We start from the raw sequence: 72,089 nt of genomic DNA on the forward strand, positions 1-72,089 counted from the left end.
TAACTATTCCATTTAAATTGTTGCAATGAATTTTTCTTAAAAATACCTTTTTAACACATACAAAAAATCTATTTTGAGATGATAAGTACACATTTCTAACACACACGCACAAAAAAAAAATCTATTTCAGTATGAAAAGTTTGGAATGAGTAATTTTAGGAGAAATTTCAGCCTAAGCATTTTAATTGAGACAATAAACTATTTGAACTAACTAAAAGTAGATATGCGAAAGTTATGTCAAATTAAAGAATAGATATTAAGTACTAAATTAAAACATCCTAGAGGGATCATATCATAATTTGACCCAAAGCAATCATTTGATTTAATAAAAAAGTTTAAATTTTATAACAAATATTTTTAATTAAAACAAACATAATTACTATCATAACTATTTTAATAAATATATATTACAATTTTAATAAGCATTTAATATATATAATATAGTTATAATTATAATTAACCTACCATTCAACACTATTATATTTTGTCTTGCCTCGCGTTTTTTCTATGCTTCGGAGTGCAAGGTTTTTGGTCTCGCCGTTTGTGCAAGTTTTTTTTGGTATTGCTTAGTCAAATCTTGTTGTTTTGGTTGTCTTATGGAGTCTGTTAAATTTTCATGAAGGCTAATTTTCAAAACCTTTCTATATAAGAGAGAGAAGATATAGTGTGAAGATTCGATTTTTAGACGGTGTCGAAAATTATTATTTTAGAATTCAACTTCGTAAAATTGAGTTAGTGAAATTATAAATAGAATGATTTACGAAGTTCGTATGCAAATATATTAAAGAATGATTAAGTAATTTAATCGATAAAGTAATTAATTAAAGTTTATGGACTAATTAGTAAAATTTCAATCACTATTAAAATTTTAATTTAGAAAATGGTTGTCCAAAGCTAAGAAGAAGAAGGACAAAGTTCTTTGTTTTCTTTCCATTTTAGTCCAAAATTAACCAAAGCAATTAAGTTATTTCCTTGAGATTTTTATGAATTTTGACCCATGGGAGTTTGTATAACAGCTTGTTTTTAGTTGTGTCGGAAACAGTGATTTCAAGACTACAATTTCGACTAGTGATTTGGTAATTATTATTTATTTAATATTTATAAGGTCATTATAGTGTCATATTAAAATTTGATTAGAAAATTTTAACGTTTAGTTAGGTAATTATTAAAAAGGATTACATTATAAATTTTGTAAAAGTTAATTGCTATTAGTTTATTATGCTAAATGATATGAATTCATTATTTGAAGGCTTTAAAAGGTAAATAGACCTTGACTAACATAGTGGACGGTTTAAGTGTGGTAATTTATGAAATTTTAGTTAAATTAAAAGGTTAAAAGATAATTAAATTAATAAATAACTTAAACAAAAGATGGACAAAGTCATCATCTTCATCTTTTTCCTTAGAAAATCGAAACTCCATAGCTAGAAGGATATCAATGTTGGAACATTTTCAAATATTTATAGTGTTCTAATAACTATAAATGAATGGGTGTAATTAATCAAAAGTTATGTTATTTGATTTTTTGAAAAAGAATTACAACTATTTAAATAATATTATTTGAATATTTATAATATTAAATGAATAATTATGTGTTTATTTCAAAGACATTATTATTCAAAAAGACACCTATTGATGAAAGATGTCTCTATGAAGAGACATGAAAATTCCTATAAATAGGAATGAGATTTCATTTGGAAAACACACCAACAAATTTCAATATTCTTTCTTTCCTTCCTTCTCTAATATTATTAGATTTTTTTCATAAAGTATTACTACAGAAATCCTTTATAGAAATTGAGTTTCTTGTCATACATTGCACAGCGTGTAGTGGGTTATTCTTGTCAGTGTAAAACGCAAATAGTCATTGGCTTCATTGTATCCTCGAGGTTAATTTGCTTGGAACTCATTTGCACATTGAAAATAGGTGGGGGTGAATATAACCTTAAAGATAGTGACTTAATATATGCCTTGGAGCCTTGTCCTATTTCTTCTTTTTCTGTTCGAGTTCCGTTCGTGTGTTTGAGATTTTCTTCACCGGAGATTTTTACTACCAATCAAGCTTTCGGCCAAGTTTTTTCCTTTTGCATGGTATGAAATTTAAGTTCGTTTTTAGTGCTTTTTATGTTTTTAAGATTGTTGTAGCTTAATTTAGCTACCTCATGGACTATTTTGTAAAACTATTGAATGTTTTGGTATGTGTCATTGATGAATTTTTTATGTTCTTGAAGTTTAGTGATAGCGTTATAAGCTTGGTGGTTAAACATGACTATTTTGTAAAGTGATTTTTGTTGATTCTAAGTTTAAGAACTAATTTGATAAAATAATAAATTTAGTACGAAATTATTGTGAAATTTCAATAATTATAGGTTGTATGAGAGCCATAGGGAAATCGGCTAGCTTAGATTGGATTTAATTGTGAAAATTTTTTAAGTTTTGGGTTTAGGGACTAAATTGAATAAAAGGTAAAAAAATAGGGTAATAATGTAAAATATCTTTTAAGGGTCAACTACATGAAAGTTAATTGAGCTAATTTATTATATATATATATCAAGAAACAGATCAATCGGTTGATAATCGCGGGAAAGGAAAAGTTGTCGAGTAGTCATTGTCGAGGTGTTAGTAGCTACTGCGTTTAGGTAAGTTTGTATTAGATTTTGCAATGCTTATTGGTGTTTTGAATTATAGTTTTATATGTGTATATATGTGTGTGTGTGTGTGTTTGTATAATGGTTGATTGTGGTAAGTCACAAATGTATTCAAAGGCTTGAATGGCAAAATATGGCATTTGTATTTGTTTGATTTGAAACATGTCATGTTATGGAAAGTTGTGGTCAAATTGATCATGGTATATGGTTATAATCACGAAAAAATTAAAGTATACAAATTAAAGCCCATGTGAACTCAATGAATAGCTAGGATTCAAATGATATATTATTAGTGTTCTAGACATTAGGTGTCGATGATTATAGTTTCCAGGTGCTATGTATCGGTGTTTTAGTTCCAGGCACTGGGTGGTGATGATTACAGTTTCTGGGTATTATGTACCAGTGGTGGATACCATAACTATGGATGGAATCTAACATTTTTTGCAAATTCTCGTCAACTTGTGTGAGTAGCATCGAGTATTGGTTAATGTCCCGATTGTCAACTTGTGTGAGCATTAGTTCCTTGCATATCTGAAGTTAATTTACTATAGTTATCCGAGCAAAACAGTTAATGAAATGTTTATAAATGGATCTCATATGACAAATGGTTATATACTTACGTGTAGTGAATTTGGCATGTGAAACAAGTAACTTGGTTTCTTGATATATTGTATGTACATGTCTAACCATGTGGTATGATAGGGAATGTGAAACAAGGCTTGAAAATTCTAGTAATGTTATATTTGAATTGTATGATTAAAATGATAGGTATGTGTTGTTTAATTGTACGATCTTACTAAGTTTTATGTAAGCTTACCCTATTTTGGTTTTCATCCTTGTAGATTGTCGAATTTGTGTTGTTTATTGGGACATCATTGGATATCACACTATCCGTCAACACTTTCGATAGCTATTTGTTTATTTTGGCCAGTTATAAGTGGCATGTAAATAGGGTTTTGGTATGTATATGTTAATGGATACCTTTATGATGTTTTGAGCCATTCGAGACGTAAATCTTGTATTTGATTATGTTGGTGATTTGAATTGGTAATGTCCTATTTAATGTCTATCTTGATACTTAGTTTTGGAATGGTTCATATGTTTTAGGTAATCTAATGAATTTTGGTTAGCTTTATGCTAGCATTAGGACTTGGTATAAGTTGGTTGTTTTGGCATTGATTTCATGGTTTGAATGGTATGGTTAATGCTTAAATGATTTATGTTTTAAAGTTTGAATTATAGTGCCAATGAAGGCATATTGGTTAGGCACTTAGGTTGAATGTTATTTGGTATGTCTTGGCAAACATTTTATGTAAGTATTTTGGTTGGTAATTGCATGACTTGTGGTCTAAGTAATTTAGGTTGAAATTGCTTGTTTTAGAATGTACTTTCACACACAGCTTTTGACACGGTTTGCCACACGGTCATGTGTCTCACACGGATGCATGACACAGTCATGTGGCCTATTTGATTTGTGTAAAGGTTTGTCCACACGACAACAGTTAGTAACACGGTCTAAGGACACGGCTGTGTGACCTTGGAATACACGGCTTAATTTTATTACACGGTTTGACACACTACCATGTTATAGGACCACTGACCACCTTCGGACTTACTAACATCCAAAGTGTGAATACTGCAACAAAAGATATATATAAATGAGGCGGTATCCGCAAGTATATGGGTTAGGTTGTAATATAGTTATAACAGAGTAGGTGAGTACTCCGACTATCGAACCCAAAGGAGGCAAGTACTAGATCAATTTCAACCTAAACACCAAAAGATCTAATTAGTATTTGAAATAGGTTATATTACGAGAATATAAATAATAGGGATTTTTGGGGTTTTTATAATAATAATAGTAAGAAAAGCAAATAATATTAGGAATGTGAAAAGTAAAATAGATATGATTTGATTTTGGGTGATTAGCTTGCTTTAATAATCTTGATCAACTATCACTGCGGGCTCCTCGTCAATCAACTACTCAATACCCTAGTAGGATCTTTCAATACGTCCACTAGTAAAATGAGTCAGCAGAGACTACTTATCTTCTGACCTCACAGTCCAAATCAACTCAGGGTTAAGGTGTTCACGGATAGGCCATATTAATTTTGGATTAATTTCGACTTTGATAACTTCCTAGAGACGTCAAGCTTAGGGTTTGGGCTTTTCTTTTCTCGAATAGATAATCCATTGAGTAACCCTACGAAGTAGTCAATCCATCATATCTCCACTCACTAATCCCCCATAAAGGGATTAGTTCCCCATGGTTTTCGTAAATAATATAAAGCCGAAATAAAATGTAAACATGATAAACAAATCGAAAGTATAAAGTTTAGGAAAAACCTTATTTGTATTAAGAACAATAGTGAATCCACAAAGTCTAATCGCATCCACAAACCAAAATTCCCAAGATAGAACAGAGAGCAAACTGAAATAAATCTAAAAACCTAAGAAAATAGAAAAACTAAATTAAAATTAAAAGAGATATTCTAAGCTAAGTAATTCGTGTCCATAATATGTGCCAAATGAGCCTATTTATAGACATGAGATAGTCGCCATCCTTAACCCTAGGTTAGCTGACGTTCCCAAGCTTTAAGTTTAATTGTGTGGACCAAAACACCTCCTGGCTCGTATTAATTCCCATCCAGAGTCGATGTCATGACACACCAGGACCTGTGTAGTGATATAGAAGTTAGTATACTCTTCTTTAGGATGTCTTTAGGGGTATGTTGTAACACCCTTAGACCATGTTGTGACATCGAAGGCTGTCTTGGAATTCATCTATTCTACTCCCTATGTTGCGACATCGAATCCTTCATGTTGTAACATAATGACCAACACTAGTTTAGCATGTCTTCAATAGTTTCCTGCACACTCACAATGCCCATTAGCTCCCCCTTAGGCCTTATTCGGCCTCTAAGGTTAATAAAAAACTCAATTTGCACACTTTATTGAATTTAATTAAACTTACTAAAACATAATTATGGTAATTAGTTTAATTAAACTTAATAAAAAACCTATTGATAATGCTTATTTTCAAGCTCCTAAAGTGCGAAAATTAGTTTAATCTACTACACCGAATTATGGAAAATCAACCACACAACCTTAGCCTTCTCACACGGCCATGTGACTCCTGTTTACACTTTTTACCTGAATTTTTTAAAATTTCAGATTAGTCCAGATTTATTTCTGGGTTGTTTTATTAGTTTCTCATGCTTGAATAAGGCTCGATTATGATGGATTATCATTGAATGATTGTGATTATATTATGTTATGAATTTTTTTTATCATTTATGTTAAGATAGTGAATAATGTTGGTGTTTTACAGTTGTAATACCTTGTAGCTCCGGTCAGGTGGTTGAACCAGGTATAAAGTGTTACAGCTTGATTTAGCTAACTCATATATTAATTTCTTCAACTGTTTGTTGTTTAGAAAATTTTCCTTAAAGTATAGTTGATGAATTTAATCTTGAATTTGAAGAGATTGTCAGTTAGTAAGCTTGGATTATGTTAAGGATTAAATTAGAAATTAAGTTAAGCTTTATAGATAATTTTGTGACATTAGGGACCAAATAGAATAAAGTGAAATTTGTAAAAAAATTATGATATATATTAAAAGTACAAGGTCTTTAATGGAAGGATATGAAATCAGATTTTAATACGATGTTAACTGTCGAAACCATTTTTTGAAAAACAAAAATGGAAATCGACTTTGAAAATAAAATGGGAGTCGCCACCGATCCTTTATTGGGGTGTGATCAGCTCATCTTAAAAATGATTTTGGTCTACGAGGTTTGAGAAAACTGGTTCGGGAGTCGGTTACGCACGAGGAAGGGTTAGCACCCTCGTAACACCCAAAATTGGTACCAAATCGATTGCTTAATGTCTTAGTGTCGACATTTTCAACCCTTTAAAAATAAAATGAATTGGATGATGAGACTCACTTATTTCAAAGAAATAAATTATCACGCTCAGTAAGATAGAGTGCAACATTTTAAATCCTCAAAATTAAGTTTATCTTTTGATTTTTTAAAACCTACATTTTAAGAAGGATATCTGATTATTAGGGTCAAATGAGAAAATCATAACCCAGTAAGTTAGGGTTTGATTTCTCAAAATTCCTAAACATAGAATATTGCCTTTATTTTTATTTAGAAAAATTCTCGTCTCGAGAGAACAACATGTCGCGTCCAATGCTTTAGGACATGACGCATCGAATTCCTGAGATAAGCTTTAATTATGTCTTAATTAAAAAGGATACTCGGTTTCTTAGATCCCGAGGAAGATTGGAATCCAGTAAGTTAGGACATAATCTTTTCGAGAATCCCAAATTTCGAGTGTCACATTATTTTGAAAGACTTTCGTAAAAATGATTTTAATATTTAAATAATGATAAACGTGGTCTTAAAAACAATGAAATAATAACGCACAACGTGGAATGGTGATTCGTAAATTAAAATGTACGCGAATGATCGATAAAGAAGCGATAGATACGAGCAAACAATACAATTCACGTAGGAGCCATTATATCACATCACATTCAAATAATAACTTTAATATTCAAAAGCTAATGAACTAAACTAATCTTAAATGAAGCTCCAAGCAAATTAATACAAAAATATGCAACAAGTTTTGAGGAATAAGATAAAAAAGGGGAAATTAAATGTTAAAATATATTTAAAATAAATTATGTATGTATTAAAATTTGAAATAAATTAAAAATAAGGTTAAAAACAAATACTACATAAAATGATAGTATCGAATAAATTTTAAAATAAATATCATATAAGAAGAGAATCAAATATATAAAATAATGTACATATATTAATTTAAAATAAATAATATGTAGGGAGTGAAAAACTTCATGTAAGTAATAATATATACTAATATGCAAAGAAACTAAATATATGTGGATACTAAAAATAAGTAAAGCATCTATATATAACAATAGGTATAAAAATATAAAGTTTAAAATCAAATAATATATACATTACGTACATACATATATGTATAATAAAACTAGTTTAAAGATAATAGTAAATAATAAAGTAATGTATACATAAATAGGAAAATAGAAATATAATCTAATATAGTAATGATTACAATAGTAAATAGTATAAGTTAATTTTAAAACAAGTAACATGTAAAATAACTTAAAATAAAATGATATATAAAAAAACTTAAAATAATAATCTATAAAGCAAGTTAAAACAATCATATACAAATTTAACATAACATACATATATATATACATACGGGAAATTTTGAATAAAATTAGTAAAAAATAAACACATAAAATAAATGGTCTAAACTAAATAATATAATATGAAAAAAATATATGAAAAACAGTATTTAATATTATGAATTCTATAAAAATTACAGGATAACAAATAACTAAATAAATTAATAAATAAAGGTTAAACAATCCGATTGGGTAAATAGGGATTAAATTGAATTTAAAACAAAGTCAGAAAGAAAAAAACGAAAGTAAAACAAAGTTTAGGGGCAAAATGAAGCGCGCGAATAACATGGGGGACTAGTTGGGAAATATTCCCCATCCTCCCAAAACGCAACGCTGTGATATGGACTAAAATGCAGCAAAAATAAAATGTCTGGTCAAACTTAAAAGAAATAAAAGGATTGATCCGAATACGCTATAGAAGCAGGAGGACCATTTTCACAAATATCTCTCCCTCGCCAAACGCGCGGATCTAGCTGCATTTGGGTCGGGTCATCGGGCTAATGGCCGCTAAACGGCGTCGTTTCTTTCGTTATATAAATTAAGAAAATAAACCTAAAACCTAAAGCCCTCAGTCATTTTTTTAGAAAGAAAAAACTAAAAGAAAAACTAGGCTTCTTGCGTCGCTCTGTATAACGGCCGTTCAGCCACTCTCCGATCTTTCGCCCCAAGTCCGATTACGACGGAATGAGCACAAAATCTGGTTTCCAGGTAAGTTTCCTTTCTCTAAACTCTGTTTCTTTTCTTAACCTTTTGTTGATCAATCAATCGCCCGAAAAACAAAAAGATTAACAGGCGAAACAAAAACAAAGCAAAAGTTTGAAGATTAACAAATGAAACAAAAACAAAGCAAAAGTTTGAATCACCTCTCGTATTCTAAATTTTTTCTCTGATTTTCTATTTCAAATTTCTGTCCCCTTTTACAGTATTTTTTCTTTGGCTTTTTATAGCCTGATTTACAGAAAAATAAAAGAAAAAAATAAAAATAAAAAATCACCCCCACATTCTGTTATATTCTTTTGCTGTTGCTTTCCTACGTGCCTTTGCAGGTACTCTACCAGCCTGGAGAAAACGTCCTTGCGTGTAAGCGCTGCACGTACGGAGAAGATTCCCAGTTCACCTACGGCGCGGAAGCAAAAGCTTTCTACTGCTGCTGCACTAGAATAATCTGGAACTCTAGGATTTCTGAACAAAGATTTGGGCCACTTGGATCTAATTGGGTCAATTTTGGGTATAGTAAATGGGTTAGTTATTATTGGGCTATGTATTTGGGTTTGGTGGGTTAGACTTTGGGTTTGTAAATGGATTGTTTTGGACTATTTTTTATTTGGTTTTTTTTCATTTTTTTGTTGATTTATTTCTGATTTGGGCCGGGCAAATTTGGGTTTTTTTGAAAGACTTTCGTAAAAATAATTTTGATATTTAAATAATGACAAACGTGGTCTTAAAAACAATGAAATAATAACGCACAACGTGGAATGGTGATTCGTAAATTAAAATGTACGCGAATGATCGATAAAGAAGCGATAGATACGAGCAAACAATACAATTCACGTAGGAGCCATTATCTCACATCACATTCAAATAATAACTTTAATATTCAAAAGCTAATGAACTAAACTAGTCTTAAATGAAGCTCCAAGCAAATTAATACAAAATCATGCAACAAGTTTTGAGGAATAAGATAAAAAAGGGGAAATTAAATATTAAAATATATTTAAAATAAATTATGTATGTATTAAAATTTGAAATAAATTAAAAATAAGGTTAAAAGCAAATACTACATAAAATGATAGTATCAAATCAATTTTAAAATAAATATCATATAAGAAGAGAATCAAATATAATATACATATATTAATTTAAAATTAGAAATTAAGTTAAGCTTTATAGATAATTTTGTGACATTAGGGACCAAATAGAATAAAGTGAAATTTGTTAAAAGTTATGATATATATTAAAAGTACAAGGTATTTAATGGAAGGATATGAAATCAGATTTTGATACGATGTTAACTATAACAAAATATGAACATTTTGAATATAAGGATTAAAATGAATAAAATACAAAATATGTTTAATTATATATTTTTCATGAGATTGAGTGGAAACTAATGCCATTTTTATAATTGAATTATCGAACGTAGCTAAAGACGATAAGAGAAAGGATAGGCGAAAGCTGTAAACGAGTTGCTAATACAGTTTGTACTTTTATAATTTGAATTCAGTATATATATCTTTGCACAAACTAGCTTACTTGAGGTAAGTATACTATTTGTCTCATGATTTGGTTTGCATATGATGATATGAATGTTATTAATTGAATTGAGATGAGTATGGTATAAATGAGTATTATATGAAACTATGATATGTGATCATGAATATAAATATGTTTTTTGAACATTGGTTTTACCTATCTCGGGTAGAGTTGAGTATAGTTGGCATGCATAGGATTAGTGAATGGGATTATACTTTGATTTATATAGATGGTGCAAAGCGCATACTATACTTTGAACGTCTCAATAAGGTGTGGAGCACACTTTACTTTAGTGTATATTGTTGAGGCACAGAGTGCAAATTATACTTTGGAAGTACCGATGAGGCATTAGGTGCTAGATATGTTAGTGTGATGGTTGGATTATTCGTGTATCTATCTTGAGTTCGTGTTCGATAAATAGGGATTATGAAACATATACCATGCTATGTATTTTGTGATATGAGATGTTGATATTGGTTTGTGTATCATGTATGTTAATATTAAAGTAACAAATGATGGCATATGAAAGATCATGTGAACGGTTAAAACAAGCCCTAAGGGCCTATATTGATATAAAATGAATCTATAGATTCGAGATAGAAATGAGAAATGAATGGATTTATAGTATGTTATGTCGCATATAAAATTGAGATATGATGACAAAAGAAGCTATGTTTTCATAAACGAAATGTCAAATGAAATTTGGTATTATGCTTTGCACTTGAGGCATGAAAATACAAATTGATTTAGTTGATAGATTGATATCTTTCTTCTGTTGATTATTGGTTCAAATCATAAAAGTACCATTGAGCTCTATCACTCAGCATACAATTTGTTTATTTTTGTGCGCAGATTTTGTAGATTTGAAGTCTTGAAGTGATTGGCAACATCCAGACTCAACTCTCAACTCAACAAGTTTGTATAATTTCAATACGTTAATAGCAAATGGCATGTACCTAATGTTGAATTGGTTTTTAGTTTTCGTTTTGGTACTTATGTTCAGAAATTTTATACTTGGACATGACCATATAAGTTGGTAGTATTTGTTACCAACCATTGGGAAAATGCTTTTTTTTCATAGATAGTTCTGGTGTGTTTTGGAGGGATGGCATTTATATGCATTTTTGTTGCTTTTGGGCTTTACACTCATATGTACTTTAGTGTGTTTGGTGGATTATGCTCTCACAAGCTTCTTGGTGTGTTCTGGTGGATACCTGTGTTTCTGAATTTGCTTCACTAAGGTTACATTGTGTAATGGCCTGATTTTCCTTGGTACAAGAAACTACAATTTCATGATAACATTTTTGTAAACCGTGTAATAACCCATTTTTTAGTGGTGTCAAAAATGACAGTTTTGGAACCCCATTTTTGATGATCGAGTCCGTAAATATTATCATTCAATATTTACGATGTTAGTATAAAGGTTAATTGAAATTTGGTCCCTTAATTTTGTTAATTGAGTAGCAGCCCAAAAGTTAGTGGTGTTAGAAACAGTGGTTTCAGAACCCCATTTTCGATGAGTGAGTTTGTAAATATTATAATTGATTTTTATGAGTCTATTTTAGTGTTATATTGAATTTTGGTATATGAATTTTATTGAATTGATAGTTGATTAAGGTACAAGGGCTAAATTGTAAAAGTTAATCGATTTAGATTTTAAATTGCTTATGGACCAAAAGAGCAATTGAACCAATTTTAATTATCGGATAGTGGAATTTGATTTGTCATCCACTAATGTTAAGTAATTAAGGTTTAGGTTAGTTAATTAAGATTAAATTAATAAATTAAGATTAGTTTAATTTTAATCATTGTATAAAGTTTAAAGTTAGTAGAATGAAAGAGAAAGTTATCATCTTTCTTATCCATTACCTCCCATGGTCGAAAGTTATCATTTTTGGTTTTAGGAACTAAACTGAATAAAATGTGAAATTTTAGGGAACTTTCATCAAATGAAATTAAATTCCCATATGTATGCAAATAGTTATAATAAGATATTTGAAATTGATGACTGAAATGAATTATCGTATAGATTGAGATTTGAGCGAGTCGGGCGATAATCATGAAAAAGGGAAAATTACAGATTAGTTCCTGACTCTCGTTTACTGTTGTTTTGCCATGTAAGTTCATATGGTATATTCATGGTTAAATCATTATGCATGATATGTTGTGAATTTATGCACATTATATTGAATTTCAAAGTAATTGTAATAGAGTACTAAAATAGGATATTGAGATTAAATTGAAAAGAAATAGACATGAACTTACATGATGGAAATTACCATGATGAAACTTTGTAAATGTATCATACACGTGGTTACAGGTTGATTTCTAATGGTTCTGAGATCCAACATTTGTTTCAAACTCGAAGATACATGTGACAAATGTTTAGCTTGGACGAGAAACCTAATGTCATTTTATTAAGTTTAGCCCGGATGGCTAACCTAACACAAATATATATATGTTTAACTCGGACAAGCATCAGATCAGTACCTGTTTATTTGACTTTTTTTATGATGTTTCATCGGGTAACTTACAAGATATGAAATGTTATAATTGTTATTGATATGCCATATGAGAAAAAATGAATCAAGCTCACATTGCTGTGATTGTATTTTGATATGCTAGGTAAATGTGGTTAAATACATTAGATAACATATGTACTTGTTATATGAGGTAAGTTAATTGTTGTATACATGAGCTTATGATGCATTCCGTAATGCTTACCCCGTTGTTATTATTTTCCTACAGATTTTGACTTGTGGAACGTGTCAATTGGATCTTTGAGGAGCACGCACTATCCAAATCTCAATTAGGTAGACTTTTGATCGCTTGAACTTGGTTATACGTGGCATGTACTTAGGAGTGTCAAGTAGTTTGCAATGTTAAGCATCTTTGAGCCATAGTTGATTATGACTACTTATGGTATTGGCACTTTGATAATGTTTATAGTTTGGTGTTATGTTATATGAATATAGATATGAAATAACATGTTATATGGAATGGATTAATGGCTTGCAATAGTATATCTTGGTTGTATGATTTTCATGTATTCTTGTTGTGATTTAGTGCCAAATGATGGCATATTGGTTAGTTGAAGCTCGGATTATATAATGAACGTGTGGTGATTAAGTTTGAAGATATTTTGTGCAGGTTTTGAGTGTGCTTAAGGCACCAATTGAGTCTAGTTTTGGTTTGAGCATGAAAAAGTATCAAAATGCAATATTTTTAGCCTTTTTGTATAAAGTATTGATACTAGAGGCTGAAGTATCTGTACTTTACCAAATGAACAGGACTTTAAAAATGATATAACGCTAAAATGGTATCGGTACCAAATTAAGTATTGGTACTAAATCTCAGGTATCGATACTAGTGAACTATTGTATCAATACCAAAGTAAGGTATCAATACCTATAAGGAAGTATTAGTACATTGATTTAAGTATCGATACCATTTGATTTAATTTGATTTTATTGAACCATTGAATCTAAAACTAGTATTAGCACTTGAGGTAAGTATCAATACTTGTTCCTAAATTTTGAAAATTTTTGTATTCGGTCCTTGTTTATGCTCGAGTTTGTATTTGAACTTTTGTAAACTCATTTTAGGCTCAATTCTAATTAAAAATTATATTATGCATGGAATTATGTTGTATATTGGTGATGGAATGAATTTATTGGTATTATCTGTATGTGGTGTACTCTGGTAACTATGGTAACATCCCGTATTTCAGGTTCGGCGATTGGACCAGGCGAAAGGTGTTACAAATTGGATAGTTAATTAAGGTACAAAGACTAAATCGTAAAAGTGGTAAAAGTTAATTGCTATGGATTTTTAATTACTCAATGAATTGAGGGTGAATAGCGAACAATGTTATGTGCTTTACTATTTCTAGTGCTTGAAACCGTTTTGGGCTACCTTTTTGTTTGAAATCTAAATCATCCTAAGCCTCTAAACGCAATAAACCTAGAATATATCTGTGACCTAAAAATTTCCCTCACATGATCTTCTTGACTTGTTTATATTTAGCTCAATGAACACTTTGATTTGCATTTTTGTATCTATTGTAATGCCCTCAACCCGATCCGATTAACCGGATCCAAATCTTGGATATTACCACACGAATACAAACACAGCTTAATCTACTTATACAATTTACAGATAATTACAACTTACTTAACTAAAAATTTTGAACTAAAATACATAAGTACAACAAGTAAATACAGATACAACACGGGGTAATTAAACTACAATGATATCCAAATTGAACCCTAATTTATTATAGATACCCTGAATAAATTTCTAAGGAATATTTTAGTCTTTGAACACTCCGCTAAAAAACTTGCTTTGTATACATAACAGCTTAATACTCCACTTCTTAGGCGTATCCCTGGCATCAACCCTCCTAACGCAGATTCATATCAATTCACTTGTAACAAAACACACACCCAGATAAGTCCGTAAGAACTTAGTGAGAAAACATCATTTACCTCTGTCATTTTTGTACATCTCAACTGGTAACTTATTTAGATGATTTTATCATTCTGAACCTTCAACTTAATCACTAGTGAATACTCCCTCAATTTCTATTCTTATTTACACGTCAGATACCATAGCTTACTCAGAACTTATTTCTTACCCATCAACATCCTTAATACAGTACTTACCTCTTTCAATCAGATCTGTCATAAGTCTTTACATTTTTTTACAGAGATCTATACGATCGAAACACAATTACTTTTGTATACGTAACTTTAAGCCATCATTCCCGCAGTCCAAGTTTGATCACACATATAGATAACAGGTACATTCTTTCTGATGTCTAGTTAGAAAAATCCTTATTCAGAATACGCTTCTTTTATGTTTATCCCACAACTTTTCTATATCTCATCACCTTAGTATTCATAGTAGACTCACGGTCTTGTAAAACACTTTATCGTAGCCCATAGAGACACTGTGCCATTCTAATCTTTCTGATCACACTTGCAAGCCATACTGAATGCGTCAAAGCAACTCAATAAAGAATCCACCACAAGAATCATTCCTTTAGGTTACGTTATTGCAAGCTTTACTAGGATACACCACAAAATCGCTACTTTAAGATTTTGCCATGCATGTCATTCTTTAAGGTTTTTGCCACAATGGCTATCACATCAGAATTGGCCACACAGGCTATTGATTTATTTTTCGCCACAAGGGCAATTCTTAAGAGTGCGTCACAAAGTCTTTCTTTCATATTACACCACAAAGGCTTTCTTTCATATTATTCGACAAAGGCTTTCTTTCCTAATGTGTTTACGATATGGATTTGCCAAAATTCATGTTATGTGAGGTTTTCCCATCATTGTTTTGGGACACACAGGGAACCCCATCGGGTAATCATCGTCTTTGAGTTCCTTTTCGAAATGTGCCATGTCCATGGGCTTTTCCTTTAATATTCATATCAAAGATCATATTTTTAGTCCCGATGAACCCCATTAGACTCCACCATGGTGATTAGACATAGACTTACTTAACAAACTTTTCTTGTACTAACATCGCTTAAGACTCAAAACTTTTAAGCCACTAACCATACACTTTGTCACATGCATTTCAGGTGTGTCATACTCAAACTTCACATACTTAACTTGTCAATCTCATACGAACTATACATGCAGCCTCAACAAACATTCAGAATATGCATTTCTAGTTTTTATTTCATAGTTTGATCAACTACCATAGAAGTATCTTGTATGGATAGTATACATGCAAAAGTCAATACAGAGACTCATCTGACAACCACAAATACTAGTTTGAGCTCCAGATCCCACATTCATTAAGATATTGCAACAACCACTACTTATAAAATAGAGGAACACCATTAAAGCTTATTCAATTAACCATACTACGATCTTAAAACTAGATAAACCCCATACAAGCCCTACTCCTTCATCTTACTGTTCATGTACTCATTTGAACCTACTCTTTCATAGCATAACATGCAGAGTTATAAAACTTACCTTGTCATGGAGTAATCATTAATAAAAACTGGGATCTCAACTTCAGCTTAAAAAAAATGCCTTCAATTCTTGAAGCCTCAGATAACCTTATTTAGAAGAAAGAAAAAGAGAACTCATATTTTCCCAAACTTGAATATATATTATAATAACCTAAGTCTGTATTGGATTTTGACAAATGTCACATCTTTACTGAATTGTCTTATCCAAAAGTCTACAACTTTCGAGAAACCTCATTGAGTATCCCCTTATCTTTTAACTATCATGGTTCACAGTCAGTTGGTTCCTAACTAGCTTACCTTGTAACTTAACTTGCACAGTACCACAGTTAACGAGCGCACTATATCCTTGATGTGAACTCATACTCTTGATACCATTTTACTTGGCCACTGATCTTATTCCAACTAACATAGTCATCTGACAAGGAACCTTTATTAACGTAGCCATATAACTATACACACCTGCTCTATACGCTGAAAGATGCACTTGAGTGAAGCCAACCCTCTAATCATACTACCTTAGGATTATATGCCAAACCTTGTACCCGCCAGAACCAAGGCGTTACATCTATTAAGTATCTATAAAGTTTGTATGGGATGGGTAACACAATTATGCATATAGTCATTTGAAATACCTATAGACTTGTTAGCTCTTTAACTTAGTGAACTAGGCTTTTTTTTAGGACTACTTAAGTTAGCTAAACATAAATCTTAAGGTGCATGTGAGATATGTCTTGTACAAATTCAATATTCGATTACCATGCTCCTTATTCTTCAATAAGTTTCGAGAGTCATCTTTTTACATGTTCTGTGTGTTTTCTTGAGGATAAGTAAAGACTTAAGTGACGAGGAGTTTGATTTGCCACAATTTGACGTGTCAAATTAGGCTCTTGTGTCACTTAACGAGCTTATTTTTAAGTAATTTAATTTTTTTAGTAATTTAGCTTAATTTTAGTTTTTGCAATTGAATAAGTGTAAATACCTCTTTTTCCTCATTTTTATGATCCAAATTGGCCAATTATGCCATTGGGGACCCTAATGGTTGATTGAGTTTTGTAGGAGCTTGTTAATGGTCCGACCTTCAGCGAAAACATCACCAAAGCTAGGGGTATAGCAATATCGAAGCATGGAAGTCGCAACACCTCAAACAAGCATAAAATGAAGAGAATAAAGACTACCTACAGTGGTATTACAACATACTCTTTAGGTATCGCGATATCTATGCCTTAAGAAAACCCTCATTTGAATACTACTGGTTATATCATGATATCCAACCCTATATATTGATATGCCACAAATCAATGTGGAAAATTAGGCTTTTTTGACGCACTTAAGGAGTTTTTTCTCGAGCAAAATAGTGTCTTTAACGTAGTTTTTCATTATTTTCATATTTTTGTTAAAAAGTGAAAATGTTTTATTTTTGTCTATTTTGTGACCCAGATTGGTCGATAGCGCCATTGAAAGGCCTAACATGTTTTTGAGTGATGTAAGGACATGTTAGAGGTCAAAAACAAGTGAAAACAACACTAAGGCAAAGGGTATCGCGATATCCACACCTTGAAATCACGATATCCTCTACGGGTATCACGATATTCGCCTTCCAAGGAAAACCCCAAGGTTTAAAACTGTCCGAGATATCACAAAATCCTCTTCTGGTTATCAGATATTACCTTCGTCAGGGGGACAAACTTGGACAAAAAGGTTAGTATTTGTCTCCACTAATCACACGAGACCCGTGTAGGGGTATTTTTGATGACACACTTCAAAATAACCAAAAATTGCTTAGAAGTAGAGAGACACACATTAGCTTAGTTTTAGGTTTACTTTTCTATAGGTTTTCTTTAGTTTTTCTCTTATTCTACCTTATATGAAAGTTTATTTTTCTGCATTTACTTATTGTTCTTGTTATTCTTAGTGTTAGTTAAATTAGTTATTACTGTAGCTAAGGTTTATTTGTATTTCTAATCCCTATACCTTGCTTTCAAAACCTTTTAAGCTTTAGTTTAATGTACTTCAATTTATTTTATTTTGAATCTATTAAAGTTTGTTCTTTTTATGCTTCTTGCTTTAGCTTTTCCTATTAAATGCTTTTAATTTCATGCTATTTAAGTTTTCTTACATAAAAATCTCAACTTTTACACTTTTATTAAACTTTACCTTCATGGTTGTCTTGTTTTACATTTTCATGTTTATTTTCTTCACTTTGAGCATGAGTAGCTAAACCCTGAAGGTGGTTGGTCGATGGATATGAGGGTAAACTAAATCTTTTGGAAAAAGGACTAAATCGTAAAAAAATTAGACTAAATCGAATATAACTAAGAACTTAGGTAGTGACACCCCTAAAGGAATATTAAGATAAAGTGAGGCTGGGAGGTAATCTTGTCGTGCACCCATTCATTAGTCTCATATTAATCAGTGAGATCAAAAGATAAATCAGGCCTAATTCATCTAAGTCGATGAAATTGAGATCGGAAGATAAAATGGAACCATTTGGTAATTTATCTGATTTATGTCCTTTGTCCGAGGTTCGGTGAACCACATCGAGGTCAACCAACCCCATTAGTTATTTTCTAGCTAGTCCTTTAATTTTATATTTCTTACAATTTAGTCATTAGAATAGAATACTTAATTTTCTTACAAACTTGTCTTGTTATGAATTTTCATACTATAAATTCACATTAGTAGCCTCTTAGACTCTATTGTGTATGCTAGTTATTGTTCAATCACCTCTTCCTTTGGGTTCGACCTCTTGGAATACTTTGTGTTCCATCGATACTATAAATATAACAACTGATACAGTACGCTTCTAGTAAAGCCAGGCTTTCAAAATTGTTATATAAATTTTTTGTTTTAACTTGCACGCGTACAGTCGGTCAAGTTGTTGGCGTTGTTGCCAGGGAAGACTGTGTAAGATTAAGTAATTTTTAGTGTACATTCTTAGGTAGAGATAAGTAGCCAAAGTAGGATTTATAAATACAACCTTATTAATACAACCTTATTTTTGTTTGTTTTTATTTTGTTGCAATTTTTAGTTAATTTCTTCATTCTCTTCTTCTTGTAAGAAGCGTTGTATAACTCAAACTGGTAATAGTATCTTACCATTTGAGCCCAAACTGGAATTTATCATCATAGACACGATGAGGGTGCAACATCCTAGAGACCTTCCATCTCAACTAAGAGAGGATCCTACTAAAAATCCGCAATGATACAATCGAACCTTCAATTCTAAGGATAAACGAATGAGGATCCAAATAAACATTTTAAGTAGTTTGTAACCATTTTTTATACTTTCAGATATAATAGGGTATCCAATAACACTATCCGACTTCAGTTGTTCCTTTTCTCTCTTACTTACAATGCTTTTATGTGGTTAGATTCACAGTCGGTGGATTCCATCAACACTTAGGACGAGCTAGCGAGTAAATTTTTGGCAAAGTATTTTCCCCCGTGCAAGACCATGAAACTTTGTGTGGATATTACACACTTCAGAAATTGGAAATAGAGTCATTATATGAGGCATAAGAGAGCTTTAAGTTGATGTTTCACAAGTGTCAATACCATGGTTTACAAGATTGGTTGCAACTTCTAGCCTTCTACAATAGACTTTACGAAAATTTACGCTCTAGTTTTGTTAGAGCATCCGCAGGAGCATTTATGTCAATGACCTACACCGAGGCTTGTCAACTCATAAAGGCATGATAATGAACTCTTACATGTGGTCAGTTGAGCGATACACATATTGAGCCAAGCAATTGGCAGTGAACACTGTTGGTAGTGAGGATAAGTACCAACAACTTCTCAAAAAGTTAAATAAATTGGAAATGAGTGCATCCAAGGTGCAAGTCCTAAACCAGCCCAATCTAACCCATTTTAATGTAGGACATGATGATGAGAGCAACCATATAGAGGTTAATTATGTATGGAATAGAAGATATAACCCTTACTCCAACACCGGTAATCTTAGATGGCGTGACCATCCTAACCTTGGGTAGGGAAGGAATCAAATACGACCTTCAAATCAAGGGAACCTAAACCTTAATCCTCTAAAACCCAACACATCGTACCAACCTCCAGTACCTTTTAGGGCACCCTAAGATCAAGAGAGAAAATCGGCATATAGTAGTGACCCTCCATTTTTTATTACAGTAAGCAAACTAGAGGAAGTTATGTCTAGGAGAAAGAGAATCGGGAGAGACAAAAGGTTTGATTTTAATGCTGAATGTAACACTGTTGTGTCTTGGAGAGTCCCACCAAAACTCAAGGACCCTGGTAGTTTTACTATTCCTATAGAGATTGGGGGAGTTAACTTTGGCAAATCACTTTGCAACCTTACAGCGAGTATTAACTTAATTCTTTGTCCATCTACCATAGGCTAGGCCTAGGTGACTTTAGGGAAACTTCAGTAACCTTCTAACTAGCCGATAAGTCCCTTGTTCACCCCAAAAGGAGTTTTGGAGGATGTTTTGGTGAGAGTTCAACGTTTCATATTATTGGTCAATTTCATAGTTCTTGACTTTGAAGAGGATGTAGAAATACCTATTCTAATAGAGAGACTGTTCCTAGCTACCTCTAGAGCCACCATAGATGTAGGTAAGGGAGAAATTATGATAGAAGTGAATAGAGAGGTAAAAACCTTTAGGTGTGTAGAACCCGAGCCTAGGGTGAACGAGATGTCCCCTAATAGAGAATTGGACTGCCAAATCGTTAGGGTAGTGCCTAATCATGGGACTAACAAGGTTAAAAGTTTGAAATTGTGTATGTTTGTAGGTTTGAGACCAAGAATGCAAGGCATCCAAATAAGCAAACGAAGGATCATGAAGAGACATCCCACAAATTAACTTATTAGCCTCCAAACACACTAAAACCCCCATTCCTCTCATTTTTCCCAAATCCTTCACCCTAAATCCCTAAAATTCCTTCCCCTCACGATTTTGTCTCAATCACTTTTCATATTTCTTTTGCATTCTCTTTTATTTTTATTTTTATTTTATTTTTCTATGTTAGTTTCTTCTTTTACAGGGTTTTTTCTTCCATTGCTTGAGGAACACAAAACCTTGGCAAACAAACCAACTCAACCAAGGCAATCAAGTCAGGTTAAGTTTTTTTTTTAGTTTCTTGCAAGTTTTTATGTTTTTTATTTTATTTTATTTTAAATTCCTGCATTAAGTATAATTAATTTTATTTGTTGATTAATAGCCTTGAGTTAGCTAGTGTATTGTAGTGTATTGTGATTTATTGCTTGAATCGAGAGATCACAAAGATGCCTCTAAGACAACAAAAATCGCTTCAATCTCAATCTGCCTTGGTTTCGTTGTTGAAATTCGGTGCCGTTAAATTTTTCCAAAAAGGAGGCCTCAGATTTCTATCAAATCATCCAGGGACGTACGTTCATCCCTAAATATGGTTTCGATCTGACCTCCTCTTTTCATGATAAATTTCGGACGATGTTCATTTTCACAAGTGGGATAACTTTTGCTTGCTTCCCAACAAACCTGTCGTTATACTCGTGGTGTTAGAGTTCTACTCCAATTTAAAAATTGCTACACATGATTGGTTATACCTCAAGCATAACCATATTGATATTTCCCCTGCAGTCATTTGTGAATTCTACAGTGTGTCGTGTTACAAGGAAGACAATATATTGTCCCTCTTCTAAAATGTTCTACTAACATCGACACGGATGCCATTCTAAACTACCTTACGGAAGGTAGAGGTAAGTGGAAGCGCGAAGCTTCCTCGGGACACCCTCTCTCTTTTAAACAAGCAATTATGTTCCCTATTGAAAATATTTGGATGCAATTCATATGCATGCATCTTTTCCCTGTATTGGATACTAATAATGAGAATGTGTTTAGATCTGCTTTGTTATATTCTATTTTGCAATGTAAAATAATTTATGTAGGTACATGGGTGAATTAAAAAATGAAGCATTGCATTTTGGGAGGTAAGGTAGGTAACTATTTCCCACATTTAGTAATTGACCCCTGTCGCAGGGCTGGTGTCGATGTCATGTCAATCGAGCAAACTTAGTGTCTGACACACAGCATCATCGGAGATTCCTTACTCCAACAAATTCAAGAGTGTAATCAACGAGGTAATGAAAGAAGGGAAGTAACTCGACCTACGAAAAAGTCAAACACCAAAAAAGAAACTGAGGGTGAGCCTACACAATGGCAAGGTAGACTAGGACGTGATATATGCTACAACACTCGGATGCTTGAGACAATGAAGCCATTTATGAGTGCATTCATGAAAATTTAAGGGGCAAGAGCCATGGCCAGCCAGATCGAGTGACTCATCCGAGGGTGAAGATAACGAAGAGAAAGTAGAGTCTACAAGAGGAAATAGTGAAGGTAAGGCAACAGACGATGAGACATCAGAGGGTCATGAAATGACACCTTAGAATGAGACTATGGAACATGTTGCTACATCTACATGTCTGGTGCCCGAAGGTGTCAATCCGGGAGAGTAGAGCATGCCTCTTAAACAAAAGCGTGTGAAGAAAACTGCTCCCAAAGGAAGCTAATTATTCTTTCAAATAGTATAAATTACCAATTCAAAATTTATTTTAACACCATAATTGACTCGTAAATATTAAATAATAATATTTACAAACTTACTATTCGGATCTGTGGCCTCGTAACTACTATTTCTAACACCACTAAAAAACGGGTTGTTACAACGGGAAGAAAACTTATATTAGTATATGAACCTAACCATGTCCTTAGTCTAATAAAAATAAACAAACAAATTGAAAGGCTAATATGTCATCTATCAAATCCAATTGGGGGAGATGTTTTGTCTTGAGCATCAGAGTGGATGACTCTTAGAAGATAGAGACATAGATGTAACTGACTAAACTTGTAGTACATTCGCCAAGACCCAAGTAGAATAGAGCCTAAATTCGTTAATGGATTTATTCACTTGTGACATTCATAGTATGGCATACCTCAATCCTGAGTGGATGATGGACAATGTAGTGTGACTCGTATACTTTGATATAAGTAAAAGCCTAAGTGCAAATAGATAAAGGAACCAAATGTTGGTGTGTTGAGTATACAACTTCAGTAATATGTAGCATCATTCACAATAGTAGAATTCATAGCCTAAGAAATGGGCAAATGATATCCTCTCATTAGCATTACATGATAGATGAAAACTAAATGTGGTCACAGGTAATTTGTCTTTGTGATAAATGACTTAATTACTATTTTATAATAATTGACTTTTCATGAAGGAAGATGTAGTCGTTACCATAAGATAAAATAGGATCATATTGGGAGAATAAATTTATCCCAAAGAGATTAAAGATATCCTATAAGGGTAACACACTTATAACAAGGTCATTGGACGAGTATTGATTGAGTAGCTTTCGAAATGGTATGTAATTAGGGAGAGCTCAATCACGATACTATAGTGGAATGAATTTGTGACTAAATGAGCTTATAATTAATAGGCGAAAAGCTAGAACTTAATTATAAATCATTTGGGCCCTAATTATATATGTCTATTCGGTCCCTCTACTAGCTCGTTGAAACCAGAAATGAATTGCATAAAAAATCAAATGAACATAAATCGATGGAAATGATAAAGTTAGAAAAATGAGCTACATTTAGAAATGAATATGTTTTTTCACTAAGTATGGAAATGACTTGAGAATTAATTTAAGTTTTTTGAATTATTATTTAATCAAATAATTGAAGTTTGAAAATAGAATTAAATTAATTGGTCATTGTAAATCCGTTGAATATGGAAATTAAATATATGTTCTCATAAATTCTTTTATGATAAAGTTGGTATGACTTTAACGAAATTAAAATTCGATTGAGAAATTCATTTAATTGGAAAATTAATTTATCTTCAAGTGTAACTGCTTTACTAATAGTTGAGACCCAGTCGGGAGGCGTTTCGGCGTATATTCCTACTAATGTAATTTCCATTACATATGGACAAATATTCTTATCCGCCGATCTATTCAATGTTGGAATCAGACCTGTTATTAATATAGGGATTTTCGTCTCCAGAGTAGGACCGATGGCTCAAATTAAAGCTATGAAACAAGTCGCTAGTTAATCAAAATTGGAATTAGTCAAATTTGAGAAATAATTTTCCAGTTAAACTTTGTTTATTTATTTCAATCAAACTCTGATTAGTCCAAATTATGTTATTATTATTTGACCTATGAATTTAGCCTATAAATAGACTTTTTTTTACAACATTAGATAATACACTCATTAGAGATTAGAACTCATAACACTTTAGAGAATTTTGTGTTTACGTTTTGAGGGTTCTTTGTTTTCGGGGGTTTTTTTTTGGGTTTAGTTTTTATCTTCATGTTTTGTACTCTTCGTTCTTTTGCTATTATAGTAAAATTATTTTTGCCTGTGATTTTTTATCTTCTTTAAATTTTCCACGTTAAATTTGTATGTTCAATTTCTCAATTTCTTCCGCTATTTTTTACTTGTTCGTTGCTTAATCGGGTCGATTCCCAATAAATTTAATAAATAATATTTATTTTGAGAAATAGAAAAACATTTATTAGGTTGGACTAAATTATAAAGTGTTGGGTTAAAAGTCAAGAAAGCACATATAATTGGACCTAACACAGGAGAGACCCAAAAACTCCTTATAATACAGATGAAAGGCGACAGCATATTTAACTAGGTTGTGTCTCCCCCCTCTCCTAGTTAAACTAAGGGACTAATTTTTCTAGAAAATAAGTATTATTTGTGTTCTACTAATTAAACCAAGATTCTTATATCTCTTCTTATAAATAAATTGTACTAAAAGAGCTAAAAACACACATCTTTGAGATATTGTTATTCTACCCAAAAATAGTGAGAATTTATTTCTAAGTATAAATTTTATTTTCTAGGAATAACAATTCTATTGATTTCTATTGAGAGAGAATTACTTTCCTACTGAAAGTAAGAAATTATTTCTAGTTTTGTGTTTGATTCATGATTGTTCGAGCCCACACTCGAAGTGATTCGTAGTACGAGAATAGTGGGGAAGGTCGTTCGATTGAAAGTCAAGAATGTTTAGGATCTGTCTTGCACAAAGCATAGGTATTTTTTGAGAAAAGTTTATTGCCATGAATATTACAAACCGACTCGATTTTCAAAATTTTAATTTTTTGATGTGATAGAGAATCGTTTTTAGACCAAATTTTTCCAACATAGCCAAGGGAGCTCATAAGGAAGATGGGTCCCATTCAAGCCATGGTAGGGGCCGTCATTTTTTTAAGGTTCAAAAGGATAGTTCTGGTTGCTTTAAGCCATCTGGGAATGGAAAGAAGAAGAGGGCTTGAGCGGGTGAGTACAATGAAGATGGAAAGGAAGGTTCTTATAGGCATAAGGTAGAGGGTGGACTGGCTGACAACTCAGTGGTGGCTATTAAGCAACCCCGTCAGGATCGATGAGGTTCTTCTATTGGAACTATCGTGGGCTTGGGAACCCAAAGGCAGTTTAGAAACTGCAATGGATGGTTGTTACACAAGATCCTAATATTGTATTCCTCTATGAGAGTTGATTGTGTGCTTGAGTTTGATGACATTCGAATAGGGTGCAATATGTATGATTGTTTTGTGGTGGATTTGAATAATCGAGGGTTGGCTATGCTTTGGAAAGAGGATTATCATTTTAGTTTACAGAGTTTTTCAGGAACCATATCGACATGCTTGTTCTAGTTAATGGTGTGTCAAATGTACGATTACTACGATATATGGCCATCTGAAAGGGGGTAGTCTGGAGGAAATGTGGCAATTGTTGAGAGAGATTGGTGGTCGGTCAACTTTGCCATGGCTTGTAAGGTGACTTCAATGAGTTTGCGGCCGATTATGAAAAAACAGGGTGGTTGTTGTAAGCCTCAAGTGGCTATGGAAGCATTTAGGGAGGCCCTAGATGAGGTTGGGCTAGTTGATATTAAGTTGGATCAAGGGTGATTCACATGATCAAATAATAGAGAGAGGGTCAGGCTGATCAAGGAACATTTGGATCATTTTGTGGCCTTGGTTGCATGGTTGGGGCAACATTTGCTAGTCCAGGTTAAGGTTGTTCGTCAACTGAATTTAGATCATGGTGCTATTTATTTGGATACGATAGGGGGGAGGACTAAGGCGGGTGTGGGGAATCCAAGGCTGTATTTTTTGTACGAGGATTGCTAGGCAGGTGATGAGGATTGTAGGGTTGGGCGGTTTTAGATAAGCTCGACGAGGCCCAAGCTTGGTTAGGTGTGTGGCCACGATGGCGGTATAATATGAGTAGGGGTTGGATGAGGTGATTGGCCTCATGTTTGGACCGATTGATGGATGCATCGAATACGTTTGAGAATGTCGTTACATTGTGTTGCACTAGTTCTGAGCTTGGTAAGCTTTATGATGAAGTCTATTGGCGTCAACAGTCTAGAATTGTTTAGTTGAAGGGGATCAAAACACACGTTTTCTTTTCCATACCCGTGCTTCACGAAGCGTAACAAATTGTGTTTTTGGAGGATGGGTTGAGGAATAGGGTAGAGGATATTTAAGGGATTCAGGGTGTGGTATGGAATATTTTGTGAACCTGTTCCGGTCGGATATTTAAGGTAAGGTGGATCGGTTGTTGGATGCTACTAAGCCATCTGTAACTGGACCAATGAATGGAGGTTTGTGTGCCCCTTTCACGGCTGAGGTAGTCAGCTTTTAAGCAGATGGATCCGAATAAGGCACCGGGCATTGATGGTCTTCCAGGTTTGTTTTATCAACATTTTTTGTCGGCACTATGTCGTAATACTGTAAATTTATGTTTAAACATGTTGAATGATGTAGTTGATATAGAGATGGTGAATGACATAATGATTGTTTTGATTCCTAAAAAGAAGGATCCGATTACTATGGATGATTATACAATGATTGTTTTTACTGATAAATGTTGTATTCAATTATTCATGGCATATAATATTGTCAGAAAAATAGGGAAATTCTCTCGTCCATTTGATTTTTAACATAAAATACAAATTTAATTTTCTATTTTGTTACAGATGTCTTTGGCGACTAAAAGAATATAAACTACTAACACCATCGCTGAAAAAGAGATCTTAAAACACCTGCTAAGGTTCAAGCGAAAAATAATTTTTTTAAATTAAAAAAATTAGTTTTTAAATGGATAATTATCTCCAAGCTCACATGTTGATGCCTTGATCTTCTGTTTTTTTTTTCTGAAAAAAGGAAAAATCTTGTAAATGCGTGCTTAGGGTATGCATTTAATAAGACCCCCAAAATAAGATATGAAATTATACAAATACCACTAATGAAAAAGGCAATCTCAAGAATGTGATCAGTATTAGCCCTAATCTGTCATACCATTGGGGAAAGGCTCTCCTCTAATTTAACATCGTCCCCTTGTACACATCCTAGCATGAGGGCAGTAAGCATTAGCTTACCTGCATATGGGAAATCCCTATGTTGCATCAATATTGCCTCAACGGATGATCGTGCATCTTTCAAACCGGCTACTTCTACGTTTTCTTGTCTCAATGGCAGCACTTCACCGAATCCATCTTCAATGGTTTCTGCTTTCGGACCATAACACCTGTTTGAAGCCTTGAAAAGGATAGTTCGGCTAAGTTGTTGCAAAGTTTCCTCGTCGCTCCAACCTTCGGATACTGATGCTTGATATAGCTCGCTCCAAGGGTCTTGATCGGCAGCCTTCTTCCAGCACTCCTCCAAAAGGTTCCTATGGCTCTTGCGAAATGATGAGCTAGTCCATGCAAATACATCAAAAACCTGCAAAGGTAGCTCTTTGCTTCCACTTTCGAGACACAGCTCTATCAGCTCCTCAGGATGAAGGAGCTTCTTGTCAACATGTTGGTTCGTGTCATCCATAGGTAGAACTTCCATAATTTCTTCCTGCAGAAGATGATAAAAAAATACGGACTTGACTATAAATGGATAAAGCAGATTAATATATTTCCATGCACTGGTGCTATTCATTACATTATTATATCGAGTGCCTAGAAGGCTTCAAAAAGCAATCAGTAATATTGAATTTTAATGCTTAGCTCAAACTGCTTGTGAGATAGATTCAGTTTACAATATTTTTATAATGTAATATACACAAGTAAATTATTAATCAAATTTCTATCCCAAGCTTGAGCTTTTAAAAAGCTTGATTCAGCTCAGCTTGATTACACCCCATTTCAGACGGTTCATAACAGCTAATATGAATCAATATAGGTTGTGATGTATTAATGAGAAACAACAGTGTTTCAGATAAACGCATAAAAAGAATAATCTCATTGAATGAAACAAACCTGCAATCTCAAAATCTTCAAATCAGCTTCTATTCTTTTCGCTTTTATCTGACAGTCAGCATCTTTACCTAATTGTTAAGAAGAAAAAAGGATAAGTGGGAAATGGAAATGGGGTTTTATAGGCCTATTAGTAAGAGATTTTTAAAATTATGTTTTCAACTTTTAAAAACTGGAACATGATCAAAAAAGGCAAAAGGATGGAGGAAAGAAAAAGTACATAACAATGATACCAGTTCCTATAATCCCTCCATGGAATCCCCTTATTTTCCCTTTTCAACCATAATTTTCTTTCAAGATTTCTCCTCTACTAACTAAGCAGTATTTTATGATAAAAAAAGATGGAATTTTCCCATGAAACAAAGAATAAAATCAATATAAAATATGAACTAGTATGCAATCAAGTAATAAATGAGAAATGAGAAAACAGATTACCTGCAAAGGCAGCAATCTTGGAGAGGTTCAAAAGTCGCCGCCTGTCAGTCAATGTTGGTACTGGATTTGAGTGGTCAGAATCGATCTCCTCTTCAGTGATTGAAATAGAGCCCTCATCTTGAGAAATAGCCACAACATGAAGAGTTTCTGAAGCTGCTGAAAACCGATGAAGGAATACTTCATGAAGCCATAGGAGGTCCTGGTAATGATTTAAGAAAATAGATAGCTCTTCCTGGAATTCCTCCCCAAGCCTTAGTAGCTTAGAGTACTGCTTCTTTCCATACAGCTGTTTAAACACAAAGTAACTGAATCCACATCTAGGTCCCATGCTCTCATGCTGCATAATACACAATCTAAAGTTATTCTAGAAAGCAGTGAGACAACAAGGGAATGAAGGAGAAAGAGAATAATATAAAGTCAGACAGAAAAGGAGTAAGGAGAAGAGAATTTAAGGAAATTTTTGAGAAAAAAGGAAAGAGGGGAGAGAAGATAAGAAAACCACCGGGGAGAGACATCTTAACACTTGAAACTCAATCTTCACTCAAATATATCTCAATAATTAAAAGCAACTTGAAACAGAAGTAAAATAGGTACCGATAGGCCGTATCCTAAACCAAATACCCTAATAATCCCATAAATGCCTAAAAATAACACTTGAACATGCAACAATTTAAAATTAAGTATACAGTGAATATGTTTGCAAACTCTTGCAGGACGAAAATCAAAACATAACTTCTTTGTTCCATTTGTTATGGCAACTTTAAGAAAGCATGGCTAAGGAAACTGTTGGTAGATTTGTCCAAATGTTGCAAATAGTGCAGGGACAGTGAGAGAGCATGCAATTTCATACCTAAGGGGTTGGGGGGGGGGAGAGCATAGCAGATGTTCAAGAAAATCAATGAACCTAAACAAGAAAAATGTGTCGAAGTAAATACTCAAATTATACCATAAGATTTTTGAGCAACCCTGAATCATTGAGATCACAACATATGTTCCACATGGTCTGATAGCCTTCATGTCGTTTTGCTATTGACAGCAAGCTTGAAGACAGATTTTTAAGGATTTCTTCTTTATTCTCTCCTGTGCTGTCAGTTAAGTCCTGCAAGAAATAAACAATTCAAGGATGCATGCAAATGAACAACCAGGAAGAAATGAATACAATACTGGGCAGAAAAAGGATTCACCTGACGACCAGCTTCTACAAAACCTTTAACTTGTTGATAAAGGGAATCAAGAATTGCATCCCTTCTACTCCAGTACTCATTCAGAAGACCTTTGTGCTCTTCTCCTCGCTCAACTTTAGCATTTATAGCACCACTAGACGCCTCAAGAAGAACTTCAGCCAATGCTTCCAGATGAGAATATAGTTCTGATTTCGCTGACATATCAATTTCAGATGTTTCTTTTAACAGCTGAAGCATGAAAGACGCAATACTCCACAGCCCGTTACGCACCACTGGTTGACAATACCAAGGTGTTAAACCCTCTGGTGGTGGATACCATAGGTGATTCTCATTCTTGTAGTCCATGGCAGCCCGAAATATAGTAACACATGAATTTGAGAGTTCGCAAGCTCTATGGATCTGAAATCCATCTGGTTGTTCCATGCTGATTATATATTCTAGATGTCTTTCTAAGCAATAAAATACTTGTTCGAGATCAGAGACCTTACTATAGAACACTTCAGCATTATCTCTGTCCATCAGAAGGACAGTATTTCGCCTGGCCCTCTCCCCTACTAACTGAATCAGATCCCAAAGAGCACCTGAAACTTGATTTTCAAAACTTGAATGAGTGGAGCCAACTCCAGTTGAACGGTTTTGGTTAATTGCATTCTGTAGTTCCCTGAGTTGAATAATTGCAGAGAGCTTTTCACCATGTTCTAAGATGATTTGCAAAGAATGTCCTGCCAAACAAGTAACAAATTAGGCATGATTTTTCTCTTTTGCCTGTTGTTTGATTAGAAGGCAAGAGAGACCAGAAATAAATTATTCCCCTTTAGTAGTTAGACATAGTTTCCCTAGATCTGTACTAAATACGAAGAAGAGGGAAGAAATTGTAGTCAGATATAGCATCAAGAATAAAAACCTGCCCACAAGGTTCACTCCTGAGAATATCTGGCAATGGAAACAATATTTGATTTTAGCCACAGAAAGATCTAAGATGCTACTCAAATATCAAAATATGACCACTGGGAAATGCTAAGAATCTAAACTGCAGCCAAAAGTTCAACGTAACCTCCACACTTATAACAATTAAACATAAAGTCACCTCTGCAACTTGTCTACATATTGTAACATGAAATGCTCAGTCAAGTCCTAAGTGTTATCAGTCAACATATGTGCTAAGTAACAGTTCAAAAAGCAACTGAAGGCAGATTACTAGTCATAGTTTATGTTAAATGTACCATGATGGAAACTACATACTGTTTTATGCAATCAAACTCTAAGAAAAAAACAAGGAAAAGGAAGAAAATGAAATGCAGTAGCAAAAGCTATGGCAACAAGTAGCAGATCATACTCTGTCCAGAACATAACTCCTCATGGCACTTGGATAAAGCAAGAAACTGGAGAAATTTGTTATGCTTCTGCTGCTTATCCATGAGCTGAGTCGATATAATACCCATAGCAACAATTTCAGCACCTCTAGTAGTTGTCCAGTGTTTAGCTAAGGTGTCAACGATTGATTTGCTTGTCCGTACAAAGACATTGGTTTCTCCACCCCTTTCAAATGCCCCTGAACTCTTAAGTTTTTCTAGTGATCCATCAACCTTCCCAGTTATCAGAAACTCATGGAAAAATTGACCCAGCAAAGCTTCTGATTCTTCATCTTGGGCAGTTCTGCGTGTAATACCAGTCAAACCAGTTGCTTGTCTACCACCAGCATCCCATGCATCTGAACTAGCCCTTCTAGGAGCAATATTGTTTGCAAACATAAGGTTCCTTCTCTCTTCTTGTGCAGAGCCTTCATTCGAGCTCCCTTTGCGTGACAAGCTCCGCTCAGGGGGTTCAACCCCACCAAGTACAACAGCCTTTTCTGGTATTGCCCATATCCCTGCTTTCTCAGTAAGCACAACCCATGCGCCATCTTCCCCATCATCAGTAGGAGGAAGAACCGAAGCATCAAGAACTTTCCCAGCATCATGAGGCAAATCAAATTGATAGAGTCGAGTAGAATTTCTGTGATAATGGGAGACTGTTGCAGTTCCTTCACCAGAAAGTACGATTGTTGATCCTGCGGGCTTGCCCCCTACTCGAAGTCTCATGGAGAATAAGAAGTCCTCATCCTCTACCCTTGCTTTTGGTATTATCACTTGGATTGGAGCCTTTTTCTCTAAAACTCTTTCATGTAAATCAGAGGACATGTTCACTTCAGACATATATTGCATGGTCAGAAGAGAATATTGAGTGTAACTTGAGCTGCTAACCCGATCCTTGCAGAAGGTGGCAACGAGAACAGTAATAACTTTACCATGATCATCCACCTGCAGGTCTAGAGGCCAGATTCGTTTTTGTCCAGCCAGATCCTTCTTAATTCCCAAATCACCATCATTACCAACAATTTCCTGAGACCAAAGCTTTGACACCTCTAAATCAGGAAAGAGCTTGATGTTGAAACAATGTATTTCATGATCTGTCAGCAGAAAAAATTGGCGGTTGGAGTCCGAAACAGAAAAGTATGGAAGACGCCATATCATTGACCTCGGATATCCCTTGCTCCCAACAAGTTGACCAACACCAGTGCCTTGGGATGATAAACTTTGTATGTTCTGGTGTACTTTATTTACTTGGATACCATTCGGGCTGCAGTAAAATTGCCAAAGTTCACCACTAGAACAACATGCAAGGGCAACACAGGCATTTTGGGTACCAGGAATTGCAGAAGCAATCAAAGAGTTGAAATAACTTGAGCCAGTAAAATTTGTTGCATGCCTGTTTGGGGTGGCATTGCTGTCAATACGTGAAGAAGTTACCAATAATTCATCAGAAGATGAACAGATGGTAACAGGAGCAGATCCCACATCAGCAAAGATGTCAGACCAGTATAAAACAGCTCGAGTTTTCTGGTTACACAAAACAATACCAGCAGAATAGCAATGGTGTGCAGCTCTATTTGTTACTTTCAAGGTGCTATCCCAATTGACAACAGAAAGCAACCAATTATTGCGGAGATAGGAATTTCTGCCAAGATCTGCATTTCCTAAAACATCAGAAGGAAGTTCAAGAATAACACATTTCTTTGGGGCTGTGAATGACAAATAACTCCAGATAAAAATTTTGTTCCCGTATATAATCCATGATAGGCATGTTCCCTTATCCATTCCGCCTGATATACAAAAATCAGCTGGAACAGATCACAAAGAAGCAACAAATTAGTTTTTCTAAAGAAACTGCATAGATCTGCACATGGTTGATGATAGGAACCAGCAATACTAACCAGGAACACGCCTCTGCAAAAAGCTGGTCTGTTCATCATGAACAACTTGTGGAAACTCTCCAACAAAAACTGGCTTAATTGGATCCACCCCATCCCCTTTATCATTCTTGTTTGCTGGTGGAATTCTGGGTACAATTGCACACAAAATGTTAAATATATTACTATTTACTAACCAGGAGTTTAAGCCACACACAGACACAGTAAGGAAGTGAATCTATAAACTCTGGAAATCTATAAAAAGGATTATGAGGCAGATACTTGCAGGAGCTATACTAAGGCATAGAGCTCCTTTCCTTTTTCCAGATTTCGATTTTTCATTTTTTTTTAGGAAGGAATTTTTTATAGGTCAATTGAGGTTTTTTCTGGTAACTTTGAAATTAAGCAGTGGTCCTATATAACTTTCTAGTTATTTTTTAGGTTAATTCAGTTAATAACTGGTTAAAGTTCAGAATTGTTTCTCTTTAAGTTTGAATTTTTCTAGACTAAAACTAACTCTAACGGGTTAGGCATTCTTTTGCTCAAATCCCCTACTCATCTAGCCACATGTTCTTTCCTCTACTGCTTTTTCATTAGTTTCAACAATAATCCCAATCAGACCTATACGTGGTATAAATTATAGTATCAGTTTGCCGTTTAAGCCATCAAGCAGCAAAACTAAATTATGTTTAACCAACAAATCATAGCAGGTTGAAACATTATTTTAAGAGTCCTAGACATTTTCAATAAAACACATGGAAGCAAGGCCAATCACCAGCCACTATTCTCTTTCTTTTTCAGTATAAGGCTCAAACTTCCTAGGATTACAAAGCATGATTACAATTTTCATGCCATGCTCGCATCCATAAGACATCACCGCCCACAAGAAGCAATAACCTTAACCGTGAAACAAATTCTATCCTCTACTCTTAAGGCTGTCCAGCATTAGATTCTTCTTTTCTTAACACTCAACAATTCACTTACCATCTTTGCTTGCCACATTCCCACATTTCTTCATCTTAATTCAAGAAGCCTAATTCCAAAACATTACTCACACGGGAATCCCTTTTTTGAAGCAAAAATGCAAAAGACAAAATTACGATCCCAAAATTCAAATTCAACTCCAACTATCTCAAAATCATAAGGCTCTTGCTCAATCAATAAAGCCTCAAAATGGAAAGTGGAAATCGTACCTAGCAAGAACAGACAAGCGAGGAGCCCAAGGAGCGGGAGTGCCGGTACTTGGGCGATCTGGAATCGAAGCTTGGTGCGCTGGTTTATTGTTCTCTGTAAGTGGAGTTGATGGAGAATCTGGTGCCCTTAGATTTGCCCCTACATTTCTCTCCTTCTGCGAGCTTAATTTGCTTCGCTTCAATCCTGGGGAGAACATTTTATCTGTTTTCTTCCACTGTTTTAGTTGTGCTTTTCCCTTTAATGGAGAGGTTTAATTTAGGGTTCATGAGGGTTTTTTCCCCTGTCTTTGGCAAAAAGAATGCGAGGCTTTCAAACTTGAAGTGGGAGAATTTTGAATTGCTTTCAGGGACTAGGTCACTAAAGGGAGGAGTGATCGCATGAGGTCTGCTTCATAGTGTTATGATTCATGGGCTTGATTTGAATCGTCCGATCCGTAACTACCCCTTCCTTTGCCACGTCAAATGTCAAACCAACTCTTTATTGTCTAGCTTTAATTATCATAGGCATTTGAAATCTCTAATTTTATCGGCGTTCTAAAATGGTTTAATATGGAAATAGCAAAATTCGAATCTCATATCAAATTCATCTGTTTAGAATAGAGCCATTTTTTTTGTGAAAAGTAGCTATTAATTTATCTATATATATTTATATATATAAACTATTAAAACATGTAATAATGTAACATAGAAAAAAAATTATATATTTTATTTGGCAATTCAAGGACCCCTAAAATAGAAATTTTTTTAAGACTATTTAAATTTTAAATTTATAATAGTAAAATTATACTTTAACCCTTTCAAAAATAATAAAATTTTAATTTGATTCTTTAAAATTATAAAGATATAGGTTATTAAAATAGTAAAGTCCTATTTTTACTAGCATAAAACAATATAATTTAATTTCTACCCTCAAAAGTTTTCTGGCTTGCCCCTGACCGTTGATGCTTTGGTCGTAGTAATGTTGGCGGAAAATAATCACAGGTGATTCGGATTTTGAGAAATGGTTAAATTTTTCCTATGATCCCTGTGATTGTCTAAAATTAAAAGTTTAATCCTTATACTTTTAAATAATTTTAAAGAACAAACCCGTAATAGCATTTTGCAAAATTAAAATTACGTCCAATCATAACGTATCGAATAAAGAAACATTTTCAGAAGATGAAGAAATTCTCTCCAACAATTCCCACAAAAAGGTATAAATAGAGATACCTAAAGAAGAAGAGAAGATTTTCCAAGGGAACAAAGTCTACCCGATGCTATATCTGCAATCAGAAAGGACACTTTGCAAAGACTTGTCCAAAAAATAAGAAAGGAGCCAAGATGATCCAGCAGATACAACAAAAATCGGGAGTTAAGATCACAGAAGATGATGATATTGAATCACTATTCTCCATTGATGATGAGCCCAATGATCAATCAATATGTGCGATTCAAAGTGTTAAATACAGTGATCCAGAATCTTCATCTAGTGAGATGTTCATGATCCAGTCTCAGATGCATTACCATTCTCTTCTATCAAACTCTCAAAGTCTCTCAAGCCCTGAAGTTATGGTACCACATGTTCGAGCTTTCATTTACTTGGGAAAATACAGTAAGCCCATTACTGCAATTGCATTCATTGACACTAGAGCCGCAGAAACCATCATGAATCTAGATGTTTTACCATCAGATTGGTGGGAGCCCCATACAAGATATTTCAGCTCAGCAGCGGGAAAAGTCTTTACAACAGACTTAAAGAGCAAGCCCATTAAGATCCAGTTTTTCCCTACCTGCTCCATTACTACTACAATACTGGGATCCAGACTTCCTGGAAAAGATCTTATTGTTGGTTTTGATCTCTATACCAAAGCCAAGTAATTAATAATCCTACCAGATGGATTAAGGTATAAGCAGATGTTCAAACCCTATGTGCCTATTCCTAGATTATTTATGATATATGCTGAGAAGATCCAGGAAATTGTTGAAAAATTAAGACTGCAAACATGTCCGGAATCTCACTCAGATTTTCTTCACAAATGCAACCATCCTTTATGGAGAAATTCTAAATTCTTCATTAAACTTCCTTTCAAGAAAAATGAAGACATCAATCCAACCAAAGCTAGCCATGTAGGAATGAATCCAGATCATTTGAAACTAGCTGAAAAGGAATGCCAATAGTTACAAGAAGAAGGATTGATTGAAACCTTAGACTCACAGTGGGCATGTGAAGCATTCTATGTCAACAAAATATCTGAACAAGCCAGAGGAAAATTAAGACTGGTAATTAATTATCAGCCTCTTAACCATTTCCTACAAGATGATAAATTTCCTTTGCCCAACAAGAATTGTATGTTCTCAAGTCTTGCAAAAGCCCGAGTTTTCTCCAAGTTTGATCTTAAAGCAGGATTTTGGCAATTGGGTATCAGTCTTGAAGATAGGCCCAAGATAGGATTTTGTATTCCAAACAAGCATTTTCAATAGACAATCATGCCTTTTGGATTAAAAACTGCCCCATCACTGTTTCAAAAAGCCATGATCAGAATTTTCTAGCCCATTATGGATCAAGCCTTGATCTACATTGACGATATATTATTGTACAGTTCAGATCAAGAGAGTCACGCCATCCTCCTTGAAAGATTTATGCAGATTGTACTTGAAAAGGGAATCATGCTTTCTAAAAGGAAAATGCAGACCAACAAAGAAGAAATAGAGTTCCTTGGGATGACGATCAAAGAAGGAAAGTACCAGCCTCTTCCAAGTATTGCTGAGGAATTAAAGAAATTTCCAGACAAAAATCTTTCTCAGAAACAAGTCCAGCAGTTTTTGGGAATTGTTAATTATCTTAGAGATTTTGTTCCAAAAATCTCAAAATTAACAAATCCTTTGAGGAAGATGCTAAAGAAAGATCCACCGCCTTGGAAGTCTAAGCAGACTCTTGCAATGCGATCATTAAAAGAAAAATTAGCTCATCTGCCACCACTACTAATTCCTTCAGAAGGAAAAAGAATCTTGCAGATAGATGCTAGTGACAAAATGTAATAGCCCGAATTTGGGCCTAGTCGAAACAGTGGTTTCGGGACCACAAATGTAATATTTTAAAATTTTCTACAGTAGGATATTATCCTTGGTATAGTAAAATAAGGAAATAAAGTAACAAAAAGGGAAATTTTGAGTCATGTCAACATTGAGAAGTATATTATGACATATTAATGCAATGAAGGATTAAATCGCGAAAGTGAGAAAAGTATTGTTGCCCAAGAGTAAATACTCAAAATTTGAGGGGTTAAAGTGTAAATATGAAAAAGTTGAAGGACCAAAGGTGTAAATATTTTAAGGGTGGAATGATCTAGAAACTAAGGAAAATGGATGAATTAGGACCAAATTGAACAAGATAAGAATTATAAGGGACTAAATCATAATTTTACCAAATTAAGTGTGACTCAATGATGGAATTTTAAAAGATTATGAAGGGAAAAATGGTCAATTAGAAGAGAGAGAAATCTAGAAGGCAATGGTGATGTTGGTTATATTTTAGATTAATTAATTAATTAATTATTAGTTTATTAATATTTTAATATAATTTTTAAATGATATTTTATTAATTCATTATTATTCTATTTAATATATATATGAAAGGAAAGATGAGGAATTATCATCTTCTTCCCCATGCAACCAACGTATGAAGAGGAAAGAAAGAAAGAAACTTTCTTTCTTTACAATTTGGTCCTTTTATCAAAAATTCACCATTTTCACTTAGAAATCAAAAGAATTTCCATATCCATCAAGAGAGAAAGATAACAAGGAGACTATGGGGAGCTAGAATATCAAGTTAGATTCAAGAAATAGAAGCTGGAGGAGAGAGAAAATCAAGTTAAAGATTGAAATCAATTGAGCAAGGTAAGAACATCAAGATTTCAATATATTTTTGAGTTTGATATTATTGAAAAGGTATGAAATTGATGTTAATGTAGAGTTTTATTATATAAGGTTTTATGTTCTTGGTATGTTAGTGAAGAGAAAATAAGAGAAAGTGATGAGAAATAGTGTAGAGAAAGAAAATAAGAGTGTTATAAACTTAGTAATCAATATTTTACACTAAAACAGTTTGGACAGCAGCAGTAGGTTCACTTTGAAAAATCACCAAAAATTGTGGGAATTGAATTAGAAGATGAATAAAATATGAAATTAAATATTATTGAGTCTAGTTTTTCATAGAAGAAACAGTGTAAGAAATAGAATTGTAAATCATGAGATATAATAAATTTTGTAAGACAATGTCAGAATGATTTCGGGCTCCCCTATTCTGACTTTGGAAAATCATCAAAAATTGAAGAAAAATAATTATGAGTTATAATTTATATTATTAGAATAATTAATGAATATATTTTCAAATTAAATAAACGGAAACATCATCCAAATTCTTTACAATTAGATAATTCATTTTTAGTGAAGAGTGGTCGGAACTGTCAGACAGCAAAATAGGGGAAACTTTAAAGAATAAACTATACTATTTGGCTGAACCAAAAATTCTGAAAATTTTATGGCAAGAAGATATGTGAGTCTAGTTTCAGGGAAAATTAACAGATCTTAATTTTTATTTCTGTAGCTCAAGATATAAATGATTTAGTGACTATGACTCAAATGGACAGCTTTGAATAAATTTACAAGAAAATAGTGAAATTATAGATAATGTTACTTATAAGCATGTTATGTAAATTAAGGATGTGGAATGGAGAGGAGGAGGAGGAAAATAAATTTATGAATATTATGCTAGCATGGATTTGCATTTCAAATGGTTAATTTGCATGATTTGGGCTCGAGGACTAAATTGAATAAAAGTAAAACTTTAGGGGCAATTTTGGAAAAATGTCAAAAATGACCAAATTGCATGAAATGAATTGTTTTATTATTTAAATTACTAAATTGAATGAAATATTAATTTAGATCAATATTGGGTGAAAATTCGAGAAAAATAGAAGTTTTTCAAAATGTCCCTGAATTTTGGTATTTCTACAATTTAGCCTGGTAAGTTCGTATGAACTATATTTTGTATAATTTTAATTGAATTGAATGCTATTTGGTTATGAATATTATATATGTGTGTGTTTGGAATTGAATTATTATTGGATGTTTTGAAATGATTATCGGAAGCTCGATTGGGTTGGAAGCTTGTTGGAGATATATCACATTATCCATTGGTTCTATCGGAAATTTTGGATGATTTGATTCTGGTTATTTTATAAGTTAAATTGGTTAATGTTAGCTCATAAATGTTTTGATTTTGATTGGTTATAAATATGAATGCTTGATGAAATGAAATGTCTGAAAATTAAATTGTAAACTCCGGTAATGCTTTATAACCCTATTCTGGGGAAGGATACGGGTTAGGGGTGTTACACAAAATACTGGGGAGCTATCTTATTTGAAGAAAACAATGGCAAAAGGCGTCTCTATGGTTACAAAAGTGGAAAGTTTACTGATGCTGAAATCCATTACCACTCCACCTTTAAAGAGATCCTTGCAGTCAAGAATGAAATTTCTAAATTCCAATTCCACCTGACTGGTTACCGTTTCCTTGTTGAAATGGATATGTTTTCTTTTCCCAAGATGTTGCAGTTCAAACAAAAAGAGGTACCACACCCTCAACTCCTTCGATGGGCAGAATGGTTTTCTAAGTTTGCTTTTGATGTTGTTCACATAAAAGGAAAAAACAATGTCCTTGCTGACATTCTCTCAAGACCACCAGAAGCCCAAGTCCATAAAGTCCAAACCCATCAACCAATTGAAGTCTTTATGTTCCAGCCCTCCTCCTCCAAAGGAAAAGGAAAAAAGAAATCTCAACAACTAGCGTTAAAGTAATGTGGAATTAAATGCCTTTTGGACCATTTTATGATGAAATTAGTTTAAATATTAAAAATTAAAAAAATTAATTAATTAACCTAGCATTGCATGAATATGTAATAATTATGAAATTAGTTTTCTATTGTTTGAAGATCTTTAATTGATAGTGTTGTGCCCTCCTTTATTATCCAGTAAAAATTATTTATGAGTAATTTAGGAATGCTAAATTAAGTAAACTCTGGACCTCGTGTGTTGGCATGATGGTTAAAGTATTCACTGTCTCAAGTGTGGTCTGAATTTAAGTTTTGCCAGTCGTGTTACTATTAGAGCTTTATCCTCATCTTGTAATTTATTAAAAAAAATTTAGAAAGAAAATTTATCTAGCTCAAATGGAGTTTCCCATTGCCACAAGTGTTTGCTTGTAGAGGAGGAATGGTACTAGGTGGAGGAGACGATATGTCCGAGATAACCCGCACACCTATTATCCTCTCTAAAAATATTTCTAACTTAATTGCATAAGTGAATCAAATTCAACAATCAGTTGCAAATGTTGAAATTTAAATTGAAAAAATTAACAATTTATTTATTCATAACATTAATAGAAGAAACTAAAAAAAAAAAACTTTGTAATAAATCAAAGTCCCAATATAAGAAAAAAAAAGTGTTGCAAATGTTGAGATTTAAATTTTCACATTTAATATCACTCTTTAATCTATACATGTTGAGTTGAGTGATAAAAAATTTGATCTCCTTTAAATAATATTTTAAGTTGAAGTCTAATTATAATAAAAGTTGCCTTCAAACAAAAGTGAAATGAAATACGGTGATGGCATGAATGAAACACGTAGTAGATGGGGTTGTTTTAAATGATATTTCAAAGATTAGTTAATTAATATATCTTATATACATTACGTATTAAACATATACAAACATACTATTTAATATATAAATAAATTGAATTAGGAGAGAAACAAAGCGATTGTAGCTAACCTTTCCAGACGTTATGTGCGCTTCACTTCAAGGGTAGCTAACCGGGGGCTGGCAGCGCCCGTCCCCTAAAATAAAAAAAAATTTATTTAAGTCTTATAAAATTTTAAATTAATAAATATAAAATTATATTTTGATGTCTTTAAAAATATAAATTTTTTATTTAATCTTTTAAATTTTATAAAAGTATAAATTATTAAAATGATGAAATTATAATTTTATTATCGTAAAATTTACAATTTAATTTCCACCCCTTAAAATATAAAATCTTGCTTCCCGTTGCTTCACTTGCTTAATTTCATCACAATTTCTTTGATATATATTAAAAAATTAATGGTGTGTTTAGTTTGGTAAAATTGAAATTGTCTTGAAAATTTAAAAATATTAAAAAAACATATTTAGTTAAACAATTAAAATTGATTTTTTTAAAAGAAAAATAAGTGAAAATAGAAAACAAAAAAGTTAAAAAGCTTTGTATTTTTTTTTTAAGAAAAACAGAAATTTTAATGTTTAAAGTCCATATATATACAGAGGCATAGCCGACGGGGGCAGGGCGTTGGCCCCTAAAATAGGTAAAATTTTCATATAGATTGTTTAAAATTTTTTAAATTAATAAAGGTAAAGTTATATTTTGGCCTTTTCTAAAAATGATCAAAATTTAATTTAATCCTTTAAAAATTATAAAGATATAAATTATTTAAATGATGAAATTGTTTTTTATCGTAAAAATTAAAATTTAATTTCAACCCTCTAAAATAATTTCTACCTTCGCCCCTGATATTTTACGCTTAAATATTTTTTGAAATTTTATCTTTAAATATTTACTTGACTTTGAAAAGATTGAAAAATTTAAAATTAAATTGCAACAATTAAATTGAAGCGAATTGGATGAGGTGGAGATGAATGCATAAAACATCCATTAAAGTGGTAATGGATTTCAAGATTATACATTCATAGTAAATTGGGATTAGTGGTGGAGCAAACTGTGTCTATTGTGGAGCGGTAGTATATTTAGCAATATCTGTCCCGCCTCATTGTCATCCCTAATTTTATTGTCACTTTAATATTTTGTAAAAAAGTTTGGTTAGATTTTTAGGTACATTCATTCCATATACCACATTAAATTACTCCAATTTTTCATAAACAAAACTGTCAAAATTACTAGGAACCTTTATATTACCATGTAAAGTTAATTTTAATCTTTTTATTAAAAATTGCTCTAAATTAGTTATTTTACATTAAAAATTTGTTCAAATAATGACATCATTACAATTTTTCTTTAAAATACTGATAATTAGACAAATATATCATACCTAATTAATTTACTCATGACATAATTCAACTACACGATATTTAAAAAATGCATAGATGTTTTGGGGGGAATGGTTGGGTTTTTTTATGGGTCAAGTCGAGACACGGGTAAATTAGTTAGGTATGCTATATTTATCCAAATTATCAGTAACTTAACAACAAATTGTAACAGTGTCATGCTTTGAATAAATTTTTAATGTACAAAAACTAACTTGGAGCAATTTTTTGTAAAGGAACTAAAAATAACTTTACATAATAGTATGGAGATTCATGGTAGACTTTATCCAACATGAAAGCATTTGGTGCTTTTCTATTTTAAGATTCCATTGAAATGTGATTCTTTATAATGTAATTTATGAGAATGTCATTAATGAGAAAATTACTCTATAATGTTTGGTATATACGGAAAAGTATTACTATTGAGAAAGTTACATTAATACATTTGGTACACTCAACACTTTTCTAGAATGTAAGGTTATTTTACAAAATTATTATTACTAGAAATGAATGTATTTTTAACAAATTTCAATATTTTTTATTATTAATAAATAATTAAATTAAATATTTAATAATAATTTTAATTATTAACAAATATTTGAATCAATCCACAACATATAATTTCCTCACATTTTGATCAAATTCATTATATGAATACATTAAAAAAAAAACTTACAAATTTTTCTCATTTCATTGTAAGTATAAATTCATATATTACATATATGTCTTAAAATTATCTTAAAACCAAATTTTAAATTACTAGTTTGATATAAATGTGACATTTTTCAATAGCAGCCTGGTTTTTCATTTTTTACACAAAGATAATTTTATTTAAACTTTAATATGACATGTCATATATCTTTCATGGTGAGATAATTAAGTAATAAAATTAAATTTTGAATTTGACAATAGATGATGCCAATGTTATTACTAGAGGGGTAAATTATGAAAATAGTCACTTTTGTTTACTTCAGATTACATTTTAATTATTTATGTTTGAAATATTACGTTTTAGTCACTTATGTTGTTGTTTTGTTACGAAGTGATCACTCTGCCGTTAAGCTCCGTTACCTCCCCAACGGTAATCCTACGTGGCAATCTAAATAGATTTTAAGTGCCAACTTGGATGTCCAAATGGGATGAGAATAGATTTTTAATTAAATAAAATTGATTAATTAAAAATTTTAAACCCTAAATGTTAGACTAAAAAATCTTTTTTCTTTTAGTTTTCTTTTTCATTTGACTGAAAAAAACCGTTACCTTTATTGAATCAAAATAGTAGAAATCAATCAATCCATTAATGAAAATTGCAAAAGATCTTATGAAACTAAAACTGTATTCAAAATGGCTGGAAACCATGAGAAAAATTACCTTCTCCTCTGTAACTGAAAATATGTAAGAAATAAGTTTGTGCTTCTCTCTCGAGACTTGAGAGAACGAACTTCTTGATTGCCTTACTAATAGAAAAAATATATATGGAAAACGTGAAGGAAAAAAGACCTGAAATTAAACGATAAATTTCAGTTTCCTGAGAAAAAAAAAAAAGAATTCTATCCTCATTTTTTTTTCTATACTATTTTTTGGTAGAAGAAAAGAAATCGTATGATTTTATAAAATCTGGAGAAAGTAAAAGACCAAATGAAGGAAAAAGAGAGAAGATTTTAGAAAAATCTTTCTACTATTTCTAAGTTTTTGATGAGCAGAGATTGAAATGTTAAAGGGGAGAAGGTGATTTTTCTCATGATTTACAGCCATTTTAAATAAAGTATCATCTTTATTGAATCAAAATATTAGAAAAAAAAGTCCAAAAAAAATTCAATTGATTGATAAAACACTGAATTTGATTTTTGCTATTTTGATTTAATAAAAATGATAATAGTTTTTTCAGTCAAATGAAAAAAATTAAAATAAAAAGGAGACCAACGGTTTTTCCCGTCTAAGGTTTAGGGTTTAAATTTTTTAATTAATTAAATTTATTTAATTAAAAATCTATTCTCATTCCATTTGAACATCCAAGTTGACACTTAAAATCTATTTGGATTGCAACATAGGATTACCATTAGGGAGGTAATGGAGTTTAATTGTAGAGTGACCACTTCGTAACAAAATGATAACATAACAAAATGATAACATAAGTGACTAAAATGTAACATTTTGAACATAAGTGACTAAAATATAATTTGAAGTAAATAAAATTAACTATTTTTATAATTTACCCTTATTAGAGGGATTGGTATTTCCAATAATATGTATGGTGTTGGGTGATCAAAGTGTTCAAACATTATTTTTTATTTCTAAAGAAAAAAGGAAGAAGAATAGAAATGGGAAGCAAAGAAAGAGTATTGATATGAAGTCTCAAAAATATTATTTTGCTAATTTTACAAACCTAAAATCAAATCTTAAATCCAAAGTAAGAGAGAAAAAATTCCATGATTTTCCCAGTAGTTAACAAAATTATTACTTAGTTTTACAACATTATATACAAAAGCAAATAAACAACTATAAATCGCAAACTCATGTGTATATTATAAATCGGTATGATGGTTAGGGTATTCATCACGTCAGGTCTGGTTTGAGTTCGAGTTACATTAGTTGTAACACCCCAAACTCTGCCTAGATGTTATGGCTAAATCTAGTAATGTTATGATAGAAGGCTTTTGAAAACAGTGCAAATCCATTGAAGCTTTGTAACCCATTTTCGTTATTACAACTTTTATTGGAAACGTTATTTAATTATTTCAATTGCCAAAACACAATATAGCGAAAGTCTAACAAAATCATTATATTTTGAAAATCTAGTTCGTATTTTCAGAAAACCTTTGTTTGCGTAAAACCGTCATTTTCAAAAAGTCGTTTTGTCAACCATGCAAAAACAAGCAAATGAAACCAAAACCAACAGTTAAAAACCATATAGTCTAGAGAGTCCCTAAAATTACAAACTCTCAATAAAATTCGAAATTTTAAATAAAAACCATAAAATTACTAAGTTTAAATAGTTCTCGGTCGAGTGGTCACTACTAAGTCTCCGTCGCTCCGACCTATCTAAGTCTGTGGATTACCTAAACAAAATAGACAAACAAATGTGAGTTTTCGTAAACTCAGTGTGTAACCCAATAGAAATAGACATGTAAAACATACAGTAATCACATATACAATTAGATACAGATTTAGACTTATTTCCATTTCAGATACAGACATCAGAATCAGATAAGCAATACAGATATGCAGAATCCTGCCCCATCCTTTACACACCATTTCCGACCATCCCATCACACCATGTGGGGTTAAAAACACCCACCCAACCCTACACACCATATAGTTTCGATGCGACACATTATAGATAATATGTAGTCAAGCTGTCAGAATATAAGCGAAATGTCGTCGTACAGATCACTTCCTCCATATACGAAAACTCACCCCAATCACAGATGCAGAATAATAGATACAGTAAAATCATGCGTAACATGCTTATATTCAGATAATATATATTTACTTAAACAGAACATATATACATATCGGTATCCTACACAAAGTAGACTATCAAATCGCATAATTTAGGGTTTGGTTATCCCTTACTGACCCTATGGTAGGCCCACAGTCGGTCGGAACGAACCATGCGACATTAGGGAAAATTTCAGAATTATGAACCCACATGGCCCAAAACCCACGCGCCCATATGGCATACCTGTGTGGGCCTACACGCCTGTGTGGCCCACACGCCCTACTTAGCCTAGTCCGTGTGGCTCACACGGCCATACCCACACCACCACACGGTAGTGTTTTGCACACGACCATGCCCTCATCAACCAGACGGCCGTGTCTCGTACACGGCCAACCACACGGTCGACCACACACCCGTGTGGCGTCGACAGTAAGCATTTTCGGCTTTTGCCGAAACTTTATTTTTCACATTTTAGGAACACACCTGTTATGGTTTTGATGCGAAAATTATCTCGAGGCCACCAGAACTTAAAATCGTCAAGCCAAACTTGAAATTCAGTCATAATTCCTGATTAAACCAAAACCACGAAACTGACAATAGTCCAATTCAAGCGTTCAACACTTACCCCAACGCTCTGAACGATTCGCCTAAGATTCCACAAGAGTAGAACCCCTTTCTTCCCGATTAGATGCTGCCAAAACTTAACATCAACTAACAGAAATAAAAGAAAAGCATTGATTTGAACATTTTAACAAAAAGATTTCCTCAACCTACGCTAAAACACCCCTTACACTTACCAAATCGCGTAAATCACTGAAGAATTGGAAAAATCGAGATTAATTGATAAAATTTCGATAGGATTTCAGAAGCAAGGAACAGAAAGAATTTCGCCAATCATAGAAAAGAATGTCCAAAGATATGAAAGAAAATTTTGGGAAAAATAAAAATAAAAATAGAAAATAAAATAAAATCTATTTTCAAATCCCACAATCATCCTAACTCCCCACTATTTCACATCTAACTACCCTAGAACCCCAACTCCACCGAAGCACTGACACACAACCGAGCAAAAATAACATTCTCACTTGCTTAGAGATTCGAACACAGGACCTTCCATATATCAACTCCCTTACCACTCAAACCAGCAGACTCATTCTAATATAAGTTAACAGACAATTTTATGTAAGCCCACTCCACAAGGGTAAGACTTGGACCCAAAATTAACAAAATTTGCTAAAAATGAGACTTGAACCCAAGACCTCACACATACACCCAGAGCACTTAACTACTGAAGCAGATACATAATTGTGTCAGATATTTACAGAAACAGAAATAATTTATTTAGTGCGTTATAACTCTACCCCCTAAAAGAAATTTTGACCTCGAAATTTACCTGATCAGAACAGATGATGATATTGCTGACGAATCGAGTCCTCAGGTTCCCACGTGGCTTCTTCAGTGTCATGATTCCACCACAGAACCTTTACTAACGGAATGGGCTACCTTCTCAGAACCTTAATATCACAATCCAGAATCTGAACTGACTCCTCCTCAAAAGTCAAATCTGGTCTAACCTCGATCTCCTCAATAGAAAGAACATAAGATGAATTAGACTGATACCACCTCAGCATCGAGACATGAAATACATTGTGGATATGGTCCAACTTTGGAGGTAGCTCCAACTGATAAGTGACTGGTCCCACACGCTTCAGAATCCGATATGACCCAATAAACCTAGGGCTCAACTTGCCCTTACGACCGAATCTCAGAACTTTCTTCCACGAAGAAACCTTAAGAAAAATGAACTCCCCCACAGAGTACTCAATATCTCTCCTCTTTAAATCTGCATAAGACTTCTATCTATCGAAATTCACCTTCAAATGATCCTGAATCAGTCTAACCTTATCTTTAGTCTCAAAAACCAACTTAGGACCCAAAACCCGGCGCTCACCCAACTTAGTCCAACATAGCGAAGTATGACACTTATGACCATAAAAAGCCTAGTAAGGTACCATCTGGATGCTAGACTAGAAACTGTTATTGTAGGCGAACTCAACTAGCGGTAGAAAATCCTCCAAACTACTTCAAAAATCAATTACACAACTCCAAAGTATATCCTCTAGTATCTGAATCACCCTCTGAGATTGACCATCGGTTTGATGATGGAACACAGTATTAAAGTCCAATCTCAAACCCAGAGCCTCGTGTAATTTTTTCTAGAACCGAGAAGTGAAACGGGAATCTCTATTAGAAATTATCGAAATAGGAACCATATGCAGTCTTATGATCTCAAAAACGTAGAGCTTCGCTAACTTTTGCAAAGAATAGTCCGTCCAAACCGAAATAAAAGAATCGAACTTGGTTAATCGATCCACGATGACCTACACAAAATTCTTCTTAGTAGGTGTCCCACTAACCAAGTCCATCGTCACTTGCTCCCATTTCCACAAAGGAATCTTAACGGGTTGCAACAAACCCGAAGGCAACTGGTGTTTAGCCTTAACTTGCTGGCACGTCAGACAACGTGCAACGAAATCTATAACCTCACGCTTCAACCCCGACCACCAGTACAGCTCATGAAGATTTTGATACATCTTATTACTACCGGGATGCATAGCATAAGGGCTACTATGTGCCTTCCTTACAATCGACTACCTCAAATCATAATTAGCATTTCCTTTGTGAGATTTTTTATTTGATTAGCAAAGCTTCCATGAATTTTGGATGATATTCCCCTCGATTAAACCTGTATTTTCAACCTATAATGAGGATTTTTATTAGTGTTTCTAGGTTTCATATAAAGATTGTGTCTGTATTTGGGAAAGAGACACAGAGTCAGAGACTTAAAGACAACTCCATTTATTTATTACGTTTTTTATTAAAACAATGAATTGGATCCCTACAAAAGAAGTATTAGATAGGATCATTTGGATTGCCTAATCAAACAACTCCATTTTAAGCTTTCCTTAACTGCATTTGTAAGTACCTCTTATTATTTACATGTTTTAATTTAATTGAATTAAAATTTGAAAATGCTTGTTTATTTGATTTGGTTGTGGTAAATTTATTACTTGATATATATTATCCATTTTAGTACAATGACATGATTTAAGTCTATTTAGAACACTTAAGTAACCGTAATTTATTGTCAACTTTAAACTTCAAGAACTACGAAATGGATAAGAGTTGGATGGATTTGTCAAGGGTAAGCAACAACTATCGAAATAGAGTACAAACGTTTCTAAACTTTGCATTTCAAAATGCAAGCCAAGAGAATATAATTCTTTGCCCCTGTAAGAAGTGTGCCAACATCAATTGGTATATTCGTGAAGTTGTCTATGAACATCTAATTGTTGATGGCTTTATTCAAGGGTATAAAAAATAGATTTTCTATGGAGAGTGTACACCTCGTAGAACCTCTTCAACGATTAATCTGACTTATCCTCATAATGTTTACCATCAGTCTGTTAGAGAAGATGACATGGAAGGTATGTTGCGCGATGCATTTAATATGCACAGTCATGGTTTACAATCATTTCCACTTAGAATTATTGCATCCAATGATTGTGATATTGGTGGAAATGATTTTACCAAAATGGAAAAAAGTGCACTTGATCAAGAGCCAAATAGAGAGGCGGTGAAGTTCTACAAGTTACTTAATGAAATTAATGAAGAATTTTATGAGGGATCAAAATTTTCAAAACTGTCCTTCTACATTCATCTTTTTCACTTAAAATGTTTGGAAGGGTGGACTAGAAACTCTTTTATGCTACTGTTAGAGTTTTTGAGAGATATGTTTTCGTTTGTAAAAATCCATCATTCATGCAAATATATGAAGAAACTGATAAAGAATTTAGGCCTTGGGTATGACAAAATTCATAGTTGCCCAAATGACTGCATGTTGTATTAAGGTGATCGAAAAAACCAACAATCTTGTGATGTTTGCGGTAAATCTCATTGGATGAATAGGAATGCAAAAGATGTGAATGAGGATGAAAGTGAGGCACAGTCAAGAAAGAAGCCAATAAAGATTTTGCAATATTTTACACTAATACCAAGGCTTCAAAGGCTTTTCATGTCGTCAAAGACAGCCGAGTCTATGAGGTGGCATCATAATGAACGAACCGATGATGGATTATTAAGACATCCTTCTAATTCTTTAGCTTGGAAATCATTTGACAAGAAATTTCCAAGCTTTGCAAGCGATCCTCAGAATGTGAAGCTTGGGCTAGCATCTGATGGATTTAATCTTTTTAAAATCATGAGTACTAAAAGAAAGATGGATCTCCTATGACTAATGAAGTTGCAGAAATTATGTTATATTTACTTAATAAAATTTAAATTATTTTAAATATTTATCATGTTTAATTATAATGGTTTAATTCGTCATTTGTAATGCAAATAATGCCAAGTTATGTTGCATTTGCTTGATTATATATTTTGTTTCTAACTCCTTAATGGATTTATTAGGAGAAACTAAAGGATAAAAGGGCGGAGTATGAAGCTACAGCTTCAAGTGATAGTTTTGGTAATCTAGATGACATTGATAACTGAGTTATTATTGAAGTTTTAGGTCCTAAAATATATGGTCGGGTTTGATTTCAAGGATATTTCGTTAGCCCAACCCAATATTTTGGATCCAGCTCGCAACAGTACATGCCTTCGGCGAATCAGGCTCAACCTGAAGTTTAGAGGTTAAGAGACCAGATGGCTCAGATGCAAGCGAGCATACTTGAGCAAATTGCTTAACTTAAAGCGGAGGCAGCATCAAGAGAAACAGCGGCTAAAAGAAAATATGATGAACTCCAGCTACAACTTAAAGTAAAGGCAACAACGAGGGAAGCAGAGGCAATAAGAAAATATGACGAACTCCAGCTACAGCTTCAAAATATGATGAAGATGTTTTAGCAGAATCAATCGCAGAATCTGCCATCTTAGACTTTTGTTTTTTTTATTGTGAGAATATCTTAACAATATAACTTTTGAATATATTTTGTTATTTCAGTTATTAATTTAGATTATATACATATTTCTTTTGTGATAGTATCATTTAGATTTGAAGTTTGTTGTTGGATTTGAAGTTATAGGAAAATATATTGAAAATTCGGGTTCTATATGAAATAAAATGGGTTGGTAAAATTTGTTAATATTAGTGGTGTTTTCCCACAAACACCGCTATAGAACATGATATTTAGCGGTGCTTTTACTACAAACGCCGCTAAAGAACATGATCTTTTATAGCGCTTCTAGCTACAAATGCCACAACATGCTCGAATCTCTTGCGACGTTTTTCCACATAAACGTCGCAAATTTTAGCGGTTTTGCTATAGTGTGTAAATGACAACCCAAGCACCTACCCTGAATTACTCGATTAATTACACTTAAATAGCCTTTGGTTTTACTCATATCTATATCAATAGAACATATTAGGAAACATCAAACTTTTTGATACAAAAACAGATGACAATTTAACCACCAACGTTCAGTTACCCAATCGAGCCGGTAGTTCTTTTGAAGCTCATGATGTAACTAGCAAGTAATCATACGTTTCTCATGCTTTATCACTAAAATATTTAATAGCTTACAAAATATGAATCATATCTACTATAATTTAAGACTTTAAGGAGAGGTTTTCAGCTAAAATGTAATCAGATGAAGCACATGAATTTATTCTAATAAAATAGGCTGAAAGGAAATTCATAATAGGTTGGATAGAATGGCTCGAATGATACAATGAAATTAACTTGTTCGTCCTTTAAAAACCATATTTCAAACAAAATTACTCTAATAAAAATCAGGTGAAGTGTTTATTATTTTAACAAATATCCTAACAACATAAGTTAATCCTTTAAAGACATGAAAAACATAATTAAGTTGAAATATATTTATTAATTCCTTTTTAGACCATCTTCCACGTTCGTTTACAGTTTTAAAGTTTTAATAAAACTATTGCTTTGTTGTCAATTAATCACCCTTTTAATTATCTCAATCCAAGCATCTCATTCACTAGGGACAACTTTTATAGAGTGTTATAGATGTGGTTTTACCTAGAAAAAGAAATGAGAAGGTTTTGAGTAGCCACAATCAGAATTACAGGCCCATAGTGGCCATATTTATTCTTCTTTGGTCAACTTTTGTTTATCTAATTATCATTTACTTAATATTATCCCAAAATGAAATAACAGATTCGAGTTTTATATTAAGGAAAAAATTTCCTTTGTTTTTATAGTTAATTATTTTAAACTCTTCATCGTCAGGAAAAAGGGATAGCAAGTTGAGGCAAGGGTCACGGTTAGCGTTCATACCTCGTATCTTTTCCCGAGAAAAAGACACCAATTTTTTTTTATGTAGCTAAGAAATTCCAAGTTACATTGATGTCATCCTCTCAACCTTCCCTATCAAACCCAAATGCTTAAAAATATTATTTTATTTTATAAGTTAGCATTCGATGCACGAGTAAGGCATTATTTTTTTTCCTAATAATATATAATTCGTACCAAATATCTATATCTATATATTTTTATAATAATATGTAAAATTATTTAAAAGTTTAGTTCTTTTATAAAAATAAATATTAAATTGAGAATATTTATGTATTTTTATATTTTAATAAATTTAGAAAATACAATCATGATATTTAAATTCAAAATATAAAATATTTTATTATATTAATTTTTCTATTTCAATTTCCATATTAATTATATAAATGTTTATTTTATCAAGGGCGTCATAATCTAGTAATATTTTATTTTATTTTATTTCAACTTAGTTAAAAAAATAGACATATTATACTATAAGGGGTTTATATTTTATTCATAAATTATAAGTCTACCTATCATTTATTAAAAAAACAATATCACATTTGGTATTTATACTTTGAAATTGTTCAATGTGGCATCCAAACTATTAATTTATATATTATTATGATACCTGAAATTAACACCATTAATGAATGCTAATCCAACCAATTAAAATTCAACAGTTTAGAAGCAAAATTTTGAGAATGTCATGGTAGATGAAATCAAGTTATTCAACCCCGTTTAAGCTCAATAAGTCAAGCAAGAGACATAGTTTTTGGGAAATTTTAGCTTCTATATATTTCAATTTTTTTAAATTTAGGATTTTAATAAAAATAGGAGAAATTTTGATTTAAAAATTACATGCCCAAACCTATTACCACTTTGCTCTTCAAATCTTCTTGAGAAAAATCTCAAGCAATGAAATTGGTTTTTAATTTATGTTGTTTAGATTTAATTATTTGTTTTTATTTTAATTCTATTTCAAATTTCTTGTTTTATTTAACTTTTCACATAATGTTATATTGATGATTTGAAGAAAAAAAATCAGGTGTCAAATTTTTATTGGTTGATTTAGCAACTATTAAGGATGTTAACATCGGATACCTTAATAATACACAAATTTATAGTTCATATGCCACATTGAACATTTTTAAAGTATAAGTACCACATTAGATGTACCAAATAATATACAAATTGATGGTTCAGACACCACATTAGATGTTTTCAAAGAACATGTAATACATTGAACATTTATAAAAATATAGGTAGCAAAAGTGATATTATTCCTTAAACTATAATAATTATATTTATTTTTAATGATTTATAAAATTAAAATTACATTTTTTAGGTAATATAACCATAATAGAAAAGAAAAAAAAAAGAAGAGGAAAAAAACCCGATAGCAAAAAGGAACTTATTGAATTTTCACTAGTGACAAATCTAGTAACAATTCATAGATAATTAATTATAACCAAAAAAAAAAAAAGTATAAAGAATTTTATGATAGTTTTCACTTTCAAGGTATAATAAATTGAAAACAAAAGTAAGATAAGGCGATGAAAAATCAAACGTTAACAGGCTTGCAAAGGAACATTAGCGACGATGGTGACGATTCCCCGACGAGCCTCCCGTTGCTATTACTTCCACCAAGCCTTTCGTAATAATCAACGCAAAACAAAGACAACGAGAGCTGGACCTCGTCGCCAGCCCAGGAGGCTTTCCTCATTCGTCCAAGTCGGCTCCGCACCGGTCTCACGCAACCCGTGTAGAGGCGTTTGTAGCCGCCCAGGGCAAGAACCACGGAACGGACGCTGGAAGGTGGAGGAGACACGTGGCGGAAGCAGAGGTTTTCCCAGAGGGAGTCATTGCGAGCAATGGTGCACCAGAGACGGCAGACGCTGGCGGCGACGCAAAGGGAACGGCCGTCGAGGCGTTTGAGGATTTCTATGAGGATGTCTACGTGGTCATTGATAAAGAACTTGGGTCTTTTTTCCTTGTTCTCTCCGACTGTCTCGTGGTCTTCACAGTGGTGGGTTTGCACCATTGTTAAAGATAAGAAAAGAAAGAGATAGCGTTGAGAAGTTGAGGGGCAAAGGAAAAATAATGATGGGTTAATATGGAGGAGAAATGCTATCACTGCTATAGGTGTAACGTAAAGTTGAAGGGATTTGACTTCAGAGGGAAAAGAAAAAAGATTGTGTTTGTATTTGGGAAAGAGACATAGAGACAGACTTAAAGACAAACAAGAGAGATTTTTCTGTTTTTCTTTCTGGGTTTTTGACACAACTTAAGATTTTCTTTTTCAATTTTCATTTCTGTACATATAGAATTTGGTAAGAGTTGGTAGAATTTATACTAGAATATGAGTTGCACGTTGAACAAATATTTAAATTAGAATCCTTTACTGCACTGTATTTGTATTGGTTGTGGATATATTAAATTTATTATCAACGACGAGAAAACATGAAATCTTATTAAAATTTTATTTACAGCATGGATGAATTAGAGGGAGTAAAGATTTGGGGTTAACGAGAGAGAGAGAGAGAGAGAGAGAGAGAGAGAGAGAGAATCGAAAGGGGAGGAGGAAGAGGCCAAGAGAAAAGAGCCAAGGCAAAAAGAACTGGAACCGATGCTGTGCCCTTTTTCTTTAATGACTTTTGTAACTTGCATATATTGTTTTCAACTTTGGCGTTGGGTTTGGTTTGGGTAACAATTCCCATAAAAGAAAAAAAAATCAGAACTTTTCAAGCAGAGTAAAAAAAAAAAAACCAAACCAAATTTATTTGTTTGAAGGTATCTACATGGCCAGGTTCTTTCTGTAGTTTCTGCAGGAAGGGCCCCCCCCCCTTTTGCATTAATGCCATTAAATGTTGAATTGTTTAAAGTAATAAGCAAGGTCAATAGGTTTAAATATTAAGTAGCAAGTATATGTTAAGTTGGATCATTGCATTGAATCCATAGAGGAAAATTTAAACAATGGAAAACAATGTAAAAGAAAACAAACAAGGAGATGAAAGGTAAACAGAAGAGGACCTGGAAAAAACAAACAATGAAATTACATCCAGTAAGGGATTCTAAATCAAAATGCCCTATACAACATGACATATTTTCCCTAACCACTCTCTTAGCTTCAAGTGATCCATCATGGAATCTCCTCTACTCATTGTTTTCAAAGATTTTAGCTACAAATGGTTGTACATTTTCTTTGTGGGTTTTTTTCTTGTTCCAAAGAGTTAAGAGATCTGGTTGGACTTTCCTTGTTTTATGGGTTACTTTTGCAAAGAAACTTCTAATCCAACTTACAAACTGGTATTAGCATACTGACAAAAGTTTACTGTTTGATAAAACTCTGACATGGGACATCTTTTTTTCCAAGTTAATTTTTATATGAGTTCGCTGAGAAATTAAGCATAAAAAGAAGGTGATTGGGTGAGTAAGGAAAGAAATAATTAATCATGTGACTAGTCTTCATCATGCTTGGTTGGTTGGGTACTAATGTGACAACATATAGTGTTTGGGTTTCAAGAAAATAAGAGCAATATTTCTTTGATTTAGACCAAAATCTAGCAGTAAAAGAAAATTTTTAGGATCCATGGAAATATTTTGTCTTCAAGTCCACATTTTCAAACAGATTTAACACTAAAATTTTGTCCAACATCATGTTACTGGATAAGTTTGAATAGCAGGGAGAAAAAACATGAAATATTTCTAATACATGTAAAAGTTTATTACATTACTTGAAATTAAGTCAGCTAATCTCCGAGATTTATGACCTTCATTTTGGTTTTGGGTGTTACGGACAGCTCTATGTTTTGGAAGATAGCTAATTGCCCAGGACCCAGATTAGAATGGTGGAAAATTATGGCAGGATTCGACAAAGAAAGCTGTAAGAACCTTGATGAATGAAATAGCATTCCTCAATATGAGTCTGTACCATGTTACAAATGGCTAATCATCTTGGCAGCTGCCTTTAAGATTGGTTTTAGCTATAAATTCACTCATCCTTCATTTGCTTTTGTTCATGCATAATCGAGGAATAAAACAAACAAAGTTATCATGTAGATACCATAGGGAAGGAATCTAGGTTGGTCGAAAACCTTACAAAGATAATGACCCATGACCAAAACTGTTCATAGGACAGTATCAGATAAGTGAATTGGGTAAGAGGGGAAAATAGTTTCTTGAGGAAAATATATAATTATAATTATAAATTTAAATTTAAGTTTTTTATTATTTATTTTGAGTTTTTTATATGTATTAGGGTTTAATTTATGAAATAATACTTTCACTTGTTTATTTTGAGTTTGTTTAATGATGAATTGCAATTCTGAAATTTATTAAAGAATATGTTGTATAATGGGTGAGTATTTTTTTATTTTAAAATTTACATTTGAACATAATATTTTTAAAATCTTTTCTTTTACTTATTCAACTAAAATTTTATTTTTGATAAATATTTTATATTTGAAATTTATTTGATATTTATAAATATTTTTTATATCCATAAATCAAATACTTTTAAAAAATAAAAATAAATCTAAAGAATATATCAAAATAGACCAATATTAATATATATTAATACTCATAAAAAATGGATCCGTTTGATAACAATGCCGCCCTGGCTTCACGTCTTAGCCTCGTGTGTTCAAGTTGTGCCATGTAAATTCCAATCATCTAACACTGTTGATTGTTTAGACTAAACCTGTGGTTAGTTTTTTCAGTCTGTATTTTCTTTTTATTTCGCTGAAAAGGGTTATCAAATTTTGGCAAAAAAATCAAATAAGCCTTTAGTACTTAATTAAAATTTTAAAATGTAATAATTAAGTTTTTCGTCTTTCATTATTACGTTATTGATGGGTCGTTAACAACACTGATGTGGTCCACATCAGCTACAATTGTTGGTGTGGTACTACCGTATTAATTGTCATGTCAGTAAAAAAAATAAAAAATTCAAAAATTTTATAAAAATAAAAAGTTATTTTAAATTTTATATATCCAGAAGGAACATAGACAAACAGTTGTCCAAGTTTATTACTTAAAAAATTATATTTTAAAAAGATTTAATATTTTTAAAATATAAATTTGTAAAACAATATTAAAATTTATAAAAATGGTAAATAAAATTATTAAAATTTATTTCAAAATTTAATTTCAGAATGAATCTGGACATAAAATTGTCCTAAACAATTAAGAATCTAGATAATCATATCTCCAAATTCATTTTGGATGCTTTTTAAAATTATATAAAGTTTTAAAAAGTATTAAAAAGTATTTTTAATTTAATAAATTTTAAATTATTCATTCTTTAGATTATTTGATTAATTTATTATACACTTTTTTTTAAATTTAATAATATTAAAATTCTTCCAAATTGTTTTTTCTTGTTCAAGTAAATAAAAAAAAGTTATTAATATACTCCATTAAAATATTTATGGAATTAGTTTATTTCTTTCAACAAATTGTGATAACTATTAATTATAGTCATGTACACCTAGTGCTACACATATAGAAAATAATTGGGATTTATTCACATTTCTTTTTAAAAATTAACTAGATTAATACAAATTTTAAAAATTATATATTTATTTTCTAAATTATTTTTTATTTAGCTTAATATGTACTAATAGAATTAAAACATCTCATATTTATTTTTAAAGTAAAATCATTTTTAATATTTTAGTTAAAACTTCATATAATTTTAGAAAAATAATCCTTAATAAATCCAGACAAATATTAATAACAAAATAATTACACTAACAACACCAGATCCTAACAAAGATAACTCTGACACTATAGGATTACAAGTTGGTGACCAGTCTGGTGCTTCAAAGATCAGTTTTTTTGACGAAGACTTATGGTGAGGATCCACTCATCGCAACAGGCTATTGTTTGTTGTTGGATATGCTTGCGAGCAGAAAGTCAATCGGATCTTAGTTGTTGATGGCTCATTTGTCAACATACTCCTTTTAACTACGATAAAAGAATTGGGAGTCCCTCTTGATGAGTTAATGCAAAGTCGCTTGGGCAAAGGGCTCTCGGTAAACTCAAACTTCAACTTTTCATCGAAGATATAGAGTCAAGATCACTGTTCCAAGTGATTGGTGCTAGGATGACTGTAGATTCATCAAAATGGTGTGCTTTCTTCGACTCTTCATTAGTGCTTCAAGTATAGCAGGAATGGTCAAATAAGACAGTTGTTGTAGATGCAAAACCGTAATCTACAGCAGAAGCTTATTCCGCCAATGCTAACTTTTATCTAGAGAGTTCATTTGTGGAAGAAACAATGGACAGCCTAGTCAAATACTCCAAGCAAAAAGAAAACGGCATAGCTCTCGCTCCCAACGAAAATGATGAAATAACTCAAGGTTTGAATACTTCGTACTCTTCCCTTTGGTAACTTGGAAGATTCAAAAGTCCTTGAACCTCAACCAAAAGGATAGGTTAGGACTATCGGATCTCCTTTTCAACATGAAAGTCTTCCTTCTCATCGAGAAAAGGGCTTTGATCCAAATGCTTTTAAACTCCTCGCCAATGCTGGATACAAGAAACAGGAGGCGGTGAAATTGGCATGTGAAATGGATGAGACAAGTAAAGGACTTTTAAGATAGTTTTGTCAAGATTCATTAAGTATGACAAAAGAAATCAGATTGTACTAGAACTTCTAAGGCAGGGATTGAATTTACGCTATTGAAGTTGAAGATTCAAGAAACTTCAAGGCACATAACCATGAAAGAAGTTCCAAAAGAGCAAAAGGATTCTACAAGCCTCCAGGACCTTCAATATTTGAGCGTTTGGGAGCATCTACAATGTGACGTTCAGTGTTCGATTGCTTAAGTATTCAATCTCCTCAAAAGTTAATTTTTGAACGAATTGGAAAAGAAAACACTGCAACATCTATCACCAAGCCAAGATCCATCCATTCAAGACTTGGGAGTTTAGGTTCCAAAAAGGCTAGCCACAACAAGAAAACAAAAGCTCGAATTCTAAAAGAGCCAAGGGATTTTTGCAGCAAAATTCCCTCGCAGATGAAAAGGCACTTCGAATTGAAGATAACTACTAGTGAAGTCTTAAAAGCCAAACGACACACAGTAATCATAACTAATACATCCACAAAGGAAGAGTATGAAGATATGAAAAACCTTACATCTAATCGTCTATCTGTGAAAAAGGTCGATGAAGAGTCTCGAGAAGAGGAAGCCCAAAAAGCTCCTTAGTCATCTGAGGAAGGAAATGAAGCCACTATTGATGAGTTGAAACAAGTCAACAATGGTACTAGTGAGGATCGATGCCCAATCTTTATCAGTGTAAGCTTGTATTCAGAAAAAGAAAATGCTTATATCGATCTCTTGAAAGAAAATCGATGTGTTTGCTTGGACTTACAAAGCGATACCATGACTCAATCCAAAAGTAGTTGTCCATCATCTAGCTGTTAAGAAAAGTGTTCATCTGATCAAATAAGCTTAAGAGTGATATCATCTTGACTTGATTTCTCAAATTGAAGCTGACTTCATCAAAGAAGTCAATTATCCCCTTACTTACCCCTTCTAAATTCGGCTCTGGTGGCGCACAATTTTTTTTGTTGATATGTTGTTGAGTTTTATGTGGATGACTTGGTTATGAATTCCAAGAAAAGATTTGCTCACCTGCTTGATCTCTGTTTAGTGTTTGAATGATTGTGCAAATATTAATTGAAGATGAATCTTATGAAGTGTGCTTTGGGTGTATCCTCAGGCAAGTTTTTTGGAGTTCAGTGTGCGGCACTGTGGGATTGAGGTAAACCAATGGAAAATAAATGCAATCATGAAAACGCTAGAGTCAGGCAACCTTCATGAACTCAAACTAATATATACTTTATTGAAGGCAAGAGTTATTTTTGTAAAAAAATAGTCCTGCACTGCTGAAACTACAAGCCTGAAGTTTGATTTGATTTAATCATTTAAAACAGAATGCTTCTCAAATTACAATTGGCTGGCAGTGCACGTGATTTAAAAAATGTTTTAACTTTCTTTGGAATTCAGGAATTTGGTTTTGGTGACAGAAAATTGATTAAAGAAACAATTAACTATTTTTTTTAGTAATTTGGTGACTGCAATTTAATTTTTTTTATTTTTGCATAAAAATTAATAATTGTTTCTTCCAAGTACAAAGATCGTGAAGAAGTTGTGGAGCCTTGCAAATTTTTATCAATTACAAAATGTCATAATTATTTTTTCTAATTAATTTTAATTAATTAAGAGGAAAATAATAAAAATTTATATAATCATTAATTAAAATTAAAATAATTAAGTGTCAATATTAAATAATTATTTTATCTCTAAATTAATTAAATTAATAAAAGATAAATACTAAATGAAATAGTTTAATTCTTGTAGAATACTCAAATGAAGAAGCTAAATTTTACGAGAATTCTCTTTTACTCAAGTAATTGGCACTATAAAAGGGTCACCTCTAAGCCATTCCATGGATTCGCAAGTTCGGAAGTTTCTAAAAAAAGTCGTATTCAAATTCAATTCAAACGAGGAGAGAAAGTTAAAATCTGTTTCTAAAGAAACCAACCTTTCGATCCAATTCAACTAAAAAAATGAGGTTCAATCCAGTTTCATGAGCAAGTCGATACAACACTTGAAGCAACCCACATCCATTCAAGATCAAGTCTAGACGACTCTTAGATGAGAGCCCAACCAAAGTTTTCTTTGTAGAGAAATATCTAGATATTGTATGCTTTTCAAAGTTATCAACAAAATTTGTCTCTAAATTTTCCAAGTCATTTTTGACTCGGTAATTTGTGAGTACAACAACCTAATAACAAATTTAATATTCGACATTTACACCTTTATTCAAATTTGCTTTTACTCTTTTATTTGAAGCAAATTGCCCCTTAATTTTTCATTGTTGATGTGATATTATTTTGTCTTATATGTCAAATCTACGAATAAATTAAAAACTATAATTATTTGCTAACGTGATATATACGACAAAATAGTCAAGGTTAAGAATAAAAGGTTGAGTATCAATTTGCTTCAAATAAAAGAATAGTAGCCAAATTGAATAAATATGTAAAAGTCTAATGTTAAATGTATTATTATGCCTTATATATATAAGTTTATGTTGGGAAATGTGCTCATATTGTAGTAAACATATAACTGTTTTTTTTTATGTATTTGAGCTATGAATAAATAAATAAAGTTAATTTCACATTTCACTATTATATCTTTTGTGTTTCTATCTTTCATATTTTGCATACATAGTAAAATTGTGATAAATAAATGTTAGCTCATTGATTGTCTAAATTCAAACCGATGATAAGTGACACTGTAAGAATGTTTACATTCTGAGGAAAATAACTTACTTCAGTAGATAATCTAAACGAGTCTGTAATCCCATAAAAGAATCAAAGTGAGCATTTGATTCAAATACATAGAAGGATTATTATGTCGTCTATAATTCCAATTAGGGAGATGACTAGTCTTGGCTATCAGAGGAGTTGAATCCACGGGTAGAGACATAGATGTACTCATTGGAAGAATGATACATTGGACTCAACCCAAGTTGAATTAGTTCTGAATTCGTTTATGAATTAATTCACTTGTGACTTTCATGGTGTGACTTACTTAAATTCTGAGTTAGCTATTGACCATGCATATATAACTCATGTGCTTTGATATAAGTGGAGGCTTATGATCTAAAGATGATCGAGCCGATCACCGATATGTTGGGTACATGACTTGTGTATGACATGTCTTTACTAGCAATAATGGATTTCATAGCTCAATTAAAGAGTTATCGATATCCTCTCATTGTCATTGTGTGGATTGATAAATATGGAACATGACCACGAGTTGTTTGTTCTCGAACGAGTAATTCATCACAGTTATTAGTTGACAATGATCATATTAATCATTAAGAAGAAACAATGGTGACAATGAAGTAAAATAGGATTGTATTGAGGGAACTAATTTAACTCAAAGAAAGCGAGGATACTATATGAGGGTAACACACACATGACGAGGTCATTGGACAAAGCAGTTTGATGAATTGCTTTCGCAAATAATATATAATAAGGAGTTTTCAATTATGGTACTTCTTATGGACTGACTGCATGATTAAGTAACTTGAGAATTATAAGAACGATGCTTTTGGACTTAATCGTAATTACTCGAGCCTAATTGTATATGTTTGATTGGTCTTTTCACTAGCTCAACAAAATCTCGATCGAACTGCATTTGAATCAGAAGAAAATTCTATGACTTTGGAAATAATTTAATTCATTCGATCTGGAATTAAATTAGGTGGTCGTGTGAATTATTCAATTAGAGAATTTGATTCAAAAATTTTCTTGAAAAATTAATTTGAAAATCTCAGTGGTTTTTGGGAAAAAGTGATTTTTGAGAAAATTAATTTTGACCAAATAAAATTAAATTAATTAAAATAAATATGATATTTTTGGAAATTAATTTTCAAGTTAGACAATTAGCCTAATGGGTAATTGAACTTGAAAATTGAATCGAGAATCAAAATCCAAGACCGAAACCCAAAAACTGTTTGAACTGGACCTTGTGTTTGGAATAGGGCCAGATGGTCTTATCGGTGACTGGACCAGATTGATTGGGCTACCACTGGCTTAGACCAAACCAATAGCAGCCGAACCAGCCAGGCCTATTCGAGCAAAATGGCGACAGTTTGGGGTGTCGGGGGAATCGCGTTGATGATGGCTTCGCTGGGCACGACGACTACGACAATGGCGATCCGACGGATGGTCGACAGTGATGATTCTTAAACGGTAGAGTAGTGAAAAACTCATACTCCTAGTGAGACTCTACCGGGTAACTTGATTTCAAATTAACTTTTCCAAATGTAATATTGTTTTAATGAATTTAATGTTAAATTTAATATAATAATTATCTAGATAATATTTTATTAATTTAATATTAATGTTATTAATTCTAATTCTAGTTGAACTCTCTCTTGACTCTCCCTATAAAGAGAGCATGAGCCATTATTCTTATACACTTAAATTCAAGAAAAGTTGTACAAAGAAAATTTTCTGAAGAAACTATTTCAGAAAATTTCTAGAGATATTCTTGTTATTTATAGCTTGACCCTAGAAGTTTATAAAAATTACGAAATTGCCCCATTGGTAATTTTGTGAAAATTTTTCTGATTCGAAGTGAGTCCACACTCGGAAGACGTGAGCTTGAGGATAGCAAAGAAGACTACTCGGTTGAAGCGTTCATCCTAGACGAATCATAAATGTACGGTTTTGATTAAGTGTTTATTACTTTAGATAACACAATTAAGTTCTTTTTTTCTTTAGAATTTTTTTTAAAACTCTGGTTTTCCCTTAAACCTATTTTCTGTTGCGTTTTCCAAACCTAATTTTCTAAAAGTTCAAAATAAGATAACCTTAGGTAAAAAGTACCACCAAACCTCCTCTATTATACCTTGAATTACGTTTTAGCCCTTCTACTGAAAAAATGAGCAAATTAACCCCTGTAGGTTATATGAGTAAGCAAAACAAACCCGCCGTTGAACTTTGGTCTTTATATATAATGTATAATAATAAATTTAGCTCTCAATTACTTTTACACATTTGTTCAATTTGACCCCTACTATTTTATTGGAAGTAAATTAGAAACTTTTGAAACTAATAAGCTAAAGGGTCAAAAAGACCTTAGTAACTAATTTTAAAAAATCAATTAAACCCTTCTAAAATTTAAACATTAACAAATAAAAAAATTATAAAAAAAAGTTGTAAAAATTTTAAAATTATATATATTTTAGAATAACAAAACCGACCAATTAAAAACTAATGGTTATAAGATTTTTTTTAGAAATGACCCATACTCTTTTATTGGCTTGATATTATTATTTTTTAATAAAAAATTATAATTTTAAAATTTTTATAATTGATCTATAGGGGTGTAGGGGTTATAGTTGGGGTTCGCTCGTCCTTGTATTCTTATATCAGGAAATGTGTCGAGGTTCCATAGATGGGGTAAGTGAGATGAGGGGATTGTATAACATTGTTGTAATCCTGGGCTTTGATATAAATTACCATTCATTACCCCAATTAGGAGAGCCCTATTGAATGCCCTCTTGCGACAAGGTAAAAGATTTTTTACTATTTGATTACATTCATGGTTGTAGTTATTTTCTAATTAAATGGCTAATTTTTTTATTTAAACATACTATATAGATGGAGACATGAGATACATGACATTGGAATTGGAAATGAAACTAAAGCCACATTGAGAATGAAGATAGACATGTATTGTAAACAACAGGTAAATAAAGTGCAATCATTATCGCTAGATTATCACCCGCTACATGAATTGTAGAATATCTCATTGAATTGTCACAGGTAATAAATCTATACCTCAACAACCCCATCGAAGCTCTAATATTTTGATCAATTTTGAGCCTCATCTCCACGAACATGATGTCATCATTTTAATCCGGCTTTCAAACTCAAAGATTACACTGATATCTGTATCAAGAATCCGACCATTTTAGTTCACCATAGCATAAAACCTATTGCTCATTTTGTAACAAATTTTTAAGTATAATATCAATTTAAATTAAAAAAATTAATCAACATATAACTAGTAAATCAATAATATTATCATCGGTAATATAATATCTTTAACTATAACATAAATATTTTGCAAATCAAAATAAAACAATGCTAAGTAGATTTTATAATTCTAACAACAAAACAACATTGTTGTATATTCAAAATACCACTATAATTGACAACATTGAAAATTTTCCTTAATAATATTTTCCTTCATAGTAAATAAATAACAACAAAAAATGAATGCCAAGTTTTGAACAAAAAATTAAACAATGTCATCGTGGTTCTTTCCTAGGCCAAATCATGAACCATATCAAGATCACGATTGATATGTTTCTCACTTTCCTATTAATGAAATAAGAAGCAGTATTTAATACAGTACAAGAAGTAACAGTCAGCTGGCTAACTATAACTAACCAACTAATTTATTAATTGTTAACTATAACTAACCTTTCCTAACTAACTTCTGTTCATCTAATCGTTATTCCTAACATTCCCCGTGCTACTCGACTTCCTCTCTGTATCTTCACCATCACGAGTGATAACCTTGAGTCGATTCCTAAACTTATGAAACAGACCTGCAGATAGTGGTTTTGTTAGCACATCTGTAGCCTGATCATGACTTGGAACATGCCCAACTTGGAATAATCCTTGAGCAACTTTCTTTCGCACGAAGAACAAATCTAGTTCAATGTGTTTGAACTTTGAATGCATTACTGGATTTCCTGGGATTGCCACAGCAGCTGAGCTATCACACCATACCAACGCTTTGCCCTTAGTAGTGGCTCCTAACTCAGACAACAAGGACAGAATCTAAACCATCTCAGTAGTGACATGAGCAAGGCTTCGATACTCTACCTTAGCTGTAGAACACGAGACTACCTGCTGCTTTCTCGAACTCCAAGATATGGAATTTTCTCTAAGAAAAACATAGTAATCGGACGTGGATTGATGATCATCACTATCGAACCCCCAACTAGCATTTAAGAAACCTTCACGTAGAAATTTTAAACTCCGACTGAATTTTATGCCATAATCCAAGGTCCCTTTCAAATAGCGCAAAATCCGTTTGGCAGCTTTAAAATGCAGGTCTAATGGTTTGTGCATGAATTGGCAAACCTTATTAACTGAAAATGCTATATCTGGCCTGGTAATCATAACATACTGTAAGGAACCAACTATGCTTCTGTACAACTTTGCATCTTCGACAGGAGTACCTTCATTAGCTGTCAAATGACAAGTTGTTGTCATGGGCGTGGGTGAGTCATTTGACTTATCCATGGATGCTCTTGCAAGAAGATCAAGCACATACTTCCTTTGACTAAGAAAAACCCCATCTAGTGTATAGCTGAGCTTAATACCTAAGAAGTAACTCAACCTTCCCAGATCTTTAAGAGAGAACTAAACATCAAGCTCTTTAACAAACTGGTTTATCACTTGTGAATCTGTCTTAGTCACAATTATGTCATTAACATATACAAGGACATAGAGTAGTTGAGATCCTGACCGATGAACAAATAGGAAATTATCAGCTTTTGAGCTAGCAAATTGTGCATTTACAATAAAATTCTTGAGTTTGTGAAACCAGGCTCGTGGTGCATACTTAAGGCCATAAAGCGCTTTTCTCAGTCTGCAGACCAACTGTTGACCACTACCTCATTGTTGTTCAAACCCTGGTGGTTGCACCATGTATATCTCCTCCTGTAAGTCTCTGTTCAAGAAGGCATTGTTAATGTCTACCTGGCGAAGAGTCCATCCCATAGAAACTGCTAGAGCTAGAACTACTTGAATGGTTGTTGGTTTGACAATAGGGCTAAAAGTTTCTTAAAAATCAACTCCTGCCTTTTGAAGATATCCTTTGACAACCAGCCTACCCTTGTACCGAGCAACAGATCCATCAGCATGTCGTTTGACTTTGAAGATCCACTTACAACCCATAGCCTTACGACACTTCAAGTAAGGGAACAATATCCAGGTATGATTTGCAATTAAAGCCTTATACTCATTATGTGTAGCAACTGTCCACACAGGGCTTTGAAAAGCTTCAAGGATAGATATGGGTTCTTTTTCTGTTAAGAGTGAGGCAAACACCATAGGTTTGAAGATGCCATTTTTGGATCGGATTCTCATTGGATGAATATTCACAGATGTAACAGCCTGATCAGGAGAATGAGACAAGTAGTTGCTGTTGGTGAACATGCATGTTCACTTGGTAGATCAGATTGTCTATCAAGAGACCTATCAGGAGACCGTAGGCTAGAGGATTGAATTGACCCTACCATAGGAGAGGAGACGACTTGGTCGAGAGCTGAAGAATTAGAAGTTGAAAGAGTTGTGATTGCCACCATGGGAAGGCTAGACTTGTGATGAAGAGAGCCGCTTGAGCCAGATCCAGAATTTAAGAAAGAACCAGTTTGAAAAGGAAATATTGCTTCATCAAATGTAGCATGTCGAGAGACAAAAATGTGGCCATCCTTATCAATACATTTGTAACCCTTTTGATTTGTAGCAACTCTAATAAACACACACTGTCTAGACCGAAACTACAACTTGTAATTCTGATATTGCCTCAAGTTGGGAAAACAAGCACAACCAAAAACCTTGAGATGAGAATAGGTAGGTCGAGCTTTGTAAAGTACCTTATAAGGGCTTTTCTTTTGTAGAAGGGGAGTAGGGGGAGTCTATTTATCAAGTGAACAGCATGAGCAAAAGCATGGGACCAGAAAGTTAGAAGTAATGAAGCCTGTACGAGAAGTGTCAACCCCATGTCAACGAGGTGTCGATGCTTCCTTTCAACCAACCCGTTCTGCTCGGAAGTATGGTGACAAGTGACCGATGTTAAATACCAAGTCGAGTCAACTCCTTGGATACAGACCTATATTCACTCCCAATCAGTTTGAAACCTCTTAATAGAACAACCAAATTGAACCTGAACCATTGAATGAAAAAGGAGAAGCACTTGAAGACATCTGACTTTGATTGGATGAAATACACCCAGGTGTACCTGCTATGCACGTCCACAAATGAAACATAATAAACAAAGCCATTTGATTTTAGATGAGTAGGGCCCTAAACATCTGATTCTACTAATTTAAAAGGCAATGAGTACAAGGTTTTTGATGGACTGAATGGCAGTTTATGAGCTTTACCTAACTGGGAAGCTGAACAAATGATAGATAAAGTGCTACATCTAAAAGGAACATTACAAATACGCAGAACATCAACAAGAACATTGTTACATGGATGACCTAGTCGACTATGCCATAATGTAGGGGAAAACACACTTTAAGTTGTGTATAACAACGACAAACCGAGCACCACAGTTGTTGGACCAATCGAGAAGTATCGAACTTGTAGAGACCATTATGCATACGGCCCACTAGGAGGGTTTTCTGGGTTAGAATATCCTTCACAAAGCAAAATAACGGGTGAAATTCAAAATAGACAACATTGTCCCTGGAAAATTAGCCAACTGATAGCAAGTTCTTGCACACAGTGGGAACATGATGTACATTCTTTAGGCGTAAAAGCCTAGAATCAGCCTGCATGCTGGATGTGCCTATGTTGGCAATCGAAACAGAAGCACCACTCTTCATAGAAACTTGCCTTGTACTTGTATAAGGAGAAACTGTTGAAAGATTGGCCATGTCAGAGGTGATGTGATTAGTTGCCCCAAAATCTGGATACCATGACTGATCATGAGCAATATATGAATGCTGACGAGGAGTAGAATGAGAGGACATGGTAGCCTGATATGAGGAACTACAAGAAGGAGACATATGAGAACAATGAGTAACAGTAGAAGAACTCCCCTGATATTGAAATTGATGATAATTAACTATCATTGACTGACTAGGACTAACACCCGAAAATGTTTCATCAAAACGGTGATAGCATATTTGAACCAAATGGCCGATTTTGCCACATAACTGGCATTGCGGCCTAGATCGTGACCAACTACGACCACTGCCACGAGCCTTGCCACAAGACCAACCCTAGCCTTGTCCCCTATGGCCATATTTTCACTCTTGGTGACAACAGTTAGGAGCATTAGTATGTTTAGAATTCACGTTACTATCCTCCTTCTGATGAGTTTCCAGATTAGCTTGCAATTTCAGTCAGAGAAACTAATTGTCGTGTTTCATAATCAATAAGCATCTCCGTTAATAATTCGAGAGACATTGGTGTGGCAGAGGCAATCACACGGATAGATTCATACTCCACTGAAAGACCAACCAATATGATACTCACTTGTTCGTGCTCAGTGACCACACTGCCAACAGCAGTAAGACTATCACTGAGATTTTTTACCTTAGTCAAATACTCTTTAACAGTAAGACTCCCTTTCTTGAGAGAGTACAACGCATGATGCATGCTCGAGAGCTTGACGTTAAATTTTTCCCCAAATCTCCTTTTAATTCTAGTCCAAATGTCAAAACTGGTCTTGGCCGTTGTGAGATGTACCAGAACTTCATCTGTGACTGTGGAAAGCAACCAAGAAGCTAGGAATTTGTCCTACTTTTTATGTACCAGAAAAGAAGTATTATCAACATGCCGTCCATCAGGTCCAGGTAGATGAGTAGGTGGAGCAGGAGTTGTACCAAGAACAAAGCCTTCAAGATCATAGCCTTCAAGAATCAACAAGATCTGATGTTTCCATAACAAGAAGTTCTACTCCCCTAGTTTGATCGTATCGTGTTTGGAAAGTAATGAAAAGTCTGTAGAGTCATGCTACTAAGACCTTGTAAATGAGCTGCTCCTTCAACATTAGACGAATGGCGAGGTGTATCACCAGTAGGTATAGTTTCATTTGCCATGAGAAACCGAGAGAAAAGAAGAGAGAAAAAAAATAAGTTATCCCAAGAAGACTCTAGCTCAGATACCGTATCAAGATCACGATTGATATATTTCTCACTTTCCTATTAATGAAATAAGGAGCAGTATTTAATAAAGTACAAGAAGTAACAGTCAGCTGGCTAACTATAACTAGCCAACTGATTTATTAATTGTTAACTATAACTAATCTTTCCTAACTAACTTATGTTCATCAAATCGTTATTCCTAACAAACCAAAATTAAATCATTCAACACTATATTATATATTTAACGCAAGTAGATATTCAAGTCTAATAAAAATCATTTTTTAATGTATATCCAATACTACTATAAAAATATAAATGTCATAAACTAATATTATATATTTAACGCAAATAGATATCCAACTCTAATAAATCTCAATTTTTAATGTATATCCAATACTAGTATAAAAATATAAATGTCATAAACTAATATATATTCAATAATAATCCCAAGAGTCTATTACATTTTTAACACTAATATACTTAATAGATGTTAATGGATCAATACATAAATTATAATATTATTACCTAAAAAACTCATCAAACATAATCGGAGATGACAATTTAATTTCGTCATAATCATCGTTGTCTCTTCCACGCCATCTCTATTTCTTTCCAATAAAAAAATGACAAATCAAAATTTTACTTATTTTTAACATTTTGACGGTTTCCACTATCACTTTTTTTTTCTTCACCTTAAGTAACGCAATAGTTGTTGATTTGGAATAAAGTTGAGTTAGATGGAAGTCCCCCTTTGAAGCATCAATTTTGGAGATGGAAATCTCAACGTTCAAGTTTCATAACTTTGAGAATATGAAATGGGTTTTTCTATATTTTGTTCAAATTGTTGCTACTTCCAATTTATTTGAATTGCTTTGACATTTAGGCTCTGCTTGTTTCATTGAAAATGACTTTCGAAAAATGATTTTTGGAAAATGACTTACTTTTCTGGAAAAGCTAATATTTTCTGGTGTTTGGATGAATCTGTGTAAAATATTTTCTTTTGTTTGGCAGATTCTTTAAAAATATTTCATAAAAGTCATTTTCAATTAAACAAACATACATTTGAGATTTTTTTATTTTTTTATTGTTTAATTGAGTTTATTTTATATCTATAATTTTATATTTTACATTGTTTTTACATATATTAAAAATATTTTGTTAAATTTAGATTCATTGCAATGATCATTTTTTAGTTACATGACTACCAACTGAGTATTTTTTTATTGAAAAATGTGACATTAACAAAATTGACAAAAAAAATCAACAATTTCAGCAGTTGGACTTGATTTTCAAATTTGGAAAGTAGAGAGACTAAATTCTTAAAAATAAAAGTACAGAAACTAAATTGCAAATTTGTGAAGAGTATATAGACTTATGACATATTTTAACATTTATACTACAAACATTAATAATATTTATAATTATAATAAATATTTAGTATTAAAATATTAATATTGATATTTTCAATAATATGTGAATAATATTATTTAAAATTATTATTTTTAAAACTTACTATTAAAATAAATATTAAATATTAAATAATTTATTAAAAATAATAAATTATACTAATTATATTAATAATTTATTATATGACTAAATATAAATAATTAAATAGGTATGTTTAATAATATTAAAAAATATAATATTTTATATAAAAGTTAAATTTTAAAAGGGTATGTTTAATAATAATTAAATAAAAATATAATAATTAAATACGTATGTTTAATAAAATAAAATTTATTATCAATATAATAATATTAAACTTGATTTAAATTAATTTTTATATAAAAGTAAAATTATCTATTGATGAGCTCTTTTCCAGAAACTGACTTGCGCTTTTCAAGAGGGTAAGTCATTTTACAAGGAAAAAAACTTATTTTCCGTTGACTTGTAAGTCATTTTCCGTTGACCAAGCTGTTTTCTGTAAAACAAACACAGGAAAATACAGAAAATATTTTCCGTAAAACCTTTTACATGTAGACAAACGGTCCCTTAATGTATTCGACCCAAACCTAAAATTTTCAATTTCTTTTTTGTCTGTTTCAAAATTTTATTTAATTTTTGCATTGCCATGTTTGCTTTTCAATGACTTTGACTTCAAACTTTGGTTTTTAACTATTTCTCATCAAAAGTTGGACTTCATCTTCCAAATTTTGTTTAGTGCCTGCATTCTCCCTTTTTTGTTTTGAGGGAATTCATTTAAATTGTTTGTAATTTTTCAACTATTTATGAACCTTTAATTTGATAGTGAAACCAGATGAATCTTTCAACCGTATTGAAAGCAATACTCAAGAATATGTTTTCCAAATACTTTGATTAACTAAAACCTAAAT

At 32.7% G+C, this 72,089-nt stretch overlaps 2 protein-coding genes across 2 annotated transcripts; both read right to left on the reverse strand.

Annotated features, from left to right (window-relative positions):
* Nucleotides 1–27,229: 27,229 nt before the first annotated feature.
* LOC107954946 (nuclear pore complex protein NUP133) lies at nt 27,230–34,819 on the reverse strand. The gene is made up of 8 exons (XM_041097817.1): nt 34,465–34,819; nt 33,296–33,420; nt 31,379–33,202; nt 30,043–30,764; nt 29,805–29,957; nt 28,859–29,195; nt 28,427–28,494; nt 27,230–28,022 (listed from the first exon to the last, which is right to left on the reverse strand). Exons 1-8 carry the CDS (start codon nt 34,659–34,661, stop codon nt 27,471–27,473), a joined length of 3,978 nt encoding a protein of 1,325 aa, XP_040953751.1. The 5' UTR covers nt 34,662–34,819; the 3' UTR covers nt 27,230–27,470.
* An 18,967-nt stretch (nt 34,820–53,786) lies between these two features.
* Nucleotides 53,787–54,852, reverse strand: LOC107956791 (F-box protein SNE). Its single transcript, XM_016892309.2, has one exon. The coding sequence runs from the start codon at nt 54,362–54,364 to the stop codon at nt 53,885–53,887; it is 480 nt and encodes a 159-aa protein (XP_016747798.1). The 5' UTR covers nt 54,365–54,852; the 3' UTR covers nt 53,787–53,884.
* Nucleotides 54,853–72,089: the final 17,237 nt, after the last annotated feature.

This window comes from Gossypium hirsutum, chromosome D07 (genome assembly GCF_007990345.1).
Source record: "Gossypium hirsutum isolate 1008001.06 chromosome D07, Gossypium_hirsutum_v2.1, whole genome shotgun sequence".
NCBI classification, from domain to species: domain Eukaryota; kingdom Viridiplantae; phylum Streptophyta; class Magnoliopsida; order Malvales; family Malvaceae; genus Gossypium; species Gossypium hirsutum.

Bases quoted from the DNA above. Each gene is read 5' to 3' on its own strand.
- LOC107954946 (XM_041097817.1), bottom strand. From the start codon at position 34,661: ATGTTCTCCCCAGGATTGAAGCGAAGCAAATTAAGCTCGCAGAAGGAG. The intron at 33,203-33,295 runs GTTAGTATTGCT...GATCTGTTCCAG, and splicing joins TTTGCAGAGGCGTGTTCCTG to CTGATTTTTGTATATCAGGC. The intron at 28,023-28,426 runs GTTTGTTTCATT...CATCTTCTGCAG, and splicing joins TGAAGATTTTGAGATTGCAG to GAAGAAATTATGGAAGTTCT.
- LOC107956791 (XM_016892309.2), bottom strand. From the start codon at position 54,364: ATGGTGCAAACCCACCACTGTGAAGACCACGAGACAGTCGGAGAGAAC.